Source organism: Amphiprion ocellaris, chromosome 2, assembly GCF_022539595.1.
Source record: "Amphiprion ocellaris isolate individual 3 ecotype Okinawa chromosome 2, ASM2253959v1, whole genome shotgun sequence".
In the NCBI taxonomy this organism is placed as follows: Eukaryota; Metazoa; Chordata; class Actinopteri; family Pomacentridae; genus Amphiprion; species Amphiprion ocellaris.
The window spans coordinates 1,559,670-1,631,758 of NC_072767.1; the positions used below are offsets into that span (position 1 = coordinate 1,559,670).

At 38.9% G+C, this 72,089-nt stretch overlaps 2 protein-coding genes across 2 annotated transcripts; both read left to right on the top strand.

Moving 5' to 3' along the window:
- Positions 1–5,218: 5,218 nt before the first annotated feature.
- On the top strand, positions 5,219–24,151 carry cdc34a (cell division cycle 34 homolog (S. cerevisiae) a). Its single transcript, XM_023264818.3, has 5 exons — positions 5,219–5,700; positions 18,010–18,096; positions 18,637–18,734; positions 21,041–21,175; positions 21,256–24,151. The coding sequence occupies exons 1-5, from the start codon at positions 5,518–5,520 to the stop codon at positions 21,476–21,478; spliced, it is 726 nt and encodes a 241-aa protein (XP_023120586.1). The 5' UTR covers positions 5,219–5,517; the 3' UTR covers positions 21,479–24,151.
- Positions 24,152–37,390: 13,239 nt separating this feature from the next.
- On the top strand, positions 37,391–45,216 carry LOC111564946 (C2 calcium-dependent domain-containing protein 4C). The gene is made up of 2 exons (XM_023264836.3): positions 37,391–37,592; positions 38,457–45,216. The coding sequence occupies exon 2, from the start codon at positions 38,505–38,507 to the stop codon at positions 39,774–39,776; it is 1,272 nt and encodes a 423-aa protein (XP_023120604.1). The 5' UTR covers positions 37,391–37,592; positions 38,457–38,504; the 3' UTR covers positions 39,777–45,216.
- The last annotated feature ends 26,873 nt before the right edge of the window (positions 45,217–72,089 follow it).

Sequence of the window (72,089 nt, forward strand, 5' to 3'; positions counted from 1 at the left end):
AACCTTAGTCCTGATTATACCTACTCATTATTTATTCAGTTTTAGGGTTTTAATCCTTGAAATTCCAATTGTTTACATAGGAACACAATTTTTTAAAGGAATAAACAAAAACTTAACTAAATGTTAGAATTATAATTTTTCATTCGTTTATCGTAGTCTGGGATTTGTCCGTGATAAGCAAAAACGTTGATTCTGATGCATTATATTTTCTTTTATGCGGTGTTTGATTTGAAAAGAAAAGCTCAGTCAGGACATTAAAGACAAAATTTTTTCTCATAAAACTGCCATAAAAAATTTTGTGTATCAACATTATTTTTAACTTTTACCGGGCTATTTACATATCTTTTTACTATTATTATTATTATTATTATCAGTTTATTTAAAAAGGGACCATGTACAATATTAAACATAAATGTTTCCATTTGATGTATTGCACCAGAGTTAGCTTTAAGCTAATTTCCATCTGCAGTCCCTTGGCAGGTCACAATAAAAACAACAAAACATTAAAATGTTACAAAAAAGTACATGACACAGTGAAACAAAACATTTTACACACACACACTCTTAAAAGCACACACGTACACACACTCACACATGAATGCCAATTAAAAGGACATTGCTGGACTAAAATACATGATGGTGAAACAAAACATTATACACACACGCTCTTAAAAGCACACGTACACACAGTCACACACAAATACCAATTAAAAGGACATTAATGGTTGCAGTTCTGAGTATTCTTAAGCAAGTTTTTCAGTTTGTTTTTAAAACTGCTGATAGAAGTACAGTTGTTAATGTCATCAGGCAGGGCGTTCCACTGAGTTGTAGCTTTTACAGAAAAAGCTGACTGTCCAAAGGCGGTGCATCGAAAAGGTATTGAACAGTCAGTGGTGGAAGATATCCTCGTGGATTTTATAGATTGTGCCGAGCGGTACTGAACAGACTCGCGCAGTGGAGGAGGGGCCAAACCATTTAAAATTTTAAAAACGAGACACATATTTGAAAATAATTTAAAATTTTCAAAGCTCAGAAGATGATGCTTATTTAAAATCCTGCAATGGTGGTATTGCATTGATTTTTTGTCCAGGATTTTACTAACAATAGTCCTGATCATGGCTCCACAAATATTAGTTTTAAGGTTTTTAACCCATTAAATCCTAGTTGTTTACATAGTACCACTGTGTTTTTAAATTAATAAATATTTTAAAATGAATTATTTCAATATACTAAATGCTAAAATGAACAGTTCATTTTATCACACTCACAGTCAGGACCTTAAATACTAAAATGTGACAAAAAATGCCATTAAACATGTCAAATATTAAGATTATTTTCTGCTTTTACTCAGTTAGATTTTTACCCAACATTTGTCCTGATCATAATTAATAATTAATTCCCAGGATTTTAACCCTTTAAATGCCAATTTGTTTACATAGTGCCATTGCTCCTTTTCTTTAGAAAAGAAGACAATTATTTTCCATGTGCTAAATGTTGGGATTGTTTTTTAAAATAACCAAAGTCAAGGATATGCCAATGATGCCCAACAAGATTGATTATGATAAATCAATATTTTTATGCAGTTAGATTATGAAATGTAGTCAGGACTTCAAAGACAAAAACAACCATGTAAACAAAACCCCATTAAATTGTTATATATGAATATTATTTTCCACTTTTACTGAGATTTTTAATCAACTTAGATCATGGTTGTAGCTATCAAATATTCATTTATTATCAGAATTTTAACCCTTTAAATGCCCGTTGTTTTATGAATAAACATGTTAATAGCATATATAGAAGAATGAATGGATGTATATGCACATGTATGGATACAATGAAAAGCATTAGAAACAACACTTATTCTGATGCATTTTTATTTTTTTTGTGCAGGGTCAAATTAACAACAGCAAAAAAACTCTGAGTGGAAGTTTTGTCGTGTTCACTGTGTTTTATAGATGTAGCTATTATTGGAGCTAAGACTAAAAATTCTAAATTGCCTAAAAAACACACATTTTTGCCTAAATGTACCCTATCTGTGTGAACAATTACAAAAAAAAATCCAAACTGAGAAGGACAAAATGTCCCTAAAGCTGTATGTGGGTTAAACAGAGGACACTATTGTGTGTTTAAATTATTGTACATAAAAAATCAGCTGGTTCTGAGAGGATCAGGTGGGAGCTTTATTCAGATTTTGTCGATTTAATATTGCAAATTCACATTTCGTCAACATGTCCTGCTTTGGACTTCAGTTCCCAGGAAGCTTTACGCGGCAGCAGAAGTAATCGAGACCTCCGCTGACTGACAGCGAGCAGCTGAGTTGAGAAAAGTTCACGAGAACAAACGGCAGGTTTCAGATTTAATGTTTTATGTAGAAATGGTTGGTCTGAGCTCAAGTGTCGCTCAGCAGATCTAATGTGAGACAGAAACGCACCCCAAACCGGAGGCAGGCTAGCGCTGTGTAGCATCGTCAAGCTAGCGGGGATCACAATGAGCTTCCTGAGTGGACCTACAAAATAAAACACTAACTTCACATGAGGTTAAATGACATGTTTGTGTCTGAGCTGCTCAAAATTAAAAGTGGAACATTCAGATTTGTCATATATTTTGTAAACAGGAAAGCTGTGGGGTGCATTTGAGGAGCATGACTACATAAAATTAAAAAAAAAAATAGAATGAACATTGCATACATAAAATGAAATATTGCACATGAAAATGAAATATTTGTTACTTTTGTTAAAAAAAAAAAATATGGATATCCCTCCACATTACTCTTGTGTTACCAGTGGAAACTATGTAGTACAAGATAAGATAAAACTTAACTATCTCGAAGAAAATGCTTATGCAGGATTTTGTTCAGAAATATTACAATAAAATGAAACCAATTGCAGTGCCTAATAGAAAAATAATAAGATTTAAGTATGATACATTACCCAAATAAAAATAAAAATAGGAAAGCTAAAAAAAATAATCCCAACAATGATACTGAATGAAGTATTATTGTAGATAGCGAATAATTACTGAAGTTAAATAATTTAACTTGATAACAAAATATTGCACAGAGAATGGAAATAGTGCGCATGATGTTGAAATGCTGCAAATGATCATGAAGAATGCACACGATACTTAAATATTGCACATGAAAATGAAATATTGTACTTGAATATACAATTTTGAACATTAAATGTACATAAAATTGAAATATTGCACATGCTACTTTGTTATTGCATACAATAATCAACTATTGGACATGAAAATAACATTTTTTACATTAAATATTGCAAGTAAAATGAAAATATTACACATAAAGCTGAAATATTGCACATAAGACTCAAATGTTGCACATAAATTTTAAATATACCACATGATACTGCAACAAATATTCCGCATACTATTGAAGAAGCTGCATTACAAATGATATTGATCCTATTGTTCAGTGTAAGTGTGATGATTCTGCTGTCTCATTATGCATATTCTTGCAATATACATCTTATACATCACAACATTAAGCCTCAGTTTAACATTTACACATATGCATTACAACTTACAGATCACAGTTTGCACAAAACAAAACACGCACAAACAGCACAAAACATTTAGTTACAGGTATCTGGAACTGAACAATCTAGAATTTTACTTTATGATCAAAACAACTTTCCTTACTGAAACTGATTATCAAAACAGTTGGCGATTAATTTCAGTCGACACCTCATCAATTAATCATCGCGGTTCTATATCCATCACAGCTGCTCAGTTTCATACGTGTCTCAAGACCACAGCCGGTCAAATGACAAAAACGAGACAAAAAATGAGAAAAGCGGGAAACAAAATGACAAAAAAACCACAAAAAAACAACAAAATATTCCAAAAATGGGAGACAATCTAGCATTTTACTTTCTGATCAAAACAACTTGTCATGGTCTAGAAACAATTTTAAATTCATAGTTTTACTAATTTACAATCTGCAGTTAATGTCTTCTCTGGAATTTTTACACTTTGAGGGCCGGATTGGACCCTCTGGAGGACCGCTTCTGGCCCGCGGGCCGCATGTTGGACACCTCTGGGTTAGGCGCTAAACCATACTGAAACTGTTACAGCCAGGTTCTGGAACAGTTTCATCCCCCAAGACATCAGACTCTTGAACTCAAATAATCCTTCTGGGCACCCGTAGTCACAGTGAAACTACAACTGCTGCTACTTCTTTCAACGTTACGTGCAATACTGCTGCTACATCCGCTCTGTAAAATAAATGTGCGGATGTGTATGTTTACAGGTGTATGTGTGTGTGAATAGAATAGAATATGCTTTATTGTCATTATACAGTGTATAGCAAGATTGGAGAGCTTCTTCTTTTCAGTGCAAAGAAATCTTAAAGATAGTGCAAACAGTCTATTTACAAATATACAGAATAAAAAACAGTGAATATAAATAACAGAGTGAATGAGGTAGTGGTGTATATTGCACATTTCACATTGTACTGTTGGTTGGGTGTGAGACATGAGTGAGAGTTCAGGGTGGTGATGGTTCTCGGAAAGAAGCTGCTTTTAAGTCTGTTTGTCCTCATTTTAATGCATCTGTAATGCCTTCCTCTGGAACACCTTCCAGAGGGCAACAGATCAAAAAGCTGAGAACCAACATGTGAACTGTCCTTGATGATGTTCTGAGCTCTGAGTAGATGTCCATGAGGGAGGGGAGAGGACAGCCAACAATCCTCTGTGCTGCTTTGACTGTCCTCTGAAGCCTCACTCTGTCTGCCTATATATATATATATATATATATATATATATATATATATATATATATATATATATATATATATATTTTTTTTTTTTTTTTTTTTTACATGTATATGTTCAAATTGTTTCTTATTCAGAATAATTTTTTTTGTTTTGTTTTTTTAATCAGTCCGATGGTGAGCTTTTTGCATCGAAATTTCAGTCTGATATGCACCAACTGGTTTATGTTCTGGTTGACAATAAAGTGGCTATTCTATTCTATTCTATTGTATTCTATTGTATTCTATTCTATTCTATTCTATTCTATTCTATTCTATTCTATTCTATTCTATTCTATTCTATTCTATTCTATTCTATTCTATTCTATTCTATTCTATTCTATTCTAGTTCTGTTGTCATTGAATGTAATCTAAGTAGAAGCCTTATTTTGAAAGCCGCAGCCGGAAGTCAGACCGTTAACCCGCGTGCCTGGACGGCAGCAGGCTGAGATGGTCGGTAATAACCGGGATTGTTCAGAACAACAGAGGAAGACGCACAGCTCAGACCGAACACAGCCGTGTGGCGTCTTTTATCTCAAATCCTCTTTTCTGTTTTTTGTTTGTGGACGCAAACGAACCGAACACGGAACCAACGTTCCTGCTGCGACGGGCTTCGGTGTGTGTTTTTTTTTTTTTGTTCCGGGCTGGTAGCTGCTGTTTTACGCCGAGCTAGCTTCGTCCTTCGTCAGTCGCAGCTCCTGTGGTGGGTCCGCTGAAGGTATTTATTCACACCGCTGTGGAATATGGCTCAGCATGGACATCATGTAGCCAGTTCCCAAAAAGCACTGATGCTGGAGATGAAAAGTCTCCAGGACGAGCCGGTGGAAGGCTTCAAAATAACTCTGGTGGACGAGTCGGACATGTACAACTGGGAGGTGGCGATATTCGGACCCCCAAACACCCACTACGAGGGCGGTTATTTTAAGGTGAGTAGCTAACGTTAGCCAGCTATTGTTCTCTGGCTGCTTACTTTGCTGTACGTTTAAGTGGTTTTATTGGTAAAAAAGACAAATAACCGTCCGACCCTCCGTCGTTTGAGCCTCTTTAACGGTGAATAACGTCCACTCGGCTAATTAAACGGGCAGGTTGGTTTGCCATAAACACACACAGCTCTTTGTTCAACTTTAAACCAACCAGCACCATTTATAGCACTTTCAACTACAGAAACAAAAACATTTATTCCTTTGGGTTGTTTTTGTTTTTAACCTGCCCTTAAAACACAGATTTAGCAGCGACAGTGATTTGACAGTTAACTTTTATGTTCACATTTAACCCTCCTGTTGTCCTCATTTACGGGCACCAAATACTGACTGAAAAAAATCCAAAAATTCAGCAAAAAAATTCCCCAAATTTCTAAAAATTTGCAAAGCCTTCAGGAAGGAAATTCCAATAATTCCTTCAAAGTTTCCCTTAAAAAATTTATTTTAAAAACAATTCCCCAAATGTGGCAAGAAAATTCTTGCAAATATTTTCAAAAAATTAGTAAAAATTTTCCAAAAAATCCTAAAAATATCTAAAGTGATTCCATGTATATCAGTAAAACTATTTTCTTTAAGAACCTTCACATAAAAATCAACCAAAATCCAGCGAATTTTGCTGGATTTTGGTTGATTTTTATGTGAAGGTTCTTAAGAAACATTTTTAACATTTCTTTTTTTTCCACCAAAAAATGTCCAGAGATTTCACAAAAATGTTGAAAATGTGGACATCAGAAGTTTCACTGTGAAAATATTTTTCTTCCCACGTTTTCAAACTTTAAAACGGGTCAGTTTGACCCGCAGGACGACACGAGGGTTAAACAAAAGGTTTTTAGCATAACCACCTCTAGCTTTAACTGAATAGACGAGCTCATCACACAGCGAACTAATTCACTGATTTGTCGTTTGTATTCATCTTTACTCATCAGCAGCCGCAGGCTGGGGGGGGGGAAAGGATCTTTTTGTTCTGTGTGTTCAGATTCAATCAAAAGAGCCAAATCCATAATGCATGTAAACCCTGAATTTGAAATGTAGAAATAGTCTGAGCCTGTAGGACTTCAGCAACAGCATGGAAATCTTATTTTTCTAGCTTGCAAAAGCGGTTTTACATTTATTTTCTATTGTTGTGGTTAAGAATTAGGTTAAATTCAGTCAACTGCGTGCCAAAAGTTATGGAGTTGAGGCCAGAATCTCAACCACACCCCCAAATCCTCATTTTCTTCAGGTTAAACTTTAAAGGAAAATAATCAGATAGTCTGACCAGTACACAGACTATTTTTTTGGCCCAATTTCTTTGTTAAAATCAGCTTTATTCAAATGACTTGATGCCACAGGTCACAAGAGAAAGTCGAGCTGGATTTTGCGTGTGTGTTAGGCTCGAAACCAGGCGTCAAATATCCACAACTTCACCACAGACGGCACAATACGACAGACAGTCTGCCACATGATGCTGTAAATGTCCGACAACATGACCTCGTCCCCCAAAATGTCCACCAACTTCACCGAGTCCTTCAGGAAAGTTGGGATAAAAATCCACGAGCAGCATTGTGTGACTTGTTGCTGACTTATTCAAACAGTTTTAACTTGATTTCAGCAAACCCATGTGCTGGAACAACTACTTATTTCTTTATGTTAAAAAGAACAGATAGAATTGAGTTAAATATGACGTGCTGCATTTATACTTTTGCTCAGCGTGTTTAATTTGTTCTCTAGCGTACTTCCTCCCTTGAGGATATGTTGGTTTCACAGATGTGTTGTTCCTGTTTATGTGCTTCTTCCAACAGGGGCAGACAGTTTACGCAACCTCCAGTAACTTAGCAGCACTTGTCTTGATTGAAAAAACATTCTGTAGCGCTTGGATAATGCTCAGTTGTACCCCTGATCTGTTAATTACGGGTTGCTAATACTGTTTTAGTCCTAACAGTTGGAGTTATGCTACCTGACTCACCAGAAGCTACACACCTAGAGTGTAAATATACTGTTTGTTGCCATGCCAGACAGCCCGCTTTTAGTTTTTTTATCAAACCGCTGGAGATGTGACAAAACACTGAGGAGATTGTTCTGTGCAAATGTGGTTGTTCATCCGGCACAGCACTTTGATTAATCGCTTGTTTGGCATAGTCTAAACTTTGTCGAGGTTGTTGTTTTATTGTACAGCAAATAATAGATGATAGGCCTTAATTTAAGCAGCGTGCTAATCTGTCTTACTTAGAGAAAAAAACTAAAATACAGGAGTCATTCTGGTCATTTCAGATACCGGTGTTGCTCCACCTTTGTTCAGTTTACTTATTTGTTATTTGGCACCCAAAACTAAGTTCTTTAATATATATTTTTTTGAGAACAACATGGAAGCCACTTGTAACTCTGGACATAAAATGACAATATATACAAATTAGTTCACATCAAAACAGCAAAAAGCTGGAACCTTGGCTTGTCATACTTTCCCAGATACTGTATTTTTAGTCGGAAATAAGATAAGAACTGTATCAATCTGAGGGGAAAATCTTGTTTCAGATGTTGCTAAGAAGGAAATTACAACAACATGAGAATAGATTTAGTGCCTAATGGATAAAAGCAATAAGATATAAGTGTGATATGTTACTAAAATTAAAATAAGCTAGAAGAAGACTAGAATAGAAAAGTAAGAATTAGTACTGACAATGATACTGAAGTAGTTAAGTAATATTTCACAGGATAATGAAATGTTGCACATGACATTACATTCATACATGGGTGCACCCTTATATATACACTCATAGGAACTTTCTGGTGCCCCAGAACCACCCTTGTTTGAAAATTTTGCACTCCTTTTTGATTTTTAAGACCCAATAATTAGGAACTGGAGCCATTTAGCTATTTTGTTCTCCTGGAAACAATTTTGTCTGTGGCCTAACTAGGTTTAACGGCTCAGGGAATATAATTCTGGAGGTATTGGACCTTTAATATGGCTTCCTAGCTAAGATGTTATTCAAAATAGAGAATTTCCCAGGTGTAAGAAGTAAGGAATTCTCAGTATTCAGTCAAAATATTTCATACAACTTAAGTTTTGTGAAGATTTGAATAACATATTTTCTGAATTCTGTCAGTATTGAAACAGACTGATCCCCTGATTTATAACAATAATATAATCAGATTCTACTTGAACAGCTAGTTGTCATTGGCTCAAAGTGATAAGTCAAGCCATTGTTATGTCCATGTAACTTTACAGCTAAACTGTAAAATCTTCTACTGTGCTTATATCATCCCAGATATTCACCATCACTCCAGCTGTGCAGCACTCTGTATTTCCAGTTCTGTAGAAGCTCGTTTATTTTCACTCTGGTCTTTTTCAAGCCGGTGAAGACAAGCAGAGGCCCCAGCCAGGCTCCCGTAGACGGTGTTCAGTGTGTCTGTGTGGTTGCTGTGTACAGGATTCCTTTGTTGGGCCAGGAATGCACAGCCTGGCTGTGAAATCCACCGCATGGCTGTGACTCATTGTTCTGGGCTAGGTTTCCATCCAACCAGTTTGCCATATTCCAACAAAAAAAAAAAAAAAAAAAAAAAGAATAGAAAGAAGCACCTCGTTTGGACCACATTACCCAAACAAACAATCAGTTCAGACACGCTGCAGCTGCCTGTTCATCTCAAACAGGGCAGGTGTTGACGTCACACCAAACCTGGCTGAGGCAGGTGTTTATTTCACATGGGTGTTGTTCTGAAAGAGTCACTCCATGACGAACACGTTACGACTGCAGGCACACAGTGGGCCGAGACATATTGAGGTGTCATTCAAACAGGATTCGATGGCTGTCCTGGATCTGCGTTGCTTCAGCCTACACAGTAGCTGATCTTCATACATTGACCACTGACCTGCTGAGGTTCACTTACTGGCTCGTGGATGTCTTCTGCTTCGTCATGTGAAGTATCCCTGCAGGCCGAGTGTCTGATGACTGCTGGCTGAGGCCCAGTTTGTCCCACAGCCGGCTGTGGTCTTGAGACACGTATGAAACTGAGCAGCTGTGATGGATATAGAACCGCGATGATTAATTGATGAGGTGTCGACCGTTAAATTAATCGCCAACTGTTTTGATAATCAGTTTCAGTAAGGAAAGTCAAAATTCTCTGTTTACAGCTTCTGAAATTTGAATATTTTCTTGTTTGTTTCTTCCTCTGTGACTATCAACTGCATATCTTTGGGTTGTGGACAAACAAGACATCTGAGAATGTTAACTTGGGCTTTGGTAAATGCTCATCAACAGAGACCTTTTAACTCAACCATTAATTTTACAAATAATCAACAATGAAAGTAATAGTTGGAGTTAGCTGGATAGTACAGACTGTGAGGAGTATTTCAACAGCGACTTACTTTGTGTTAAAGATGCACATTGTGAACAATTTCCTTAACCATTAGTTGGTAGGGATATCAACCAATCAGGTACACGTACTGAGTGTAATGTGTTATTTATTTATTTGTACATTTGTTGGGGACAGTGCACATTAATGAACATCTATTTAGACAGCAATAGGTGTAATAAATATGCCAGATTATAGCAACAAGGCTAATTTACAATTGCAGTCCCTAGACAAGTTAGAAAAATAACAAAACAGTGCTTTTATTGTGAATAGGTCACAATACAAGCACATTACAAAAAGTACACAAAGAAGTTATGTGAAATAATGATCACTATTTCACATGCCATATAGACATTTTTAACAACAGATATGTAATACAAGCTGCTATTACGCCTTGCTAACATATACTATTCGATTATCGGCGTGATGTTCGAGTACCTATCACTCATCTTATAAAGGCGGGCACTGGCCAGTAGGCATTAACCACCACAGGAGACTTTGTCATGGTGCCCCTTTGCTACCTGAATTCCCACACGACTGGAACATAAAAACTGTCATTTTCTACTATTTGATTCTCTCTCTAGCTGCTCTTTCTTCTTCTTTCTCCTCACATTTGTTTGCCCCTTCTTACAATTATTGTTTGATTTTTACATGTCACAGATTTATTTGTTGAGGACTTATTTGTTTGGAACTTGGATAGTTTTTTTTTTTTTTTGTTTTTAGGAATGTGGCATCTCCTGATATGTGTGCCTGCAGGTTTGTAACAAAATATATCACAAAATGATCTCTAATTAAATTTTTAAAAAGAAAGAATAGTTGCAAATCGCAGTTCTTTCTCTGCTTATCATTAGAACACAATACGTCCAATAGGAATTAGATCTAAGTGTTTCTATTAAATAGCAGTCATGTTCCAGTTAAAACCACATAACAATAACCGCCAGAATCTGAAAAATTAATAATAATCACAGTCCCTTGTTGCAATTATTGTGTGCTTTTTACATGTTTTCACAGATTTATTTGTTGAGGAGCTATTTGCTTGGGACTTGAATTTCTGTTCTTTCTTTTTTTTTTTTTTTTTTTTTTTTACCTAAGACGACTTCACCTGATATGTGTGCATGCAGGTTTGTCACTAAATATATCACAAAATTATTTTAATTAAATTGTCAAAATGGGAGAATAGTAGTAAATAACATTTCTTTCTGTGCTTATTCTACATTGGTTTGTCCACCAGGAATTAGAGCTAAGTGTTTTTATGAAATCACACTCAAACCACATTACCATAACAGCTTACTTGCCAGTATTGAAAATTTAATTTGGAAAAGCCGATAGGAATCAGGCAGTTGTTGTTTGATTTTCACATGTTCTCACAGATTTAGTAGCTGATGAGCTATTTGTATTTTGCATCTCCAATCAGTCTGTTCAGGAGCTTGCAGTCTTGCGATTTGTTTCCGTGCAGATTCGTCACAAAATACTCCATGAAATTATCAGAATTAAGCTGTCAAAGTGGAAGAATAGCAGTGAGTCACAGCTCTTTCTTTCCCTATAATAATGTAATCCAAGACTGTTGTTATAACCCCAGTTCAGATCAAGTAATTCCTCAATAAGCCAAAAATAATTACTGTACTTTCCAAGGAGTTCCAGCAGTGTTCGTTTTCAACAGACGCGACCAAGAGGCTTTACCTTACATGGGATAAAGTACAGAAATCTAATTCCATTTGTTGGTTTCACGCTAGTTTTATTGTGTCAGATTCAATTTAATGTCTTTGCAAAACTCTATAAACATTTTTGCTTTTGCTGAAACTGAATAGATAATTTCCCTTTCAGTTATTGGTGAATGCTTAATTTCTCAGTACTTATAATTTGTGTTTATATTTTTATACATAGACATTGTATATATAATATATTGCTGTTTCCACGGGTAAAGCTGAATAACATTGTTCATTGTGGTTCTGTGCTGACCACATTGATGAGTTTGTTGGGTTAATAAAACATCGTGGACGTCATAAAGTCATGCTCAGGTCCATGAAGTCCACCTGCTAACTGTGACACTGCTTCTTCTGTGACCCAGAGACTTGTCAGCTCATGTTTGGCCACATTTGACCTCTTTCTGCTCTGTTCTGTCATACACCAGAACAGCAAAACTCACACTCTGCCCTACATATTTACAGTTGTGAGCTCATCTCTTTATGGTTCAGGGAGAGGTTTCTGCAGCAGAAATTATTCTCTAAGTGTTCTGACGCAGAGCTGCACTTCTGTGGAAGGAGCTGGAAGTTATATGGATGGATGTGTCGTCTGTGTTGCATGAAATTGTAATGTAAATGGAGTCTCTGCAGCTCATATTGTGAAAGAAAATGCCTTCCATATCAGCCAAGTGGCTTTCTCGACTGACAGACCTCGTCTTTCGTTGCTGATATGAACGGAGGGTGCTGCCCTTTGGTTTCGGCTCGAGCCTGCGTGTCTTTTTTAGCTTTTGACAATCAGTTGACAGGCACTCGGTGCCGTCGAGCAGCTGACTCGGTATCTGTGCCTGTCTTCCCTCCTTCTCGGGTGTATGCTACATAATTCGGCAGGCTCCATGTTGCAGTAGCAGTGAAGGGGAGGGCTGAAGCAGGACGACCAGCCCGGCTGCAGAGGGTTTGGCTGGGCTGGGCCGGGCCTGGCTGAGCTGCCGGAGTCATGTTTCCCCCTCTGGCTGTGTCACGGAGAAACAAGAGCAGAGCAGAGCAGAGGAAAAAGAGGGAACAGTGAAACAGCCAGATCAAGAACAGGCAGAGCCCTTCCTGCACTGGTCCCCCCTTTGAAAGCAGAGCCTGCTGTGAGCTGAGGTCCCAGTAGACGGTTACAACCGTCCCCTGAAGACCTGGCTGTTTGGGCCACCACAGGGGGGAATGATACCTCTGTAGCACAAGTGTGTAGGCCGTTTGAAATGTGCATGTGGTAAAGTCACCCAAGAATCAGCTTGAAACAAAGCAGTTTTTGATCCTTTACTTTCTCCTCTCTGTCCTCCTGGTGGTTGGAGAGCTGAGATAATGAGGTGGGGGCCTGGTGGGTAATAACATGATAATCTCTGGGACTTGTGAGTAAGTGTGTGTTGCAGGCTGTGGAATTTGCACTGTACAAGGACCTTTTTCCCCGTTATTCGGGGTGAGTGTTCGGTTGGGTGTAGTGTATGCGAGGATAAGGTCTGTAGAGACGCCAAGAGGTGCAAAGGGAGAACAGAATGATTTGTTCTGTTCAGGGTCTTTGCATTGACCTGGTTTACTTCGCCTCGCCGTCATTTTCCACAGGGTGGGCACGTTCTCTCTCTTAGTCCTGTTCTCTCTTCAAGGCAGCTTTTTAGGTCAATCTGAGAAAGATGTTCATAGAAAGAGGAAAGTGATTTGACATTCTGTATTCTCGGTAACAAGAGTAGTCATTCATAAGTCTTTTTTTTTGCATGCTTGGCAGGAAATTGGCTGCCGTTCATGTCTGCTTCTCAAATGAGATGTTCAGAGTGAATCACCTTTTGACCGGGGATGCTGTTAATTCTGTGCTCAATCCAATTATGAGGCATGACATGCAAGCCAGGAGTAGCATGTTGCATAAAATACACTGAGGCTAGCACTTTGTGACATGCAGAGCTGATGTCTGTGAAGAGACGGTGAACTCTAAAGGCTAATGCGTGTTTTAGGGACATTAACACAGATCTGTTCAAATCTGTAGCTTGCATGAGAATAATTTCACAAGAGAATGCTGAAAGTGGCCTCCTGAGACGCCGCTGCGTCCTCCTTCCTCGCTCTTCTTCCTCCTCCCTCGTGTTTCTTCTCTCCTGCCTGCTCGGTGCTGACGAGATGGGAGACAAGCTGCTCTCTGCTGCAGAGCAAATGAGCCAACCAAGCAGCCTGCCTGTGTTTATTCCAGCTCCATCACGCTTCTTTACCCTGTCTATCCATCCTCTCCCACTTCCCTCCCTCCATCCACACTTAGCTGTCAGCTGGGCAGGTCAAGAGCTTCAATCCTCCTTCTTATTCCAGATCTTTCTGCTAAAATGTGGAATAGTGTTGCTGTTTCCAGCCTCCCAGTAAGCTGCATTGTGAAATTACACCCATACCTTCCTACAGAGATCAATGCTTATCCTTATATCACCTCCCTGCCTTACCGTTTGCTTGCATTCAAACTCGCAGGATTGTAATGAATGAGGCTATTGATGCACAAGCCTCCCAACAACAGGCCAAAGAGTGAAGTATGGGATCAGTTTTATTCAGATATGCACAGGCTTAAAAATGGGTCCGTCTAATGAGGGGCAGAGTGAGTTTGTGCATTTTTTTTCACCAGAGAGCTGGGCTGTTTTGTTTAAATTTCCACATTTGGATAGATTCTAGTTTTTTGTCTGATCTTCAGTTGGTTTTCACAATGTCTCAAGAAGTCATGAATAAATTTGGATCAAACTGGTTGGACAAACTGTTCTGTGGAGTAAAATCTGATGGTGCTTTAGAATTTTTGCCATTGTTCTTTTTTTAATCCGTGACATGTCGAGGATTAAAAAAGTAGATTTCCAAGGCTTTAGGAAGCTTGTTAGAGAATTTTTCAACCACACACTGTTTTGTTGAATAATCAAATGTGGGAGATAAACAAACCTGACCCACTGGAAGTTGGAAGTATTGGTATAGACTAACATTCAATTCCCTTTTGAACTGTTTTCTAAACGTAAGGCTGCTGATTAGAGCTGCATCCTCACAGGCAAATACGATACACTGTTTAAAAAAAAAAAAAAAAGGTCAGTTTTTATCTGTAATTTTTTTTTAACAATTTACTATTATTTCTTAAATTACAGATAATAATTAGAATAAGTTCTGGTAAAAACACAGAAAAACATATTCATTTACATGTTAGCCCTTAAAAACTTGGCCAAAACTGTAAATGTCCTCGTAATATATTTGAATATTCGGATCTCAAAATTAATATCCGGATACCACCCTCGGCACCGAATAGTCGGATATTCGGGTCCAGCCCTATTAAAAATGTGTAATTTTGCAAAGAGCAAAGTTTTTTTTTTTTTTTTTTTTTTTTTAAGCAATGTATATACATAAAATTGTAAAGTTTTACAGTGTTTAAATTGGCTTTCATTTTACAAATACTTGAAAGACAATTACCTATATTAAGAACAACAAAATTGTGATATTTCTTAAACTAAACTAAATTTTCTGTGTTTTGTTATCTAGTAAAATCACAGAAATTTTGTGTTAATTTACATAAGAAATTTCTAAATTAAATATTTGTATTTTTATGAATACTAATTCATTCATACAGTATGTGAGCATAACATTACAGTAACAGTTATGTATTTAAAAGAGCTACAAGTCTATTTCTTACAGATATTTGCAGTTAGTTTTATTTTATTTTTTACAGTTTTTCATTATTACAGTATTGAACTGCTTTGCAACTTTTTTTTCTTGCACATTTGTTGCCACATTTTCCCTTTTTTTCTATTCATGGGTTTTTTCCTCCACAGTGTAGTTGCTCATTTATTAGACTTGACTGAAAACAGCGTGTTGTAACTGAAAACAGACATCTGACGGTCTGTGGACATGACGTGGACGAACTGATAGCTGGAGGGGCAGTTTTCCTAAATATGCAAGCTAAGATTTCCTTCTGTGCCTTCTCAGCCAGCACACAGATATGATCTGCCTGCTTTTATTGTTTTGGAAGAAAAAGCAGGCCTTCGCTGTTGCTGCGTGGCCTTTCCTCCCCCCGGCTGGCTGCTATGAGCTGCACTGCTGCCAGCCTGTAATGTGTACGCTGTTGGCCTGAACCCTGCACTCTGACGGGCCGCCAGCTCTCTGGCAGGGCCAGTCAAACTCTGGGATTTTTCTTCCCCCTCTCTGTTCTCTCAGGATGTTGTCGGTGTTTCCGCTTCTGTCTGGTTTTATGTGGCGAATCGGGATCACTTTAAACACTGTAGGTCAAGACATACTGACACTCACATTAAGGACAGCAGAGCCTCGTGTGCAGTTTGTGACTTTTTTTTTAGCTGGTTCGTTCTGAGCGCTGATAGATGTTTTGGTTGCAGATGCTCGGTTTAAGTTATGCAGTACGGTCAAATAGGGCTAAAAGCTTATATATTAATATTAAATACAGCCCAACCTCCTTTATTCCAAGTGAAATCCCCCTTTCCTCCTCCCATGCAGCCCCCCCCCCGCCTCGCGCTCCCCGAGGACCAGCTGACCATGCCGAATCAGCAAATGTGAGCAAATGTGTATGTATATGACATGAAGGGGGATCAGCAGAAGGCTTCACGCTGTGAGTGATGTGTGTGTGTGTAATCGGTCCAGTCGGTGTGTATCCGCCCCCACCAACACCACCGCCTCCTCAGCACGCCGTATGGACCGGGAGGATTTGTGGGTGTGGTTTCAGCGCGAGGGACCTATAATAGCAGAATTCGGGTGTGAGTGGTGGATTGTCTTGGGTTGCAGTGACAGCTGGAGAGGACAAACACAATGTCTGTGTCCCACCAACCCCCCGATCAGCCACCGGTGGATCGCTAAGCTCCACACAGTGTGCGGCTGAAAGCACTGCGAGCCTCCATCCCTCCCTTCCTCCACACCATATTACATTACACTGTCATTAGCTCCCCCGTGCTCAGCCACCTCAGTAGGGTTTGCAGTGACTCTACAGACTATTTATAGGTTTCTTTCAATCACTATTGCGACCAATCAGCTTCACGATTCTGGGGTTTTTCATTCAGCTGCTGCTTGTTGATACCAGTGCTGCAAATATAAGTCTTTGTTAGGTAAAGCTTTCAGAAAGGGACTTTCTCTCTCCTCTGCGGTTTCAGTTTTGGACCTTTTTGGCTCGCGGTGTCAAGGTAAATTCAAGTTTAGGTTCGGGTTTTAACAAATGATGGACTTGTACAATTACTTTGAGTATGTGGCAAGGTTATAATAATAACTTTATTTGTAAAGTCCCTTTTGGAAACATCATCAAAATGCTTTAGAAAAAAACAAATGTCAAATTAGACAAATAATAAGAACAAATTCAACAAATAAGATGAATAAGACTAAACATTGCAGTTAAGACTCTATAGTGTCATTTAAGATGCCATTATACATGGATTAAACCTACAGAAATAATATAAAATGCTATTTGTCTTGACTGCAATGCATATTAAAGCTGAGACTCTACAGACTTATTCACTGAGGAGATTAACTTCTTTAATAATATAGATGGACGCTATGGTAATATAAGTTACAAAACTTGTTCTCAGATTAAGCTGATGCAGACTGTAGACTTGCGCTATTTGTGTCTTACTGTTTTCCAAATCCACTTTACTATGGGAAACAACAACCTTCAAAAATAGACAATAAGTGCTGCGGAGGACTTGGATCATACAGTAAGAAAGCCCTGCTAGTTTTTTTCTTTGTTTTGTTTTGTTCTCATCTCCCTGTGTGCAAATGTCCCACCAAAACTATTCCCCCCATCGCTATTTTAGGGAACACTGAAGCCATATCTTTGGCTTTGCTCCACCCAATAACACTGTGGTTGTTTTAAAGAAATACAGACATGTCAGGGCATTTTTATCTCCTATAGCATAGTGATAATGAGGTTTAGGCAAGCTGGCTAAGTGAAACTTGCAGCAAGGGAATGCATTATGTCAATGAATGGCCTGAAAAAGATGGTCATACAAGTACAAGCTTGTATCTGTTTCACCAGCAGAGTAGTTTTAGCATTCTCATGTGTGGATCCACTAAACACTAAGAAAATGACAGCCAGAATGAGCCTTCACCTGTGGCTATAGGACTCCTCCTGTCTGTGCTGGTCTGGTTGATGGAAATGCTTCACCAACTGCAATAGTTTGGAGTGAAATAGTCGTGACTTGTCTGTTAGCAAAGAAGAAAGGTGAATAAGCCGCCCGGCATGTTGCTAATACACGTCTTTTCTCACCCTTAGGCTCGGATCAAGTTTCCTGTCGACTACCCATACTCTCCACCTGCTTTCCGCTTCCTCACCAAAATGTGGCACCCCAACATCTATGAGGTAACTTTGACCAGTGTAAATTCATCTATGTGTGTGTTTATGGGGAGATATAGGAGAAACATTAAGTAATTGTGAAGTGAATTTAGGTAGAAATGTTAGTATGAGAAAGTAGGATCCAGTCCTCATGTTATGATATTTAAAGACCTACTCTTACCTCATAATAATATCCACATGGGGTACCAATGACAGCCTCAAAAAAGCAGATTCTGACAGCCAAGGTTTCAGACGTATCAAGCTAGAGCAACCGATCCCTTCAGCTTGCAGGGTGGAGCTTTCTGTGTCATCATTCTTTTTTACAGTTGGTTTCTGGTTCAAACGTGTGTGGCTGAATTACTTCCATATTGTACCTTCATAGGACTTTATAGAGCTGCACATTCTAGAAGAACCAGAGTTGCAGCTAAGCCAGTTTGAGGCAGGAAGGGATCGTTCTCATGGAAATACAATTCTAAATATGTAACTTTTCTACACAGAGGGGATATTTTAGGAGTTAAATTTTAACTTTATGTAGCTGACAATAACTTGATGTTCTCATGTCCATAGAACGGAGATGTATGTATTTCTATCCTGCACCCACCAGTGGACGACCCACAGAGCGGCGAGCTGCCTTCAGAGAGGTGGAACCCCACACAGAACGTCAGGTACACATCAGGGTTGTTGGAGCAACATACAACAAAACAATCTTTAAATAATTTGAACAATCTAACAAACAGCCTCCCATTTCTGTTTTGCCAAATTCACAACTGGTGATTTTGTTTTGACTCGTCATTGTTCACATTTCTGTGCTTTGAAACTTTGTCTGTTCAAATAAATCTATGGCTGACATAAAGCCAACATTTTGCTGCTGTGCACATTTTTCTCATTTTTTTCCACCAATCTGTTTAGGCAAATGTCTTAACATAATGTGGAAGCTTTTATGCAGTATGTGTCAATTTCCTCCAAACTACTGGGGAAAGCATTGCTAGACATTCATGCAGCAATTTTTCAAACTGTACCTTCACTAGTTAGATTAAAGCTGTGCCGTCCTCGCAGAAAGTTTATAGACTGATGCATTTTTCTGTCTGTCAGGCAAGTTTGTCTGGAACCATCTCGTAGTGGTGCGACAGTCAGCTTTTTATTTGACATATTTATTTGGCATACTGTACATTCATGCGTCCAACCCCTGCAGCTTTCCCATTCTTTCACTCCCTCTGTTTAGCTGTCTCTTTTATGCACATACACAAACTCTGATAGCTGAATATAAGTGTGTTCACAATAATGGGCCCTTTGTCGCCCCGGAGCTGATTATCACAAAAACAAAAACAGTCCCACATTTTGGCTCCGGGAGAGAGAAGAACTGTTGGGAGAGCTGGTGGGAGATCACATAGCATGAAAACAAGACAGTTATTTGGGGGCTTTTCTCAACTGCCGGCCAACTTGTTGCAGTTTAAATGCTGCAAACATCCAAACACGATGCAAAATTCATGGTCTTTTATTTTAGATATTTACTTGACACAAATTGAATTATTAAGCCCCTCTAGTGTTCTCATTTTCTCTCTTCTGTCCTCAGCTCACACAGAATCTCATGCAGCTGAATTTAAGTGTCTTCAGTAGTAGAACCTCTGTAGCCCTCGAGCTGATGATGACAACAGCAATAAAATATAAAAGCAGCTTTGTATTTTCACAAGAGGACAGCGGTTGAAAACACTTGTTGTACTATACCACCCAGACTCTACTCTCTCCATGTTTTGCTCATGCTTAGCCCTTGTAGGTAAAAGTTCTGTTTGCAACATTCAGAACCACTGGATGTCACAAACAAACAACCATGCTGGCCACAGCTTCCCCATCCCTTCACTTTCATTTACAACCAGAAAGACTGTGTACATGAGAGGCAATAAACAATACCCCAGCTACAGCCATTATCCCATGCTACCACTGTAAAACATATTCTGTGGTCAAAGCAAGTTTTTATCAACTTGAGAAACATTAAGCTATTTCTGTATTAACTGTGCCTCACCTGAAAAGTGGATGAGACTGGCTCCAAAAACTGCAGCCGTCTCCATGTCATGATGTTATCACTGCATATGTTTGCATCAAGTCAGCATCAAGCTGGACAAAAATCCAACCAACGTGCATTGTTTATAAATTTAACTTTGTGCAGGTCTGACTCATCTTGAACAAGACTTCTGTCTGACTTTCACATCTTTCCTTTGCTGTGCTTATGTCTAACAAACGTGTACAATAAAGAAGCAAAGAAGAGAGCCTCAAAACAGCAGAAGAGTCTCACACTGAACCAAAGCGAAACAAGCGCACATAAATTAGGTAATATACAATTCATAAAAATCTTTGTTTTAAACTCTTTGGATTTTTAGGGCACCAGCTGAACACTGGACTGGACTTTTGCCTGTTTAATGCAGCGTGGGAGGTCACTCTTGGCCTTTTTATAAATGTGCTGAGCAGTTTCAACGGGAGGGACACACATGCACTATCATGCATGTGCAGTCGGCCTGACTGCCTAAACACAGATCAGACAAACTGAACTTACAAGAGGGAGTGAATCTTCATAGTCTGTCAAGGACATTATTACTCTATTATATCTTTACATAGCAGGTTTGTTGGTATATTAATGCCATTTTTATGTTCAGTATCTCTCATATTGCACCTTTAATTTGCCCAAGTATAAGTAATGTGAGACATTATTGTTCAGTAGTATCTATAATGTGCAGCTTTCAGAGTAAAGAGCTAATATCCAGTGTTGACAGCAGAGACAAATGGATTCTCATGAGTTCACCTTCACCTCTGTCTCCTTTTCTTTCCATCTCTGTTCAACACTGTCCTGCATTCTCAATGTCTCTTGTCTCATCTTACCTCCATCTTTGCGTCTCTGCTCCCCCTCCCCGTCTCCTTCTCATCCTGTATTGCTTTCCTCTATTTTAATCTCTCCCACTTTCCTCTGCCTCCCTCTCAGGACCATCCTGCTCAGCGTGATCTCTCTGCTGAACGAACCCAACACATTCTCCCCTGCCAACGTGGACGCATCCGTCATGTACCGCAAATGGAGGGACAGCAAGGGCAAGGACAGAGAGTACATCGAAATTATCAGGTACCAAGAGGCAGAAAAACTGATTACCCGCACTGAAGCTGGAGGCCTCGTCTGACTTCTGTTTTCTTTTCACCTCACAGAAAGCAGGTTCTGGCTACCAAAGCTGACGCAGAGCGCGACGGCGTTAAAGTTCCCGTCACGCTGGACGAGTACTGCGTCCGCACCCAAGTCCCGCCCACAGACGACGGCTCCAACCTCTTATACGACGACTACTACGATGACGAGGAGCTGGAGGACGATGACGAGGACGACAACGAAGACTGTTGCTATGACGAGGATGACTCAGGCACAGAGGACTCCTGACCTCGCCTCCCTTCGACATCACCTCCCATCACCCCCGACCAGTTCTTGTTCCCACTCTCCCCCCTCACACTCGACTCCTTCTACTGTCACGGACTGAACTTTAATCCTCCATCCTCACTTAGTAACTCCCTGACCACCTTCTGTCAAATGTGCAGTCACAGTATGCACACTAAAACCTGATGCATCGACGAAAAGAAATCTACAGAGTTGTTTTTTTTGTTTGTTTTCTTTTTTCATTTGCTGTCTGAGTAGAGGTTACACACATGATGCACGAACACACAGCAGGATAACTTGAAGTAGTAGTTTCAACTTTATCTGCTTTTCTGAACTGATGGCAGAAAATTAGTTTCCTGGAAACATGTATTTCCATCAATGTAGGTGAATTTTCAGGTAAAGACGGTTCAGCAGGCAGGAATGTAACATCATAGGTCAGATCAGATTTAAGTAGAAGAAGAGAGCAGTTTGCTAAATCAGCTAATTTAGGAAAATTGGCATACTGTGTGTGTTTTAAAGCTGAGTCATTTCCATCTCTGAGCCATGTGTGTGACCTCCAGTTAGCAGGCTGTTTGAAGCCCTGCCGTGCTTCACCTCTGACCTTCTAAGCCCCAAGGCTTGTGCTGCTCCAAACAGGAAAGTTATCCGTTTAGAAAAAAAGCCGTTCACTCTCCCTTGTGCCTTCCCTCACTTCCCAATATCCCAAATCTGAATGACTCAAGGGACCGAGCGGTCAAAGCAAACCCCCAGCCAGCCAGACAAAGAAAAAGGTAGCAGAGAGAGATATTCAGGCCTCAGTGTCCCCACCTTCAGCTCTCAGGTGGGGAAAACTGTGCTAACAGCGCCCTCCTGATGGAGCAAGTTCCAACGTATTTATAGCAGCACCTGTCAGATTTGTCTGGGGTGTGAGTGAGAAAGGTGAGCTCCAAAAGCTGAGCTAAAGAATGGAATGTAGATCAGAATCCTACAAACGTCCTCTGCTGACTGCCACGCAGCCTTCAAGCCTTCATCGTACGAACACGTGCTACTAGTGGCCTGGACGCATTCAGAAACAGCTAGCTGAGCCCACGGCCGCTCGTTAAATCCAATGTACTGTATTTAAAAAAACCTATGCAGTCAGTGCTTGATCTTAATATGCAGTGCTTTAAACGTGGCAGTAAAGCTGAGCCTTGCAACAGTCTGACCTGAACTCCAGCTTGAGTTTCATGAGCCAGCTTCTGTGTCTGAGGGCTTCGAGCGACTGTGTCCTTGGTTGGAGATGGACGATGTGTAGTTTTATCCGTCTTTGTGTTCGTCGGTGGCGGTTTGTGATTGTAACTCAGAGTAGCACAAGTCTCCAGAGCAGCAGAGTTACACTACCCTTCACAGAGCTCGCCCCCTGCTGGCGGCTGTGTGTGCAGGTGTTTTCTTTTTTTATCTTCTAGTTTTCCTCACTGGGCTGCAGCCATCTTGACCCACCTGAATCGATGAACCCTGTTACCTCAGAGGAGATCAGGTAGCAGCGTGAGTGATTGAGAAGAATGAAAACGTCCTGATGAACATGCAGACTGATGGGAGGGGGTTGTTTCCAGTCTGCTGCATACTGTCAGAGACCCTCTCCTAAAGAGTGCTCTGTTGCACACTCTAAAGACACATCGCCACCATCCAACAGTATTTCCAATGAAATTCTCACTGTAATCATGTTTCCGTTGTGTGTGAATATTCGCTGATCGTTTTTAAGATGTGCTGACAAAAAGTGTGATGGAAGAAGCGCAAAAGAAAAAAAACTAAACGGGGAAGGTACTGGGACAGGGTTTATCTTTGAGCATGAACAGGAGAATGTGGTTCTTCACTAGCATGCTGTTATGATGTGTTTGTGGTTTTAGATCTGCTATAAGGGTCGGGATTATGTCCAAGGAAAAAGGTCCTCTAACTCAGTTTTGTCTACAAGTGTTGCGTGTGAATGGGCTGAGGGTTTGTTATTTTTCCGGGGCCAGGGAGGAGGGCTTCTTTTCTGTTTTGATGTAACATTTTTGTTTCCAAATTGTGGTGTGAGCTGCAATGTTTTCTATCTTATATGTATTAAGAGTATTAAGAGTATTGAAGCGATTGTTTTAAAAAAAAAAAAAAAAGCAAAAACAGGGTTGTTCAGGGGAAGGAGGAATAAATGCTCCGATGGATTATAAAAACAACATTGTGCAGAACCAAATTAACATGGCACCTAGTGATGATCACCGAGTCCTGATCGCTCCACAATAAGTTCTCAATCATTGGCTCATATCCATTACACCGTCCTCCCCCTCCTCTTTTATTTTTTGATGTTTGGAAGAATGGGATTTCTTTTTTTTTTTTTTTCCTGTTTGGGGTCAAACTGCTGTTTTATCGTCTTTTATCTCCCCATTCGTCCCCCTTCCACGGTTCTCTGAGCTCTGATTGGTGGCAGCATCACTGAGGGGAAAAACCCAGCAGTTGAGAAAACAACAAGAACCTCAGGAACATAAAAACAACAACAAAACCACCAACCACCGGGGAGTCTCACTTTCTTGGCTTCAAAGGACTGTTTACAATCTCTACCTTGATAATATGCACATGTGGATATTTTGACGATCACTTGATGTTTTTTTTTTTCTTGTTTATATTTTCCTTTTTTCTTATGGTTTGTAAATCTATTTAAAATCTGAAATAAAGCTCTTTATTAGATTTTTTTTTCTATTTTTTTTTTATTGCTGCAGGAGAGTTTGTGTGTTCTGTGTTTTGTTTTGAGATTTAAAAGTCTCATTGGACTCTGCATTTTCTGTGTTCTCTTCCAGACACTGAAATGACATGAGTGAATGAAACACAGATTTAGCTGTGAAAGGTAAGACTTGTGTTCTTCCTTTTCATTTTGACTTTGTGGCTGTTTTTCTAAGACTCTTTTTAGTGTTTGAGGAGAGCACGTGATGAGTCGTGTACACAGCAGTCACCCAGCTGCAGGGTGGTGGAGACTTTAAAGGATTTCCTGATGCTTTCTATGTTCATGTTACAAATAGAAATTTAGGAAATAACTTCTCTAAATAGACGTGGTTTTTCTTTTTCCTTGTTTTCGGCTTCCTTTGCCAGTCCAGGAAGTATGAATCTTGGAACAAACTCAGGTAAGACTGTGTTTTGTGAGGTCTGGTGTTGGTTTTAGTTTGCTTTGCATTAACCCTCCTGTTGTCCTCATTTACGGCCCCAAAAATATTGTTTCCATGTCTGAAAAAATTCAAAAATTCAGCAAAAAAATTCCCCAAATTTCTGAAAATTTGCAAAACCTTCAGGAAGGAAATCCCAATATTTTCTTAAAAATTTCCCTTAAAAGTTTTATTTAAAAATAAATAAATAAAAAATCCCCCAAATTTCGCAAGAAGATTCTTGTAAATGTTTTCAAAAAATGAGTAAAAAATCCTAAGAACATCTAAAGTGATTCCATATGTATCAGTAAAACTTCTATTTTCTTGAACATTCACCAAAAAATCAACCAAAATCCCACAAAATACGCTGGATTTTGGTAGGTTTTTATGTGAATGTTCTAAAGAAACATTTTTAACATTTCTTTTTTTTTTCCACCAAAAAAATGTTGAAAATGTCGACATCAGAAGTTTCACAGTGAAAATATATTTTTTTTCCACATTTTCAAATTTTAAAACGGGTCAGTTTGTTGCTTTTCTGTGTTTTCTATCAGTTTAAAAATCTGTCAGACATTTGATCTCAGAACATGAAGGTAATTCACAATTCTGAAACATGTTGACTGAAGAAATAATCATGATATAATTGATAATTATCTGCTACGTCCAGCTGTAGTCCTCTCTTTGGTCTGATCGTTAACATTTCCCCTTTTTTTCTAACCCTTTACAGTTAAACATGCCAGCTTAATGTCTTAATGAACTCACTCCTCTTTATCTGTAAAAGCTGCAACAGCAATCTTGAACCAAGTAACATTTCTTCATCGCTTCCAGTACTTTAAGTTGTGTAAAGTGATTTTGAGGAAGACCTTTTCCAAATTCTATCACCAGTATTGTACCAAAAGTGGTACAAAAGATGCAATTAGCCAAAAACCACCTTTCTTTTGCTTTTCCATTTCAGATGCATTAAAACTGAATTGCTCATAAAACTTTATTGCATTAAGAACAGACACTAACGATACACACCGATGAGTGTAATCTGTTGTAATCCTCCCAACATCACGTTAAGTCATTTATGTAGTATGAAAAGGTATTTCTGTCCTAAGAGGAAAAGTTTAGTTAAAGATGCTCTCAAATCATATTAACCCTTGTCGTCTTGCGAGTCAAAATTGACCCGTTTTAAAGTTTGAAAATGTGGAGAAAAAAAAAAGATATATATGCAATCAATTTAGATATTTTTAGGATTTTTTTTGGGGAAGTTTTTTTTTACTCATTTTTCGAAAATATTTACAAGAATTTTCTTGCCAAATTTGGGGGATTTTTAAAATAAAACTTTTAAGGGAAACTTTTAAGGAATTATTGGAATTTTCTTCCTGAAGGTTTTCCAAATTTTCAGAAATTGGGGAATTTTTTTGCAGAATTTTTTTCAAACAAGGAAACAATATTTTTTGATGCCCGTAAATGAGGACAACAGGAGGGTTAAGATCCAGTCCTTCCAGGGAGTAAAAGCCGGGATATCTCAGCCTCTGTTGCAACAAGTTCACTACTTTTGACCAGTTTTTCAATAATTACTTCACTATCTTTGTACTTATGGAATCACAGGAGTGCCACAATAAAATATAAATAAATAAATAAATAAGAAAAAAAATGTGGAAATACAAAGAGAAATAAATGTGGAAATATAAAGAGAAATAAATAAATAAATAAATAAAAAGGAAAATTTTGTCTTTGCTTTTCCGTTTTCTCTTTTTTTTTCGATTTTGTCATTGTCTTTTCCGTTTTGCATTTGCCTTTTCCTTTTGGCACTCCTCAGTCCACCAAGTAAAAACAGACAAAAGACTCTGCTTTCACTTGGTGGACTGAGCTGTCAAAAAATTTCAATAATTCCTTAAAAGTTTCCCTTAAAAGTTTAATTTTAAATCCCCCAAATTTGGCAAGAAAATTATTGTAAATATTTTCAAAAAATGAGTAAAAATCTTCCAAAAAAATCCTAAAAATATCTAAAGTGATTCCATATATATCAGTAAAACTTCTAATATTTTCTTTAAGAAACATTTTTAACATTTCTCTTTTTCCACCAAAAAATGTTCAAAGATTTCCCAAAAATGTTGAAAATGTGGACATCAGAAGTTTCACAGTGAAAATATTTTTCCCCACATTTTCAAACTTTAAAACGGGTCAATTTGACCTGCAAGACGACACGAGGGTTAAACTTATTTTGAGCTTTCTTGTAAAATTCAACTCAAAACAAGATAATTTCAAGATTGTTTGACTTAACAAGATATTTAAGATGCATTGTCTTAAAACAAGTCCCTCCATCTGCTGAAATGTCTCTTGTTCAGTGAATTTATCTTAAATCAAGTGGGATGAGACATTTTGACTAAAAATAAGACAAATAAACTTGGTAAGATTTAGAGTTTTTGCAGTGCTCTAACTTGCTCAGCTTTCAGGTTTAATATGACAAGGTTCGTAGATTATATGATGTAAATTCTTAAAATTTTAAGGTGATATTTTTCATCTTCACCCATCTCAGGAATCAGTGGAGATCGGGACTGGATGCTTTTACTAAAAATACTTGAAAAATGAATTACTCTGCAGGGAAGAGCTTTTACATTTGCTTTTTCTACTTTTTCTTCTTGTAGAGACAAGAAAATAGACTTTAAGGAACTTTAACACACTCATGTCATGTCTGAATAAAACATTGCTGCTGTCTGTGCAACTTTCCTGGAAACAGAAACAGGTTTTGTGTCATTTGTAGATTGTTTTTGGAAGATCCAACGTATAGGACAAGAAGGAAAGTCGTAAAGGTTCATGTCGCTGTGTTTTTCTTACAGATGCATTTAGGAAGAAAGCGATTCTGCTCAAAAGCTGAGGTAAGACTGTTTATTTTCTTCCACAATTAACTCCACAAACACGTCAGTGAAGTAACTGTTTTTCTAATTGAAAGCAAATGAGTCGCGTTATGTTGTTCTCTGCAGACAAAAACCTCCATTTTATGGTGAATTTCAGCCTTTTTTGGTGTTTAATTAACTCTATCAGTTTTTAGTTCATTAAGGGGCATTTTTTTGCATAAAAACGCCACTTTTTCTGTCATGTTTTAACGTGTTCAAACTTATTGACATGTTCTGTAACCTGAACCCTCATTTCTCCTCAGTTCAGTTCCTTTCTATAAACACCTCTAGAGGGCAGCAGCAGCTCGTTCTTGCCACGTTCCAGCTCTCCGTCAGTGTTCTGCACAAGCCTGACGAACCACAGAGATGACAGATTTATAAGTTTCTGACATGAATTTAATTGTGTAATTTGATTCTCCAAATAAAGTGCTTTTCTCTTGTTTTCTCAGCTCGTACCTGTTTGATTCTGCAATCAGCATCACAAGCTGGAGTGTTTTTCTGTTTTTCCTGCCTATCGTCCCCTGAGACGCACAGAAATGGAGTAATAGGAGCCAAATACAGTATTTCACCCTCATCTCAAAGTGTCCTCTGTAAATAGACCGCCAGTGCACGCCAGTAAGTTGTATTCCTGAGGCTTGGTTTTGTTTTTGAAGAAATACAGTGCTGTCAGTCAGTCCAAAATGTTAATAAAGTTTAGTTTTGGCTTTTTCAGGAGAATATCTGTGTGGGCACAATTATTCTTCAGCTATATGTGTGCCAAATTATTATGAAACTAAATGAAAAACTAAAAATTTCCCATCTCACTCGTTTATTTTCATTTATTAGAGTAAGAATAACAAACCAATGACCAATCCAATTAACATTCAAGTTTATACAGCTTGGAGTTGGAAAATATGCATGAAAATGACCATAAGGTCAAGATAGTCACTTGCCTACTGATTGTGCCCACAGAGTAAAGCTCACATGTTGTGTCTCTATATGCTGCTCCTGTGCACAGGTTCTGTGCTTTTATTATCTCCATCTTTATTTGTCTTCCTGTTTAAGTTGACCCACCTATAGCTGCCTGTAATCTGGCGCTCGGAAATGAAAATCATCAATCCGTGAAGGAAACTCCACCTGCTGCTGTTTGATCTTTGAGGCCACACAAGAGTCGCTCTCTTTTCTCCAATCAGTGTTTTCTTTCCATCCTTTTACCAAACATCCCATCGGTCTCCCCCCATGCACGAGGAAACAGCATCTTTGCTGCAGAGGCCGTTAGACTTGTTTCCCATGTCGACAGGTCTGACCTTTTGCCCTGTGTGTGTCCAATCCAAATGCCAGTTCAGTGGACCAGAAAAAGCAAGACACTCAGATGGTCCTGGCATTTGTAGAACTGCTTCCCCTCTCTGTGACTTCCTTCATTCTGTGCACAGTGGTTTTATCTGAAAGGACAACGCTTTGCTTAAACTGCCGTTCATAAAACCAGCTGTTGGATGAGTCAGTCTGTGTCATTTCAGATGAAAGCGTTCCATGCTCCACCGTCTCCGACTTTTATCTGAGTTTCCTTTATTGTTATTTGCTTCTGTAAAATACCTCGGCCAAACTTTTTAGAAGTTCGAGTTTTCAGACGTGGGAATCGTTTAGCATTTTCACCCTCAAGAAAACGGCTTACCTGGAAAGCAATTTTTAGGGTTTCAATATCTCCAAAAATATAACTTCCACAGGCATGAAATATGTTGAAGAGCCAAATGGAATTATTTCCAGCAGATCCAAAACATCCAATGACTCCAGCAGAGGTCAAATTTTCAATTATTAAATAGAAAGCCACAGAAAAAGTGGTCTTTGGTTGACATCTCACCAACTTTTAAGGCGTCTAACATCAGTAGAGTTTGATGTGTAGTAGTTTTTGCTATTTTGCCCTGCCAAAATCGTGATGTGGAATGATTTGTAGGACCACTAAAACTGGTTGGTATATTCAGGGTTCAAGATCTCCGGAAATATAACCCCCCCAACCATGAAATTTTTTGAGGACACAGACAAGTTTGTTTCCATCAGATTCAACAGATCGAATGGCTCCAGCAGAGGTCAATATTTCAATTATTGAACCTTGAAGATGGAGAAAAGTGTTAAATCTTCATACAAGGTTGGTGCAGAAAATCACAGAAAGTTTCTAAAGGTGTATATTTATGTGTGGATGTATCCATATTTCCTGCTAAAATAGTCTGTGGTTGACATTTCACCAACTTTTAAGGCCTCTAACATCAGTAGAAATTGATGTGTAGTAAGTATAGCAAGACAAGATCACAAGTTTTTGCTATTTTGATGTAAAGACTGATTTGAGGGACCACAAAAACTGGTTTACATATTTAAGGTTCAATATTTCTAGAAATATAAGCGAGTTCTGGTCATTAGGCAGTTAGATGGCGGGGAAGGTTCCTTTGTTGTGGCTGTTGGTCCTCAGCACATTGCTTTAGCTTGCTGTGTCGTGTGGTGATGCTAATCAGAAGCATGGATGACTTTGTGAAAGCGTTTGTGGAGGCACCATGTGAGGATTTTATAGATGAGTGTACAAAGGATCAGTTAAGAAACTTGCTGAATGATGAAACAAATAAAGAGACTGCAAAGGCAAATTTAACTGATTGAAAATGAAGGTGTTGGACATGGTAAAAGTTGTCCCTGAGTCTGAGAGCTTTTCCACACCATCATCAGTGACTCCTGGTGTCAGATTAAGCTTCGAACAACACAAGGAGTTACTTTTGTTATGTATGAAATTAGAAACAGAGAAGGAAATTGCAGTGGAGAAAATGAGGCATGGTTTTGAGTTGGAGCTGAGAAGATGAGACAGGAAGGTGAAAATGCAAAGCTTGATCTTGACAGGCCAAAACTATCTGTGATTAGAGAGGGAAAAGTTACAGCCCCAGAACCTTTGTTGTTCTGAATAAATAATGTTTTGTTGCAGGTAAACCTTGGCCTAAGAGCCACTTGTGACTGTCTAATGTTAGTAGAATCTGATGTGTGGTGAGTCAAGGATGCAGTTTATAGAGATGTGGACGACAAAAACTGGTGTTCCTGGACGTCTATATGTTGTCATTATATGTGCAAAGTTAGAATTTAGGTCCATGTTGTCTCAATGTTGAAATTTAACAAGATACAAATTTTATTTTGCGTTACTGAATGTTCCCATACCACCAAAATGTTTTACAAAAGAGTCGGTTTGTGTCGTTTTAGATAGTAGTGTTGCTGCACCAAACATCTCAGGTTTTATTCCTAGTTTACATACTTATCATTTAAGACACAAAGCTAAGTTTTTTCATATTTTAAGGGAATTTTTAGTTTCCTATGCTTTTAGACTGAAGATTTTTTTTTTTGTATTTTCTCCCTCAAAATATTTTACTTAGGTAAAAATATAACCTTTGGTCAACATTTCATCAACCTTTGAGATGTGGACCACAAGAAGTAGATGTCCATGTTGTCTTTATGTTGAAATTTACCAAATATTTTGCCTTTTCCAATGTTCTCATACAGCGAAAATGTTTTGCATGACTTAGTTTTGAGTCTCAAATAACAAATACATTAACTCTGAATGAAATCTGAGATGGTGCAGCAACATATTTCTTCTCTCTGATCCAGATGTTCCATCCTCTGGTCGTCTCTCTGGTTTCACACAGCGACCATGACTCGTGTTTCTCCATCCGTCCATCCAGCTGGTCCTTTGGCAGCGATCTGGAAGCTCCCAGAGACCAGAAGGCAGCTGAGTCTGAGCCTTCAGTGACCCTCAGAAAGCTGGACGGACTCGCAGTAATGAGCAGGCTGACTGAACCGAAATAGAGCGGAGAGGTGAAGAAATGTGATCTGAGAGGACACGGAGCTGGTTACTGGGGAGGCAGTGGTGGGGGGATTGATCCATGTGTCAGGGTATGATGGAGACGTCTCCAAGGCAACAGAAGTTGCGTGGAAGGAAGACAGATGGCAACAATGAGAAGGAATGGAGCAAAAATGGACCTTGTGATGCGTTTCTTTCTGTACATGCTGAAATTCACTCACAAACGCGCCAAAGGAGCAAACCTGGAGCTGCTCCAGACCTCCTGCTGGGATGCTGAGCGTTCACGCCCCAACTTCTGCTTCCTGTCCTTCCAGGAGGTCAATCAGACGTCAGCGGGGAAGATGCAGAGCCTCGGGTTTTCAAGTGATCTCTTCTTCTTTTTCTATACGTAGAACTGCCGGGTCACTGACGCACATCTGGATGATTCAGTGAGGAAAGTGCACTTTTGAACGTTTGAAACGGCCTCAGTGTTCCTCACATTTTGCAGCTGTGGGGTCCGGCTTCTTAATGAGAGCAGAACACACACATTAACCTTTTCCCAGAAGATCCTCAGACGCTTGTGTATCGATCTCATTATTTTGTAGAAGGAAGCTGTTAACAGCGTGAAGCTGGGGTTTGTGCACGGCGTGATACGACGTTCAGATATTCCTCCAGCAGATACTGCTTCAGTTTTCATCTGTGTTGGATTTTTTTTAAGTTATTGCTCTCATTTTGTTCATTGTGATGAGCTGTAGTGTCCAAATAATGAATAACTGATTAGTCAATGGAAAGACACTATGATAATTGATCATTTTTCAAGTAAGATGGGACAATATTTCATGATTTTGACTTATTTTTTGTTATGTTATGTTAAGTCTAAAAGCCAAAAAGATGAAAAAAAACAAAATTGTGATGATCTTGAACAGGAAACTACATTGGTGGATCAATACGATGAAATCTTCTTCACATTTAGATTCAGTTTGCACTGAAAATGAATATAAGTACTTAATTTATTACTATTCAGTCTCTGTATTGGTGCTCTTTTATTGTAAGTTGTGGACAGAAGTTTCCAGTTACATTCAACCAAATATTAGAATTGCTGTATGTATAGTTTTGAACCAGTAGATTTTATTAGATTTTCAGAAGACATAGAAGAAATCTATAAAAGGACCAAAATGCGTTATTGTATTTTTTTTCATTATAGAAAATTAAGTTTTAGGAGTTACAGGAATCAGTGGGAACTCAAAGTTGCTATAATATACATGATTTTGTTCACAACTGTACCATAAAGAAGCACCAATTCAAAGAATAGACATTAATTAAGTGCTTATATTTATTTTTAATGCAAACTGAGTCTAAATATGAACAATATCTCAAACAGACCCAATTTAAGTGTCCACCAATGTACTTTTCTGTTATATATTAGTGTAATTTTCACATCTTTCTGGGTTTTAGACCAAACAAACTTATGCTCTGGGGAATTCTGAGTATTTATCACTGTTTTCTGAAGCTTTATGACTAAAAACTATTGCAAATTTGTAAAGAAAAAGAAGAAATCAGTTATAAAACTAAAGTGGCAGCGTTTGTGGTCCTCTTTCAGAGTGTGACCTGTTGAGTGTGCAGACAGCAGTGGGTGAAGGTTTGAATGTGCCTCTGCAGTCTATATGTTAAGTGGCTCTTCACAGGTTGATTACATCAGACAACGACGTGAGGAAGAAGCTCTGAAGCCAAGATGTGTAATTATCTCCATGGTTTACAAGCCACAGCGTCCTGATGTGTGTCCTCGCTGATGCAGGCCCAACTGGTGCAGAAGGTGTTTTGGTGACACAAGGCCACATACACAATATTAAATATTAGGCAAGTGGTTTTAACCCCTTCATGCCCATTGTCGCAAATTCGCATCATACCACTTTCATTCAGACTGCAGCAGAGATAGCGTATCCATTCATCCAGTGCTGGTTTGTGCATATTCAATACGTACCTCGGAACCTTTTGCAAGCACTGGTTTCTGGTAGGACCGGTCGGAGTGGGACCTAATTATTATATACCTGTTCTATGTGTAGTAGACACACTAACAGTCTCCACTTATTTTAGCATCAGCTGGAAAGCAAAAACACACAAAAGTTAAAAAAAAAAATTAAATTGTAAATAAATTCAGGCATCAAGGGGTTAAAGTTGTGGCTGTATGCTGTAAAAAGAATCCACAGGCCCCGCTTCCACTACAAAGTTCACAGTTATTTGTGAATTAGTTTCTAAAATATTCAGTAGTCTATTATTTGGTACAGATGTTTTAATATCTCTGTGGATCCAGTGACTTTCAACTAAACGCCACCAACTTTTTAAAGTTTATAATACTCTACTAAAGAGATGCACTTTACTAAAGACTGAAAAATAATGTAGGGAGAAACCTAAGAAATCCAAAGTTTCACTAGCTCCTTTACCAGGAAGAAACGTCCGGCAGAAGCAGGCTCAGGGAGGGCGACCGTCTGCCTGGACCTGTTGGGGTGAGGGTGAAGCAGAGAGAGGGCCGGATAGAAAATGGACACTTCTGAGGACACAAACATGCAGCTCCAGATCCAGACACCTCAGCAGAGAGGACAAAACAGAAACTACAGAAGAGAGAAGACACTAAGATGGTGACATGCAATGTTGGCTTATAACTGTACGGACGATTTAGGGTCACCTGAGTCAGCTGAACTATTGCCTTCATCAAAGAGAAATGTTTTAACCCTTGTGTCGTCCTGCGGGTCAAATTGACTCTTTTTAAAGTTTGAAAATGTGGAGAAAAAAAAACATTTTCACAGTGAAACTTCTGATGTCCACATTTTCAACATTTTTGGGAAATTTTTTTAACATTTTTTGGTGGAAAAAAAGAAATGTTAAAAAAAATGTTTAAGAACATTCACAAAAAAAATCAACCAAAATCCAGCAAATTTCACTGGATTTTGGTTGATTTTTTTCTGAATGTTCTTAAAGAAAATATTAGAAGTTTTACTGATATATATGGAATCACTTTAGATATTTTTAGGATTTTTTTTAAGCTATTTATTAATTTTTTGAAAAAATTTACAAGAATTTTCTTGCAAAAATTTGGGGGATTTTTTAAAATAAAACTTTTAAGGGAAACTTTTAAGGAATTATTGGAATTTTCTTCCTGAAGGTTTTGCAAATTTTCAGAAATTTGAGGAATTTTTTTGCTGAATTTTTGGATTTTTTTTCAGACAAACAAACAATAGTTGTTGGTGCCTGTAAATGAAGACAACAGGAGAGTTAAACTTCATATTAAAAGTGGTAGTTTCTGCCTCCTGAGCCCAAACTGGAAGCTGATTCCACAGCAGAGGAGCCTGAGAGCTGAAGGCTCTGCTTCCTACTTCCTCCATCTGAAACTCAGAGAACCACAAAATAAATCTGCATTCGGAGAGGAAAGTGCTCCATAAAGTAATACGCTGTTGTTTGATGGTGTAAAACACTGAGACCATGATTTATATTCCTCTTCAACTGTCTTTTGTGTGGATCAGTCAGTTATAACATGTAAATACACATGGCTTTGCGAAACTCAAACATTACTTGTATAATTGTGACCAAAGAAATGTTGTTAATAATGTTAACTAGACATAATTAGGATATACTATAGAACATATGCAGTGTTCCTGTAGGCTGTATTCTTTAAAATAGCATCCTCATTAATGAAATGACATCATTTTGATGCATTAAGTAACATTGTTTTGATATAGGGGCTTCATTCACTTTTTAGCAAGTGGAAACATGCATTATGAGCGTTAAACTGGTCCTTTAAAGCTATTTGAACCAGTAAAAAGAACTGGATTGGTTATAACATGGGGCACAGAGCAGGTAAAATACTGCAAAAACATGAATATAACTGCAAAACCTCTTCATGGACCAGATAAATGCAGCTGTGGACATATATAAACTGACTAATGCAGCTTTTAGAAGCAGCGACGCCCTAAAAAGGGTCTAAAAAGTATGAAGTGATGACATTTTACATCCTAAAAATCAAGTCAAGAGAGACGTAAGAAACCGTGAGGCCTTAATTCTAACTTTATTGCTGAGAAATTCTAAAGAAGTGACACTAATACACTTTCATGGGCTTTAACAGAGGCTGGAATTCAAATTTAACCAAAACCCAGCAGCTCATTTGTTGCTGTTTTGCCATGCGAGCTTCCAATTAGATGTGGCGAGATGGCCGACAGCAATCATTTCCCTGTGAGTGAGGTGGAGATGAGCAGAGCTGACTCCTCTTCCAGGTCTGTTCACAGCAAGCGTTAGTTACCTGCATGTTTGAGAGGCTGCTGTCGGCGTCACCAGGCAGCTAAAACCTGCACATTTCTGAGCTCCTGCCTGCGATCTTACCAAAGCAGCGACACAACCTCTCCGTCCACAGCACTTGACATGAAACCAGACATTCGGAGCAAAGAACGTGTGCTTTTTGTCCTGCAGATCAATGAAGTCAGTGGGGCCCGTCCTATTTTAGACAAATGTATTTGTTGCCATAGCAAAATTTCCAGGGAAACCAATCAGTCGGTTTAAACCCGAAGACACACGGACAGAACAAGAGGACAGATAATAAAAAAACAAAACCAAAAAAAAGGCTGCTATGAAGTGAACCGGACCACACAGGTGCAGCGGCTCCACGCTGCTTTGTCTGCTCAGCTGCTTGTGCTTTTCCTGGTCTCATAGAGAAATAAAATGATTTACATGCACACAAAAGCTCAGTGCTGCAGAAACACAAACCTGACCGGCCTGAATGATGAACGAGTGTTGACAGAGAAAGATAAAGATGCAATGGGGTGGAAAACTACACTGCAAAAACAGGTTTTTACTGTGATTTTATTTAAACAATTTATTGCTGTTTTAGCGATTTTTCCAGTTTTGTTAATCACAAAACAGAAAATATCTAATAATAGTAATAATATCTCAGATAAAAATGTATCAGTTTGCATGTTGATGGTAAAAACAAAACAAAAAAGAGACCCAAATGTGCATATCAAAAATCTTTTTTTTTATTTTACAAATGCTAATTGATTCTCTTTTATCATTTTGCTAGAAAATTTCACTCTTTTTACTGTCTTGAAATCAGCATAAAATATCACTATTTTACAGATATCTGCAGTTATTTTAAAGAAAAATTATGCATGTTTGGGACTGAAAAATTCATTTTTTAAACTGTTTTCTTATATTTTACTTATTTTGTTAAATTACAGATGACATCAAGTAAAATCACAGAATAGTTTTTAAAAGACAATAACAGTATTTGCACACATGTCCACATCTACATTTTTTTTTCCAAATAGTAATTTGTTCTGTCATCATATGCAAGTCTAAAATAGAAGCTTTACTGTGTTTAAATCAGTCCAAGATATTTATATTTAACAGCTGTTTGTTATTTTCACCATTTCTTCTGCAGTTTTTGACATTACAGTATTCCACCTTTTTTTCCTGGCACTCTTGCTGCTGGATTTTCACCATTTATTATGATGAATTTTAATTTTTTTCATAGTGTAATTTTAAAATAAAATACATTCCTAAAAACAACAATAATGATGATAATAAATAGAATAAAAATGAAAAACAATATGAAGCATAACAAAGAAAAGATAAATAATACAGACTTGCACACATTTGATCCAGGGATTCTTTGGATTTGTTGGATTTTCTTTTTCTTTTTTTTTTTCAGGTTCAAATCTTCAGCTATAAATTATTCATATTGATTTACATAATTTATAACACTGTAGGGTCTTGGCTTTATTATGTGTTGTTATTCTAAGCAGGTAAAGTAGTACTTCATAAAATAACTGTTGAGTTTTAATCCTCAATATGTAAATGAATCAGCCTGATCTACACCTTAAATAACGCTGTTTGATCTTAACCTTCATATGTGAACCGGAAGTAGAAACTCCAGTCTTGTTCTTGTTCTTTTGGAAATCACTTTGGTGCAACAGCTGTTCTTTAAATGTGATGTTTGGATTGTATAAATAACGATAACTCGACTTAACTTGATTCTAGCACGTTTAAATCAGCTGAAATGTTCCCATTAAACAACCATTTTCAAGCAACATTCACCGTAAATAATTGCTGCATCACGACAAACCGACCTGGAAGATTCTTCTCAGATGCAAACCGGTGTGTTTCTAACTGGTTCTGCTGGGAAACACGAACAGTTTGATCTTATTGGTCCGCGGCGGCTCCGTGGCGTCTATAAAACGCACGACTGGAGCTCCGGAGCGGAGACGGTCTGAGGACGCAGAGCGCAGCGAGGAGGTGAATGTGGAGGAGCGCAACGGGACCACAGCGTCTTTTTCTGTACACATGTAAGTATTTTATCATTACTGATGAATTTCTACACACACAGGAGCAGTGTGCTGTTCCCAGATTTCAGCTCCAGTTGAATTATAGACGTTTTGGAAACGGACTTGTGCGCAACAGGAGGAAACATTCAGGCACCTGTTGAACTGGATTCAACTTTTACGCTTAAAATTCAGTTCACATTTCCTTAGCAAACAGAAAGATAATAAAATATGAATTAACGTTAGAAACAACCTTAGAAAAACTAAAAGTCAGTTAAAATGTTTTTCTGTATGTTTTACCGTGAAAAGCTATAATAAAATCTGATAAAATGCACATAAGCTGTTCTTTTTTTGGAAGATGTAGCTCATAAATATGGTAAAAATTAAAAATGTTGACTTTAAATTCAAGATAAGAGCTGAACATGAAGATATGTTCATATTAAGAACTGAATAACAAAAAAGAACTAGACATTATTTGTTGTTAATCTATCCCCAGCTGTTAAAAAACTAGCCGTTCTGTTTAACTTGACATAAAAGTTCAGTATAGTTGAATTCTGGTTGATTTGTTTCCAAGATTCTCTTTGTTGCCTTTTGAGATGTGTTAAAATAAACCGGAGTTCTTTAAAAAAATCCTTTTTGAAGCTGAAGTGCTTCGATCCACTGAGAGATTTTGCTCTTCAGTCAATATCTCTAAAAGTTAAGGTCAGATTCAGCTTCCTAGAAATGTGCTGTTTCCGTTTTACTCAGTCTTAATCCTGTAAATGCTTGTGGTTTAATGACAGGCTGCGCTCCAGCACTACAGCACTCGGGTTATTTTTATCCTCTCCCTGTGGAGCGACTCTCTGATCATTCACCCTCCTCCCCACCCATGTGTGTTATTAATTGCAGACACACCTGACTGCACCTCCTCCACGCCCCCCACTGTCTGGTGGGACCATGTGGGTTCTGGATAAGATCCGTGGGTCGGTGGAGACCAGTGTGCTGCGACAAGGAGACAACGGGGACAAGAAAGGTGTCGCCTACAGCAATGTCCTCACTCCAGACAAGATCCCAGACTTTTTCATCCCTCCGAAGCTGGTCAGCTGCCCCCCGGAACCTGAGATCCCCAACGTGAAGCCCAAACAGGGGCTGCAGCCGTCCACCTCCGAGCAAACCATCGGCAGCGGCAAGAAGATCAGCAGCCCCAGAAGCCCCAGAAGCCCCAGAAGCCCGAGGCTTGTGGCCAAGCTTGCAGGAGACACTAAGAACTTGCTGAGAGCTGCAAACCGCCACATCATACAGATAGAGAGTGCTGATGATGTTGTGGCTGGAGACACCAACGCAGACCCCCAGTCGCAGACGGCCATGTCCCTGCCGTACGTCCCCAAGACCCAGACGTCTTACGGCTTTGCAACGTTGAAGGAAAGCCCCCACACTCGCCGCAAAGAGTCGCTGTTCCACTGTGAACACACCAGCCCCATCACTTCTCCGAACGCTCAGAGGAAGACCGGAGGCAAAAGCAGCGACGGCGGAAACCACCTGAACCCGGCCGACTTCAACACCTCCCACATGAACCCGTATCGATACTTCAGCGGTGGAGAAAGCGACACCTGCTCGTCAGCCGAGTCGTCTCCCTTCAGCTCTCCTCTGCTGTCTCGATCTGCATCCCTGCTCAAGATCTTCACCCACGAGACTCAAGCCAAAGTGGTGAAAGCCAAGCGGACGTTCGCCCGCCACAGTTCCCTCTCCACCGACGAGTGCAGCTCGGCCGAACCGAGCCCCAACGTTCAGCGGCGGCTCCACGTCCCGTCCCTTCACGGCGGCGCCGGAGCGTCCGACCACGGTCTCCATCGGGAGCATACCATCAACCTGCACAAGGGAGGGACGGTTCGGATCAGCGTCAACTACGACTCCGGCACTTCCCGCCTCCTCATCCGTGTTCTGGCAGCGGAAAGTCTGTACGACAAACACTTCGACATCAAGAGCATCAACTGCTGCGTGTCCGTCTACCTGAACCCCGGAAAGCTGCAGAAGCAACGGAGCAACATCATCAAGAACAGCCGCAACCCCGTCTTCAACGAGGACTTCTTCTTCGACTCGATCAGCTCGACTCAGGTGAAGAAGCTCTCGGTGAAGTTCAAGGTGGTGAACAAAGGCACCAGCCTGAAGAGGGACACTCTGCTGGGGGAGCGAGAAGTGCCTCTGACCAAGCTGCTGTCGGGGCTTTAAAACCGGAGGAGCTGGAGATCAGAGGAGGCAAAAATGGAGGATTCAGACTGAAACTTAAATTACATGTTTGCACTGGTTTCTATACAATCTGTTCTTTATTCCAGTCACCAAAATAAGTGAATATGAAGATAAAGGGAGAGAAAATTAAGTGTTTCCAAGAAGTTAAACCAATTCATAGAAGGAAGAGTTTTAATCTTGGATCTGAAAAAAAAGCATCTCCTGACAGACAGATGAAGGATTTACGGTGGTCAACGTTCGCCTGGTTCTGTCTCCCAATAATGAAAGCTCATTAAACCAAGCTGGGCTCTGCAGCAACAGATGAATTTGACAGATGAAAGCCGGGTCTGGTTCAAAGGTGGGACGACACCTGTGCATCGGCCTGTTTCTGAGTCCTCGTCTGCACTGCCACGTGCCGCCGTTTTATTATCGTACTGCGACAGAAATCTGCAGCGGCGGTGATGATTCTGCATCGTCTGCACCGTGTCGGGCTCAGAGATGCTTTTGTGAATCAGCTTTGAAGTGGCTCTGTGTCCTGATGTGCAAATGACCCTTTGATCCAAGTCGCCACGTTCCGCCTCCTGCAGAGGGATAGCGAGGGACAAACGGAGCAGCCACATTAGGATGCACATCAGAAATACAAATAGAATATGATTAATCAAGGCTGCAGCCACCATGAGAGCACATACATACTACAAAATAAGTTTCTTGCCTTTGATTTTGTGCTTAAAGCTGCCCTGTGGAGTTCTCTCAGTCACCAAAATCCACTCTGTTAATCCCCGAACATCTTTATTGATGCTTCTTATTATGTTTGTTGAATGAAATCACCAGCAAAATGTGAATTTGGACACTTATTATAAACAAAACATCATAAAACATTGCTCAGTAGCACTACTAGTGGTCAAAACGTCCACAGGGTAGCTTTAAATTTCACTTTTCTGCCACAAACGTGTGTATAGTAAGAAACATTTCTAGTGCAAATCAGCTTTTTTCAAGTTTTTTTTATCTGTATTGTTTGCAGTGCAACATTTATATTTCTAGGATGATCTTTAAACATCCCTGCAAACAAATATTCATAGTGCACGTGCAGATTTCTTCACACAAAACTAGTTTCTAGAACTCAGTTATAACCAGAAATGACTTGATGAGATTTTATGCAGTGCGAGGTACATTTGGGATTTTTAATATCTTTAATAGCCGCCGGTTATGTCTGTAATGGTATGAAACCCGGCCCAGAGTTAATGAACGTGGAGCAGCAAGGTTATAAAATGTGGGCAGTATAGATGAGAACAGTCATACATTCAATCATTTGACACACACGTTAATTTTGATGGATGAAATGTCTTCGAGGAGCATCGTGGACGCTCTGGCTGCAGCCTGCTGACGTGATTAAATCTCGTCAGACTGGTTTTTGTGCAGATTCCCAACAGCAACAATGCATTACAGGTGGTCCTGTGACATTTAAAATTCCTTTCCACCCTGTATCACTACAAAAACATTTGTTACTTAACCATAATCTGCACAGATCTAGATTTAGATCAGTTTTAAAATGTACAAATGTCTCTCTTTTTTTTGGCTGAAGTGTATCTTTTTTAAAGAAGTGAGCTGTACACAAAACATTGTGCCCCAACTGCTGCTTTAACTTCTTTTTGGTTTATTTTTGTTAGCAACAGGACAAGAAATAAGGTTGTTAAAAATCCCTTTTATTTCGATGATAATTCAATTTAACTGTCAATTTATGCAACCAGGCTCTTGCCTTACTCTGTATTGGGGTTATTTCATCTAAAAATCATCAGACACCTTCTGCTCGACCATCTAAAATTTGCTTTAAACTTTTGTTTCAAATTATAAACTATGAATATTTAAAATGATATCTCTGAAAATGTAGACTTTTAGACATTTCAAGTACTTTCCGAGATTTTTTCTTTTCAAAATTGCCCATCAACCCAAAATTAGCATGTGTTTTGTGCATTGAAATTTGAGTCTGTTTTAGCAACAATATTTCAGGAACTATTACAGTTAAAAGCTTGAAATTTTCTCTGTTATCATGTCATTCATTTAGAATCTGCAAGATTGGACAAGTAGCTCAAAAAAATCTGTCATTATGGTTGAGCTGAAAAATGAAAAGTAATATTGAAGCCATCACAAAAAACCCCATCTTTGAGCGTATATTAACCAAAAAATTAATAAAGCAGAAGTCAACCAGTGATATTTTCTGAACCATACTTAGCTGCATGTCAAAAAAACTTGTACAATATTTGTTAATACAAAATTCTTGGTCACAAAAATTACCTAAAAAGTTACCTGATAGAGCAGTAAGGACAGAAAGTTCTGGAATTTCAAAATAATTCTCAAAATAGCTGATATATTAAGGATATATAGCCACATTTTATGCTCTGAAAAGCTCAGGCAAATGAGAGACGGTTGAGCAGAGATGATCTGAGATGCAATGACTCTGCTAGCAAAGTACTGCTTGCATGTAAATGTGTTAAATGTCTATAAGAGGAGATTAGAGCTGACTGGTGTCATAGTGGGAACCAGTTGCATGACCTGAACATGTCACTGGTGTTTGCATGACATGCTCAAAGTTTTATGAAACCCTAAAGCCTTACTGTGTGTGTGAGACACAGAATGTATGTTCTGATTGGCATGATTTTGTCCAGGGTTGTTAATTTTCTATGTAGTATTTTGTAAAAGAAAAGAAAATGCATCTGAGTGGTTTGAAATGACTGTACATAAAAGCACATGTAGTAGTTTCTACATTTGTCAGCCAATTATGCACCAGCGAGTGAGACGTGCTGATGACAGACGATTATGTTTAACCAAGGATGTCGAGGAAAACAACATTATGTTCTTTGTCTCTCTCCTCCGCCGTCCTGAGGAATTAGGAGGAATTACAGCCTCAAGTGCTTCAGACGGGAGATCGACTTCAGACAGAAAAGAAGTCGGAGAGATCAGAGCGATGCAAATTACTGAGGTTTTCTTACACGCTGTGCCAAAGGATTTAACTCTCACCTGGTGTTTGTAGCTCACTTGTAGCAGCGCTGTTGATGTGCTCTGTATACTTCACACACAGTGACACTGATGCTTGGTTTGTTTCTGACAGTGCCTGCTCGTTGTAGATTTTATTCAAACTTCCTGAATTGTTACTGAGTCGTTTCTTCTTGCATGGTCAAAGTACTTCAGTGGTGTCAGTAACTAAATTTAAGTGGGTTCTTTTGTGCAGTTTGTGATTCTAGGTGAGGATTTGCTGCAGAAGTTTCTCTGGGAGATGTGTTGTGAAGACTGTTTGATTGCGTCCTGATTTTATAACTGTTTGTTTTGCAATTCAAGTGCAGGTTAAAAACGAAAAGCAACACAGATAATGCTGTCCTCAGTCGGACCGTGGCCTCTTCACAGGTGTAAAAATGAGCCTAGACAGAACTTTATCAGTAAAAATCTCTTGTAGCTGAAAGTTTTTAAATGTTTCTTGAATTTTTTTCTTTTTAACAAGCTCACCAAAACCCACAGAGAGATATTTAATAAGGTCAAATCTCGCTGAACGGTTTCATTACGAGTAAATGGTTGCATCACTCTACTGCAGTAACAAAAGGATTTGTTGAATCAGTTTAATAATTTTGGGGTCTTCCTCATGAAAGCAACCAAATCTGAAAAAAAGTTCCCATCTGAACTCTTCAGAATCAGCAGATTTTTATGTAAGACTAACTTTAGTATATTTAATGAAACCATGCTAAACTTTACCTTCAATCTATGAATATTTTTATAGGCCCTCAGAGTTCATAAAGGTGGGTTAAAATACGCCTGTATTAGGCTTGTAAGGAATAATGTCTAGAGGGCAATCCTGGTATCAGAATGTAGACAACCATGACACCTTTCATAGATTATAACTTGCTCTGACCAAACATTTATCACAAATGCTGATATGAGCCCTGAAAGTTGACTGGAAATGCACTTTTTAAAGTTTTCTCTGGTGAACTATTAGAAAACACCTCCAGGGTACCAATGATTGTTTCTATGACATCGACATTAAACTGCTGCAGTTTTACTGTTCAAACTATGACATATATTCAATAATATAAATTGGTGATATAAAAAAAGGAAACAAGAAACCAGATTTAGTTTTCACATTAGGACACCTGTAGTGGATGTAAAGATATTTTATGTGTTGAAACAGTACTGCTGTACTTATGAAGTTATAAGGCTCAAAATGTTGGAAAAGCTCTGACAGTGTTCATAGCATTGAGGTAAAATTTGCATGCCTTGATTAAATTTACTAAAGTTACATTAATAAATATAAATCAGCAGACTCTGGGGTTTTTCATGGAATGATTATTTGTTATTGCCTTTCTATGATCTAGATTCTATTGGAAACTAGGGGTGATGATTCCTCATAAGCCCAGTTGCTAACAGTTGAAAGTCTCCTGTCTTTTGCCCCTTGCTGTTTGTTTAAAATGATCAGAAAAGACAAAAACAAGTCTAAAAGCAGCTGCAAAAATACAGTCACCTTGCTAGATGGCTAATAGTCTCAAAACTGTCAGACAGAGTCAAATCTGAAAGGTAATATTGAACTGAAATGCCTGATGTTGCCAAAAAATAGCATGTTGTGACCTAAAAAAATAAAGCAAAAGGTTGATCCTCTGTATAGTCGACATTTCACGATGGAGTTTGTACAGAAGCACCATTTTTAAATGATGACCGAGGTTCAGTTTTAATGGATTAGTTTGACATTAACAGGAGTTACGTGCAAAAATGTCAACCCTTCTTTTAAATGGTGTTTTGGTATCATAACGTAACTGTTAGACACGTTTTTTCTACCTGTTGTTAGTGTTTGATACAATAAAAGTGACCAAGATTCGAACTCTGAGAACTGTGAATATACACAGTGTGTTTGATTTGAATGTTAACCTTTATTTGATCTATAGACCAATTACCAGAATTAACTTACCAGAATTAACTTTCCCATTATCCAGGCAGCTGCTGTGGTGGAAATCAATCCGTATATTTCTGCACTCAATCGCTGTTTAATTAGATCCAGAGCAGAGAGGCCTGACTGATAGCGTTTGAAGTGAGAAGAACATCGATATCTTCATGTGTGAGAGAAGCAGTCTGTTGGATGTTGTGTTTTATTGACATTTACTTTAGTCACTTTCTATTTGTTAAGACCTGTTTTTTAAATTATATTGTACATATGCTGATGTTTCTCAAGTCTTCCTGTCTTGACAGGTTCACTCTGAAAAATGAAGCTGAAAAGTGCCGGTCCATTACTTGACACTGAATTCTTTGATTTCTCTCCAGATGTAGATGAACAGTGGAAGTGCAGTTGCTGTTCTTGTTGTGTTTTCTGAACTGTGCAGGTAGACACTTTTATACTGTGATGCTACAACCATTGGTTACTGTGTAAATCTGTGTGACAAACTTTAATTAAAGGCGAACTTCAATGAAATCCCTGGTTTTGTTGTTATTGATGATGTCTTCAGATGATATATATGCCAGTTAAAAACAAAGTAATGCAAAAATGAGAGATTTTAGAATCTTGGCGCAAAGTCAAAGATGTTTCCAGTGTTGGACAGGGTTGCCTCTTGTGTCCAGTCTTGCTATTCGTGGAGAAGATCAAGGTGCAGCCGAGGTGAAGACCGTGTCCGGTTTAGGAACCTGGGGGTTTTTTTGGTTTTGCAAGGCCGCAAGAGTCAGAACCTCCAAGTCTGATCCCGCTAAAACTATGGGAGTTTAGGTATCTCAACGTCCTGTTGACAAGTGACAGGAAGTTGGACCGAAGATGGACAGATGGATTGGTGCAGCGTCAGAAATAATGTGGGCGTTTTACCAGACTGTTGGAGTTAGGTATGAGCTCATCCAGAAGGCGAAACTCACAATTTACCACTCTGTGTTTGTTCCAACTCTTAGCAATAGTCATGAGTTCTGGGTAGTGCCTGAAAGAATAAAATTGTGTTTCCTCTGTCTTGTAGCTGGTCTCAGTCTTATGGTATGTATTTACAGAGGTGTTCTTAGATGTAAGAGGTTGTGCTGCTTCCCAACATTGGATGCTTATGATTTTACAGCTTTCCAGCATCACGACAAATGATTGGTGGGTGTGGAATCCAATGCAAACTTTACCCTCCTTCAAACGCTTCACTCAAATGCTCCTGGATTTCAAAGTATACCAACATGGCAGCTCATGTGGAAACTTTGACTCTTACTATGAGAACAGCTAATAGAAAAATGTTCCTGAAAATAGACAACATAGAAACATAGACAATGAATAGAAATAATGGATTCAGTGGATGAGTACCTTTAGAGTGACAGACAGGAGCTGTGAGGTGAGTCGCTGCTCCTTTTCAACTAAAGAGCCAGCTGAGGTGGTTCAACATCTGACCTTAGGCAACTTCCTTTGGAGGATTTCTGTGCAATTGGGAAAAGAAACCAGCATAGATCCAGAGCAGACTAGAGGGATTACATATCTCATCTGACTCAAGAACCCCTTGAGATCCACCAGGAGAAGCTACAAAACGTTGCTGGGAAGAGAGGTGTCTGGAAGAACCAGCTGCTGCCACAATGACCCAACCCTTAAAAAGTTGTAAAAATGGATGAATGGCAGTAGAATTACCTGGTGTGGAATGAGTGGAGGGTCCTGATCAATAAAAACCTTCTTTGTTTATGGTGTGAAACCCTTAATTCTAGACCAGCCTCCATAGTTTGTGGTTTTCCATTGGGATAACCGGACACACATTTCATCTGCGGATCCTGAGTGATGACTGAGGTGATAAAAATATCCACGAGCCTCCAGGCTTCCCTCTGACTTAAGTTCTCAGTATTTTCAGTCATCAGGGCATCTTCACCACCTAATATTCCCTCCTTCCCTCACCTCAGTAATATGACACTTCTGTTCCCTCGAACAAACCCCAAGTCCTGTCAATGACGTCCTCCCACCTCAAATCCCATATCCAGCAGAGCCTCCCGGCTTCCTCCTCCTCCGCTCATGTCTCTCCTCTTCCCTGAATTAGCAGTAACAGCATCCACATATACAGAATATTAAACTAGTCAGCTCCTCCATGCTGTCTAAACCTGGAAGGGTAAAAACACTGCATCGTCTCCATTAGTTCTAGGAGGAAGTCATGGATTTTAAGGGAGGAGTCGGTCTTGGAGCTCAATGTAAAAATAAAGTATGCGGGAGGCAGGAACAGACCAGAACTGTCAAACACAGCAGGAATCACATTTCTATTACTCTGCATGCTTATTTCTCTTTTTAAAAAAAACTACACTGATCGATATTTTTATATTGATAGAAGATGGGCAAGTGAAAGTGGTCGCCTGTTGTGATAAACCCACATAAAACTCACAGTAGTGATCGGCTCCGTGAAAAATTCTGCCGTCTTTACGTTCATTCATTTAAGGAGCAATTTTAAGGTTTTTAGTTTTACTGTTGTGGATACATGCAAACATTATCATGCTGGCTGTAAAGGAAAAGTCAAGAGATTACGGTTGTGGAAATGCTGTCATGACTTACAAATAATGACTTTTTAGGGTTTTTGGTAGATTTATTCTATTACAATGTGGAGAGAAGAAATTTATCCAACATGTCTTTCACTGTCAAAGAAAAAGAATGACAGCATATTTCTAAGATGACAGTGGACACAAAACCTTCTTCCTACTGGCTAGCTGTAAATAGCAACTTATGGTGAGGTTTCCATGAAACTGGAAAAGTAAATAACTATTCCTACCCTTAGTTAAATGCACTGGCTACTTTAATTCTGTCTATTTTGTAAAGCATCTTTGAGTGTATTGAAAGCGCTTTTGAAGTATTATGTTCTTATTAATGCAGGGGCTGGTTCATCTCAAATCACATTTTTATACAACAACTTCTGCTTGACCGTCTTTGATTCACCCAAAAGCTTAACAAATATGGACATTTGTCAAATTTTAGCTCACATATCAAATGCTTTCCAAGAGACAAATTGTTTAAAAATTGCCCGTCAATTCATTTTCAGCATTTTTTTCCCCTGCTCGTGGATATTTGATGCCGTTTGGACGACAATACCTCAGGAACTATTAAAAAAAGAAGCCTGGAATTGTCACTGTTATTTGTCATCATCATGTTGTTTATTCAGGGTTTGCAATATGGGACAAGTAGCTCAAATAGGCTCTAATTATGGGTTAGTTTAAATAAGGAAAAAAAGTGAACTTGGCAGGAAAAGTTCCATCTTTGAGCTCACATTAACAAAAACATGTTATGGAAGGTACAAAAAGGCTCAGGAGCAGGAAATGAGACTGCAGTCAAAAGACATTTTAACAATGCTTCATTTACAACGAGAAGGACATACAGGAACCGGAAATAGAACTTTAACTCAGAAACTAATTAAACCAAGAAAACCAGAAACCATCTAGTGGTACGGAGGAAAACTACACAAGTATGAGAAAAACTACGGTTAACCCACGTATGGCATTACCAAGGTAGGAGAATAACAAAAATACAAGCACTAACCCAGCTTAAACGCCAACTAATCCTGAACAGAAATCCCCAGACTAAAACCCATGTTATGCAAAGCATAAAAAAAACAATTAATATTAAGTACAGAATGCAAATTGTAATAATTCAACATACAAAATATTAAATTAACACCATGAACACACCTGGGAGAGAGAGAGAGAGAGAGAGAGAGAGAGAGAGAGAGGGAGCAGGAAGCACTACCACAACCCACTGCCTTAAGCTGTGGCTGTGACAAAACACTGATAATGCAAAAGTCAACTTGTGATTATCGTTTGAACCACATGTCACAATAATACAGAAGGAAACTTAAATAAAAATTAAGTTATTTTTCTTGAACTTTAAGAACTGATTGAGCAGGTATGACAAGTTGTACCACAAAAATGTAAATAATGGTAGATAGTCTTATCCAAGTAGAGTTCTGGAGTTTAAAAATGGTTCCCCAAATAAAACTAAGATTGCTTTTTTTTTCTTTTTAATATATGGGGCATATTTTTCATTTTCAGACCCCCTTTAAAGGTCAGAGAAGCAGCGTCACCTTACCCGTTATACTTATTGAATTCATATCAATGAGTATAGTCAATATATCAATGTAAAATTTCAGATACCATTTTAAATATCCATAGTTTATGATTAAAAGGTTTCAAGTAAGTCAGAAATGGTTGAGCAAAAGATCCCTAATGATTTGAGACTGCATAACTAATTAGTGTAACTGCAAAAAAGGAACTATTACTGCTTTAAAATTGCAGGTTGCAGCTTTTAAAAAGCAAGAAATGCAACAGGTTAGAGTGTTGGCAGCATGCTTTATGAAGTCAAATCTGATCCTGTGAGACAGAAACCGATGAATTCATTCACTTGTTGAGTTTCTTCTGGACAAACTCACAGAAACACACCCACTGATGGAGAACCAGAAGCACCTTTTCATCCACCTCCTCTTTCATCTACTGAGTTACCTCAAGCAACTTTGATTTCCACTGTTCATTATTCAGAGTGCCACCAAACCAGCCCAGAAACCTTCATCGTCTCTCCTCGCTCTCTAATTCATCACCCACTTGAAGAAATACTTAGATTTCCTCTGCCAGCTGCACATGAGCTGCTGCTACTGTACACACCTGCTCACTGTGACAGGAGAGGAAGTGTTTTCCAATATCCTTCATCTGCCACTGTCTCTCGTCTCTCTCAGCTTGTAAATTGATTTCTAATACTGTCTTCCTCTGAGTAACGGATGGCAGGAATACAATGGAGGGTTCTGGGTGCAGGGTTCTGGGTGTCACATTGGTGGCAGCAGTGAAAGCCTATACTGTCGGGGGCAAATCTGATTGGGCCGATTTTCATCCCCGGCCTCCTTGACTTGAGGGAGGAAAGGTTTAGGGCTGTTATTGGCTTTGGGATTACTATGGCAACTGCAGAGGAGAGTGCTCTCTGAATGAAGGAATGAGATGAGGGTGGGGGGGTTGAGTGCTGCTGCTGAAATCCCTTCCCGGTATAATTGTAGTACACTGTGTTTTTTTTCCTTCTGTATGAACCCTCACACACACATTTAGTCAAATATCTAATTAAATGCTCAAAGTGGTCTCAGTGTGTGCATTTATAATCCAGAGTACTTTAAGTGGTACTGCAACTGTCTACATAAATCAGTGGTGTTTTGTTGCAAAAGAATGCTCTGCTGTATACGAGCTGTTTGTGAGCAGGTAAATAGACCTGTTGCACTGTGATACAGGTGTAACTAACAATATTAATATATGCTGTTCTCTGCCTCAAAGACTGAACAGACCTATGTTGTTTCATGATGTGCAAGTGCAGGGAGTGCAATGTGAAGTAATTACATTTCTTTTTTTTTTTTGCAACAAAAGGAAAAATCCCATCTTTCTCATTTTCCATGACTAATCTTCAAGAGATCCTTCTTCAGTTCTTCAGTCTGTCTTGTGTTTGTCATTCAGGGTGTCAACCAAAATCAGGGTATAACAACTTTTCCAGCATGCTATAATGAAGGATACAAGGCTACTTGAAGAAGTTCTCAACCTCACCCTGAAACAAGGGGCATAACCTCCCATTCTTGGGAATAATTGTAAACCTGATATCACTGTTAGGAAAGGAAAAGCTTGGAGCTGGCTGCCGTTTCTCCAAGACTATACGTCCGTCCATAAAACATCAGGTGGCAGAAGCAGCAAAATGTGGCTTTGTACTGTTTCTCCATGCACCTTATTTACTGAAATAAAACCAAAATTAATCTACAAGGGTACTTCAAAAAGTTCTCAACCTCACCTGGAAACTTGGGATGCAACTCCCATTTTTGGGCATAACTGTATACGATAAAGCCTTATATCACTGTCCACAAAAATGCAAATGTTTGAAGCAATCACAGGAGTAACAAGAAAAGCACTTAGAGAGCAGTACTCCACCAAGGCTGCTCAGTCGCTGTGTCATTTCTGATGGATGAAATCTTTAACCCTCCTGTTGTCCTCATTTATGGGCAGCAAAAAATATTGTTCCTTCATCTGAAAAAAATCCAAAAATTCTGCAAAAAAATTCCCCAAATTTATAAATATTTGCAAAATCTTATGGAAAAAAAAATCTAAAAATTTCTTTAAAGTTTCCCTTAACATTCTTTTTAAATCCCCAAATTTGGCAAGAAATAAAAACTAAAAAAAAAATAAAAATTGCAAATATTTTCAAAAAATGAATAAAAATCTTCCAAAAAAATCTTAAAAATATCTAAAGTGATTACATATATATCAGTAAAAGTTCTAATATTTTCTTTAAGAACATTCAGGAAAAAATCAACCAAAATCCAGGGAAATTTGTTGGATTGTGGTTGATTTTTTGTGAATGTTCTTAAGAAACATTTTTAGCATTTCTTCTTTTCCAACAAAAAAAAATGTTCAAAGATTTCCCAAAAATGTTGAAAATGTGGACATCAGAAGTTTCACTGTGAAAATATATATTTTTTCCACATTTTCAAACTTTAAACCGGGTCAATGTTGACCTGCAGGACGACACGAGGGTTAAAGCTCACCTTGCTTGGCCTGCATCTCAGCAGATGTTGTTCCTTTTAGACATGACAGCACACAGCTGGCAGGTTGTCAACTGTGAACTGTCTTTACATCGCCCACCACCTTTACCGTCATTAAACCTGCTTAACCTCTAAATAATAACTATAATATGTGGTGTGTCTGTAGTGCAGCACTGGGTTGTCTTGATTAGCTGTGTGTTCAGAGGTATGTGGCCAGTCCGTCTTCTTCAGTGGCCTCTACTAAACATTGATTGTGGAATTACAGCTTAGCAACCGTAACTAGACACGTCAGGTCAGTGGAGCTGTGGAGCTGTGGAGCTCCGGAGGCTTAGCACAAATCGAAGGAGCAGCACGTCCACAGGGGAAACTTAATACAACAGAAGCATCACTAATGTGCTTTTAGACACCTGTGCTTTTCTTGCAGTGAACTTTCAAAATGGTCTGATATATATTTGCATCACTTTCTACTAACATACTTTTAAAAAAGCCTTTTATAACAACGTTTAGATGCAAATCTCACACTGTTTTTGGTTTGTTTGAGTATTTAAATGCTGTGTTACATACAAGAACTCCCAAGCACTACCCACTGCTGTTCCTTTAAAATCGAGTATTTCACATGGAAATCAGGGTGAGAGTGCTTTTGTAGGAGATCTGTAAATTTAGCCCCCAATTATATGCTGTATGTAACCATACAACATGCTAAATACAGGGTTCTCATTTTGTGACAGCTGGAAGGAAGAATCAGCTGAATGTGATCCAGAGACAAAGTACATGTTTTCCAGTTGAATTTCTGCTTTTGTTTAATTCCAAAAACCTAAATATTTTTATGTGTGTGACATTAAATGTCAAAGCTTGACAAATACAGCAGCAGTGGGTACCAGCTCATTTTATTTCACATCTCCTGACAATCAGAGGAGGAGGATAGTCTGAACCAATGTCCAGCCCTGATTCTTTCAATAAGAAAGGTTTACAGATGCTGTGTAAACTTCCTCAAGTGCTTCCTAATAATATAAAACATGTCTGATATTTAGGACTACAAAGCAGCGTTAAACAATGTAGCCCTTGCGGCTAACGACAGCTAGCATATAGACATTAAAGGTCCCATATGGTTCCACTTTTCAGCAAATTCATGTTAATATCCCATGTCGTCAAATTGTGTATTTACGTTTTTCAGCACAAAATACTGCAAAGATTGTTCATTTCACTGTTTTAGTCCTAAAAAAACCAAACAGCAGCTGGTACAGATGTGAATGAGTGTGTGACACCAGGACTTTTTATTGCTTTTACCTTTCTCTTTCCCTGATTATCTGACAGAGATCTTTGAATTCAACCAAAGTCTTTGTTTTTAACTCATGTGTGTCTTATGATGTTGCATTTATACGTTCATCAGTTTAGTGGTTCAGAGAAAATGTCCGTGAAGTGAATGTTGGTCAACACGAGCCGCATTTCAGTCACTGTTTCATACTCAATCTATTGTTGGACAACAGAAAAAGAGTTTAGGTCGCATTGAAGCACAACAGGTATCATGAAAACACATAAAAACAGCACAGGTAAAGGGCTTCATATCTTAACACATTTTACTATACATCTCCAAGTTTATTACAACCACAGAACACAATAAAAATAGATTTTCATCATATTGAGTTAATTTCTTTCTAAAGGAACCATTTTTTGATGACATTGGGAAACAATTTATGGCTCATATTTCCTGTTATTACCTGTCACCAAAACAAATGACTCAAATTAAAATGAAGAACCTTCTATACTTTATGGAACCACATGAAGCAAACAACGACTCAGAGGTTTCATTGTCATATGCAGCAATAAAGAAGTGCAATAAAATTCTTTGTTTGCAATGTGTCTGTGTAGATTCATCCAGGTCATGGTAATCGTATCTTCAGTAGAAATCAACGGGACTTCTCTTGCAGCCTCTTCAAGAGCATACATGTAAATACACATTTTGATGAAATGCGATATTAATATTAATTTGAATCAACCTTTAACCCTCGTGTCATCCTGTAGGTCAAATTGACCCGTTTTAAAGTTTGAAAATGTGGAAAAAATATATATTTTCACAGTGAAACTTCTGATGTCCACATTTTCAACATTTTTGGGAAATTTTTTAAACATTTTTTGGTGGAAAACAGGAAATGTTAAAAATGTTTCTTAAGAACATTCACAAAAAAATCAATTGAATGTTTGAATTTTTTGGTGAATGTTCTTAAAGAAAATATTAGAAGTTTTACTGATATATATGTAATCACTTTAGATATTTTTCAAATTTTTGGGAAATTTTTACTAATTTTTTCAAAATATTTACAAGGATTTTCTTGCCAAATTTGGGGGATTTTTTTAAAAATAAAAATTTTAAGGGACATTTTTAAGGAATTATTGGAATTTTCTTCTTGAAGGTTTTGCAAAATTTTAGAAATTTGGGGAATCTTTTTGCTGAGTTTTGGATTTTTTCAGACAAGGAAACAATATTTTTAGGGGCCCGTAAATGAAGACAACAGGAGGGATAAAGTGTGTATGTTAGCTACTATTAGCCTCCAGGGCTACAGCGTTTACCATTGCTGTTCTCTCCTAAATATCAAACATGTTATATATTATTATGAAGGGCCTAATGAGTCTACAAGCACTTCAGGAGGTTTAAGACGGCATCTGTCAAAGTAAGCAGTTGACTTGTACTGAAGCTCCTATGCTTGGTTTGCAGTGTTTCTATATAGTACTATAATTGAGTTGTTTAGAGGATGCACTTTTTATCACTCATGCACTACCGTTCAAAAATTTGGGGTCACCCAGGCAATTTCATGTTTTCCATGAAAACTCACACTTTTATTCATGTGCTAACTAGTGATTAAAAACTGTATCTAAATAATTAGAGGCTTTGTAATTAATTAATTGCGATTAATCACATTTTTGTCAAATAGCAATAGTTGATGCAATAAGTAAAGTTTTTCAATTCAAATAAATTTTGGTTGACAGACGAATCAATGAATAGATGGTTATGTGTTTATAATTTAAAATAATTTAAAAATTTATAAGATTTATAAAATTTTAAAATGGGACATGTAGAAAAAAGTGATTTTAATGATTTAAAGCCTAGATCTGGTTCAGTTTTCCCGCTGTATGGAACACAACATAAGCATAAGTAGTTCAAGGACCTTCGAAATGGTGAAAATTCCTAGATTTGTTATGTTTTCATCATTTCTGGGTCTGATAAATGATGTCATTTTGATTGTTCTTTTTTAGGAACATACATTTTTATTTTTTTTAAAAATATATTTTATAAACTAAGAGTTTATAATTAATTTATTAAAAGACAGACATTTTTGTTGTTTGTTATTACTCCATTTTTTATGTTTCATTTGTATATCTGTTTATTTTTCATCTGTCTGCTACATTCACAGATCAAGATAAACTCAAAGTGACATTATAGCGATTCAACATTTTAAGACTTTTTGTAAACTCAAGCACTTTCAGTGTCTTCTAAAGTGGTATATTATGGGATAGCTACACCGTTAGCCAATAGCAGGACTGTCATAGCTAATGTTAGCTCTGGTGCTAACGGCAACATGTTTTACACTGAAGTGATCAGAAAACTCATTGTTGCACAATTTGCATACAACCAGGCTTTTATCCGAGCTGCCATCAGGAAGCTTTTTAAAAGGAAAAGCTCTGCCCAACAAGCTCAATGTGTCTCGTCTTCCTTCATTCTTCACTAAAACTTTCTTGTAGGCTCCTGTGCATTTTTCTGGGCTGGCAAACAGACTTTAGGTTCATTTGCGCCACCTACTGGGCTGGAGTGTTCATCAGGGTTATCGGTGTGGCAGAAATGAGGGAACTGCGAAAGGTGCAATTAAATTTTTCTGTAATTAATTAATCGCAATTAACGCGTTAAAGTCCAGGTCCTAGTGCTAACATAACTGCATTAGCTAACACAATGTAGCATTAGAACACAGGAGTGATGGTTGCTGGAAATGTTCCTCTGTACCCCTATGGAGATATTCCATTAAAAATCAGCCGTTTCCAGCTACAATAGTCATTTACCACATTAACAATGTCTACAATGTATTTCTGATTAATTTATTGTTATCGTCATTGAAAAACACTGCTTTTCTTTCAAAAATAGTGACATTTCTATGTGACTCCAAACTTCTGAACGGTAGTGCACATACTAAGGTAGCAAATACTAAGTTTACAGGAACTGTGCAAAATACGGTCTGTACAGAAAAAAGAGTTTCAGAGATAAAATAGTGATGAAGCTGTGTTAGGGGAGAACTATCCCCTCAGTAAAATGGTTCTTCAGTTGTGATGGTGCTTCGAAGTCTTCTGAAGAACCATTTTTGAGAGTTGAATTGTGGCACTCCTGTAGTCTGAGGCCGGGATAAAGGATGGTTGGTTTAATCTGTCAACACCAGTCGGACGTATAAATGAGATAAACGCACTGAGAGACTAGCGCTGAGTATCCATGTGGAGCTGTGTTCCTCATCTGGCAGCAGGAACCATTAATGATCAGCTGCTGCTCCTTTGTTGCACCCGTCCTCTAGTTACCCCCGACGGCGTTCACTCCTGGTGACCAGAACCCACGAGCCGGGTGACCCGTGACCCTCAACCACCGTGATCACAAGAAACGCCGCGGCTCTCAACTCTGTCAGGGTGAAAACTGAAGCCGTCCAGACCGTCAAACCAAACCCACCGTGTCAGTGTTACCATGGCAACCCGGGGGATATTTGCCACAGGTGAGGGGGAAACTAAGGTCATTTCTTTTTTTGAACATCGAGTGGTAAGTGTTGCTGAAGAGAAAGCTACTTGGAGAAACTCGTTTCTCGTAAAAGCTTGACCTTTGTAGCATAATTATATGATAGAATCTGAACATAGTAAGGATAAGCTACTGTTTAATGATTACATTCTTGATTAAATAAGATGTTTGCTGTTTATTTTTGAAGTGTTGTCTCATAAAACGATCCTATTAAATCAGCCACATCTCTGCAATAAAATATCAAGCAGCTTTTATTGAAAATACAGTCAATATTTATTGCGACCCTCCTTCACTAAGCTTCCTTTATTTAGCAAAACGATGTGGTAGTGATGGAAGAGATGCAATGATGGAAAACAATGGACGCATGTGTCCTCCTTTATTTGTCACTGGGAAATAAAAGACAGGAAATGCCCACCTCTGTGACACACATATTGATTTTCATTAGGAAAGTAGAGCTGTCACAGCTTCCCTTTTTTCCAAAGAAGAGACAATAAAGTGCATGAAAGGAAATGAAAGCGGTTGCATTTACTAGTCATCAACACCCAGCAGACAAGGTGACAGCTATTTTCCTCCCTAGTCTCGTCCTATTACGGTGATACTGAGGGAAGTACTGTACCGTTTGTTCTCTCACAAAGCGACAAATTATTCATCTCTTCCATCAGAGTGACAGCATCCTGACATGATGTCCTTATCAACAAAAGCACATGACCAGTTTGAAACTCTTGTTCTCACCCTCAACCTTTCACTGCACGTCTCCCTGTAGACCTTCAACGGCTTCACAAGTGAAAATATCACATACGCAATTGGAAGGTTTATTGTTTTTCCAACACTGGTTAGCGATTTGCTTTTTGAACAGGAATTTCCATAAAAAGGCTCTGCCATTACAAAGTAAAAACAAAAACAAAAACTTCTTTCAAGGAACTTTTACCTTGAAATAAGTGAATAAATCTGCCAGTAGAACAAGTGAAAAATGGCTTAGTAAGATTTGTTTTCACATCGTGATGCTGCCACCACCATGCTTCACATCATGATGCTGCCACCACCATGCTTCACATCATGCTGCCACCACCGTGCTTCACATCATGATGCTGCCACCACCATGCTTCACATCATGATGCTGCCACCACCATGCTTCACATCACGCTGCCACCACCGTGCTTCACATCATGATGCTGCCACCACCGTGCTTCACATCATGATGCTGCCACCACCGTGCTTCACATCATGATGCTGCCACCACCGTGCTTCACATCATGATGCTGCCACCACCATGCTTCACATCATGCTGCCACCACCATATTTCACATCATGATACTGCCACCACCATGCTTCACATCATGATGCTGCCACCACCATACTTCACATCATGATACTGCCACCACCATGCTTCACATCATGATACTGCCACCACCATGCTTCACATCATGATACTGCCACCACCATGCTTCACGTCATGATACTGCCACCACCATGCTTCACATCATGCTGCCACCACCATGCTTCACATCATGATACTGCCACCACCATGCTTCACATCATGATGCTGCCACTACCATACTTCACATCATGATGCTGCCACCACCGTGCTTCACATCATGATGCTGCCACCACCATGCTTCACATCATGATGCTGCCACCACCATGCTTTCCACTGGGGATGGTGTGTTTGTGATGATGTGCAGTGTCTGGTGTCTATCAAACATAGTTTTAATAACCATAAACTACAAAATTTTATTTTTATGGTTTTTGGTTGCTTCCAGTCATTTCACTATTTTTTAGGATTTTTTTTTTACAGTGTAACTGACAATATAGACTTATTCATATTGTTGTTTTTAAATCATTTTAGTGCAAATTTGGCAGAATGCTTTGGGTCATTGTCTTGCTGGTATGTTTGGTGGACATCAAAGACTGCACATCCTCATAAACATCCCCATTGTAAAGCACGGTGGTGGAAGCATTATGCTGTGTGGATGCTTCTCAGCAGCAGGCACTGGAAGACTTGTAAAGACAGAGGGTAAATTTAATGAAGTAAAGTATAGGGAAATCCCAGAGGACAACTTCACACAGTCTGCAAGAGAACTGTCACTTGGGAGAAGATTTTTTTAGCGTTTAGTCTGATGGCTAAAAACTTCTATTTTAGTCACTATGAAGGATTTGAATATTTATGCAATGTGTTTCCTTTTCCATCTTGTACACAGCGAGGTGTGTTGTTTACCTGGGGTGGAGATTGTAGCAGCATACACTATGTGAAGAAGACTAAAGTTCTGCTAGGAAACATGGTGGCTTTAATAGTGTCGCTTTTTGGTGCATAGCTGCATTTCTTCATAAGCTAAGATTAAAGAGACTCTTTGTGCACATTTGACTGCCTAGAATGTTGAGAGATAAAAACCGAGGTACAGACCAAAGTGTCCAATCAGCACAAAAGCTCTTTTAGATGTCCTCATTCACTGCCAGGGTCAGAAATACACTTCAACGAATGTTGTGTGATGCTTAGACAACACAAAAATTGTTTGATCCAGAATGCTGCATTTACATTTTCAAGGAAAACTATAAATATCTACAACAAATTTCATAAATCACTGAAAAAACATGTACAGTAGTGTAAATGCTAAGTTGCTTTACCACTCGTCCTATGTACAGTAAATTAATTAAAGGGTGCAGGTTCTGGTCATGCAGGAAGATCAATTATAATGTGAAAAAGATTAATCACAACTGCACAGTGTTTGTTGAGCTTTCAAAGCCAGCCCTGTTCCAGCAGTGTGAGCACTGTAGGCAGACTTCAGAGTAATTGTTCTGATCACAGAGTGTACTGAACAGCGAGTCTCAAAGTGTACTGAGCAGATTGAAAACGAATACTGCGACAACCTCGAGATGTAGGGTTTGATTCAGGGCCATGCTTTGGTTGTTATACACAGAATTAATGAAACTCAACTCAGAGAGATGAAAACTTCATAAAGACTGCAGACTTCTGAGTGATGAATAGAGGGATGTTGTGCTGAGATGAACTGCAGACTTGACATGAATCAACCCTGTACTCCCACAACGGTGCGCTGGCTGCTCTAACATGAGCGGGTTTTTAAGCAGTGAATAGCTGGTCATCCTGAGCCTGAGCATTAACGCTCACATTTATGTTGATCTGCCAGCGGAGTTGGGATGCTAAGGGGCTTTACTGCTCTTTCATGAACAAACCTTTGCGCTTTGTTTACAATCCAGAATGCACTTTAAGATCTGACTTTTACCAAATGGCCTCAATTTCCTGCAGAGGAGAAATCAGCAGCAGGTTGCCCACGCCACGCTGAGGATTGTTTGTTGTCCAGTTTAATCAGTCCTGATAGGAGGAGAATAAAAAATCGTGCGTGTGTGTGTGTTCCTGATTAGATGGCATACCTTGAGGTTGCCATGGCGACTGGCAGGCAGCAGACACCTGTGAATTAACATTAGTGCTGCAGCACCAGGATCTTAATTAGAGATGCAGGGAAAGAGCAGGATGGCGGAGCGATTCGCTGCGTTATCCCACAGCTTTATCAACACACTGCTTCCATAAAATCAAAGAGAATTAGCTTTCAAATGAACAGGCGTCAGATCGACGTGCTGCAAGAGAGGGATGAGGAGAGGGATAAAACTCAAGAGTGAGGGGGATTTTTAGATTTACACAAACTCTGGTGAGTTTAAATCCAACCGGGTCCTCAGGACAAAAAGAAAGGTCCAGCTTTTATTCTTTTTAATCTCTGCTAATTTCTAGCTGAACCACATCTGCTTTCTGGTATCATGAAAATGCATGTGGATTAAGTCACTTTACATGTTAACACAAACCATTTTTTTGCATTTTGTGTGACATTTCACACCTGACCTTAATCCTAACCTTAAGCGAGCACCTTTTCCTACAGAGGTTTTTCAACGTGCTTTGCAATCAAGGTAAAAACATGGAAAACAAAGGTTGCACAATAGTGAGAGACCTAACCTCAGTTTTAATGCAAACAAAAATCTGAATAATTGATAAAAGACGAAACAATACGCAGAGATGAAGAAAAAGGGTTAATGTTTGGAAGCAGGAAGCCAGAGGGACTAAAAGCAAAGTGAGGAGTTGCTGAAATACTCAATTCATCTTCTCACAGGTGTTAATGATCAAGACAATCATTAGCTGGAGAGCAAACAGGAACAGAACAAGACATACAGACAAACCAGCACAGGACACAAACTAAGGCATAACACAGTGAAAACAAATTTTATAGTTGAAAGTGACTAAAGCAGTGGAAAAAGACAAAAGGTAAGAAAAAAAACACATGTATAAGAGAAAGCATACAACCAAAAAAAATTTGTTAAAATGAAGTGAGCAAAACTGCAGTTTAATAAAAGTACAGACAGTTTAGACCAGACGTTTTGAAAAGATGGTTATTTAAAAGCACTGTTTTTAGTTTATTTTTTAAAAAATGACTAAATCTGGGACAAATCTAAGTTCCAGGCGGAGCTGCTTCTACCAACATAATGCATAAATGTAATTTTACTGTGATCTAAGCAGATCTAAGACAACATTTAGAGACTTGCTGACAGTAAAAAGAGTCTTCGTCGTGTTAAATGCTGCAAAATGACACCTGAAAAGCCTAAAATGCATGAGCACAATATGCAACATGATACACTACCGTTCAAGAGTTTAGGGTCACCCAGACAATTTCATGTTTTCCATGAAAACTCACTTTTACTCATCAAATGAGTTGCAAAATGAGTAGAAAATACAGTCAAGACATTGACAACAACACAATTAGTTAACACAATGTAGCATTAGAACACAGGAGTGATGGTTGCTGGAAATGTTCCTCTGTACCCCTATGGAGATATTCCATTAAAAATCAGCTGTTTCCAGCTAGAATGGTCATTTACCACATTAACAATGTCTAGTGTATTTCTGATTCATTCAGTGTGATCTACATTGAAATGCTTTTCTTTCAAAAATAAGGACATTTCTAAGTGACCCCAAACCTTTGAACAGTAGCATATATGTGGCCAAATGTTGCATATGTGAAAAAGAAAAGCACGTAGAGGGCAGTACTCCGCCAAGGCTGCTCAGTCTTTGTGTCATTTCCGACGGATTAAATCTTTCATAAAAAAATTACCTTGCGTTGAGCACAGGCAAGTGTTCTGCATGTGTACGTTATGTATGGATACTGAATCACATGGTCTAAATATGTAGCGGGTGGCGGGAACTGATGGGACTCAGAAACATCCCCACAATTTATAATCAGTTGTTCCTTGTATGGTTTCCGACGGATAAGTCTCGATAAGTCCACAGAGGTGGATTTGTAGTAGGATTGCAGTCATGTGATCGTCAGCAGGCAGCTGACGTAGCGTTCACTTGTTGTCATGGTTACAGTGACGCCATGACGCTATCTGGCAGTGATACAGAAATCTTTAACAAACCTGTGGATCCAGACTATAAACTGCATCACTGCCAGAATTTAATCACTTGGTCCTTGTGTCATTTCAACAAGTTTTATACCAAACTGTGAATTTTGTGTTACTGTTGTACCCTTATTTATGTTCATTTGTATAATTCTTCATTGTCTTGAAAATTGACAGAAGTAATGATACTTTGAGCACACATGTGTAATGATCAATATGTGTCATTTAAAATTACAGATAAAATCTGAGCTCTGCGTCCTCAGTGAAAGCTGCATCTCTGCCTGTTGTGTTTTACTTTGTATTTACAAAATCCAAATTAATATCACATCACACCGTAAACGACTACAAAAGAGAAACAATGAAAAACTGAATTATTATGTAAACATGTGTGTCTGCACTGTTTAGAAATTTTAAAAGCCCTGAATTTTTTGTAATTTGTTTTGGTAAGGGAATATTTTTTGTACAGCACTTTGTTGAGGTTTCGTTAAAATGTTGTGTTGCCTCCGTCTTCTTTCAATCTGATCTTTCTCTGTCTCATATTGCGAAAATTCAGCCTCTGATTCTTTCATAACATCTCATTTCTTTGACTTGACTCCTGAGTGATTCAACCTGTTAAAGAAACGCAACTGAGAGGTTGTTAAAAATGTTGAAATATTTCATTTCCATCCATCTTCTCTTTTGTTTGGTTAAACAAAGTTTCATCCCTGCATGAATTATTGCCCAGCACCATTTCTTTTTAAATGTCTGTCATTGTTTCTTTCATTTTCCACTCATGACTCATGTCATGAATTGCTGATTTATTAATTTACTACAGTCCTGCTAATCCCTTTTTCATCCCAAGGCTTTATGAATTTCTCTTTTTCACTCTTACAAAAGCTCTCAATTGCTCCAAGTAGTAGAGAAAAGTGGCGTCTGTCACCTCTTTTCTCGGGTTTGTTTCAAACTGACTCACGATACAAAGGTTTCTGTTGTGCATCTTCATCCCTGATAAATTACACATCAATATTACTGTTAGCATTTAATTATCTTCCCCAGAATCAGTGCTAGTTGCAGCAATATCTACAGTATCAACAGGTGAGTGGGAGTTAAAGTTGAAGTAAGCCCTTAACTCTAAGTTTTAACTTGTTGTTATTCAAGGCAGACAAACAAGACAAACTAAAGCCATGTTGAATGAAACGAGCTGCTGCATTAATATATGAGCAAACACCTAATTATTTTATATTTTTTCCAATATTGCCTCGTTAATTACTCGTTGTGTGTAGCAGGAAATGTCAGAGTGGTGCCCGTGATTCTGCCTGTCACCTCTTCTAATGAGCAAAGTAAAGGAAGGTTTTTAAATTGACACGAAAGCTCCTGTAGAGAAGGTTTTCATGGAGACTCTGGAGGGTGCTTATTAACACAGTTTACATTCAGACGATAGCTGGGTTTTACAAAATGCACCAAGAGACATAGCGATGTTTCTTCTTTAAAAGATTTTTGATTACAGGGTTTTTTTATGCAAATGTAAGATGTTTTCTTAAAAGCTGAAGTGGCTTTCTGGAAATGTTGCACGGCAGTCTTTTATCATGTGAACTGAAAGGCTCCTTTGCAATTATTATCATGTTTTATGTTATACAGGGTGGGCCATAAGTTTCCATACATAGGAAAATGTGTAATGTCTATTTTTCATGTTTCAGATACCCTAGAAGATGCGTTTGATGCTGTCTTTGGGGGCACTTGAAGGCCATGGTGTATCAGGTGAAGATACGAGACATAAATCATCTCCAGGAACGTATCACCAACACCATCACAAGCAGAACTTCAACTGTGCTAATACAAGTTCATCAACAGTGGAAAACGCGTATTAATATGTGCTTTTGAAACAATAGTAATCATAGAGCACATTAAAGATAAAAACGGTTGTCCAACATCCATCCATCCATTATCTATACACCGCTTAATCCTCACTAGGGTCATGGGGGGGCTGGAGTCTATCCCAGCTGACTCAGGTGAAGGCAGGGGACACCCTAGACAGGTCACCAGTCTGTCACAGGGCTACATACAGAGACAAACAATCACTCTCACATTCACACCTACGGGCAATTTAGAATGATCAATTAACCTCAGCATGTTTTTGGACTGTGGGAGGAAGCCGGAGTACCCGGAGAAAACCCACGCATGCACAGGGAGAACATGCAAACTCCATGCAGAAAGATCCCGGGAAAGCCGGGACGTGAACCAGGGATCTTCTAGCTGCAAGGCGAAAGTGCTAACCACTACACCACTGTGCAGCCCCGTTGTCCAACATAAAACATTTATTTTTCCTATGTATGGAACCTTATGGCCCACTCTGTGGAAGCTGCAACATGGTGAGAATGCATCAGGAAATACTGCAAAGGCAGCACGTAATATACACGTGTTTTGTTTCAATAGTTTGTGATGTAATCCTAATTTTTACAGACAGGAAACAGAAGCAGGCTGCGAAGCTTTGTAATTTGTGCTCTTTAAATAAACATGGCTTTTGTGATTTTGAGTAGAAATCGACTGAATAGAAATTCTCATATTTCGTGTCATTTGTGTAATTGAGCAGTGATGGAAAGAGAACATCACCTTTATTAAAGTAGAAAAACAGTGCGCAGATACTATACTTTAAATAATCTGTCATTGTTCAAATGCTAAAATCACCTGTTATTGCGGAGTAGTCGGCTGCAGGCGCACCAGGAAACTTCATGCTTCCTGCTGAATGTAATGCACATCTAGTTTTGCTGTCAGCGGCACAGTGTGATCACAGTGGAGCGCCTGTCAGTAGTACAAAGATATTCATTCTTAGGGTGCACTCGAGGACAGCCTTTTTTCCCCCCGATTCCACACCGCTCTACTCTGTCCACATACATTGCTAGGAAACATGCTGTTAACTCTTGGTTCTGCCACTGTTCTGTGCGGCTGAATGAGGCAGTGCAGGTTAGTTTAGAGAAGGATGGACGTTAGTCGAACCAGTCTGTGAACAATCTGTTCAGAAACAGAAAATAAGAGACTGTGACATAGAGAGAAACTCCTCTCTGTGTATCAGTACTTAGTAAATAATCACTTCCTGCCTTAGCATGGTTCAGATGTAACTCTAGACTGTTGCTTTTTCTAGAATATGCAGATCAGTGAAGTTTCTGCCTCTTTCTTCACCCTCCACGTAGGTTGAAAAGATTGGTTTCTTAGTTCACTGGCTCCTGAAACTCTAGAAACCTTAGTCTGCATTTTTTTAGGCTTGTCATTACTATGGTTTAGATTGATGGTGGACTTCCACAGGTGCAGTCACACACCTCCAACATCAGTGAACATCCAGGGCATGGACATTCAGACAGTGGACTCATACAAGTACCTGGGTGTTCACCTGAACAATAACTGGACTGGTCAGACCACACTAGTGCACTTTACAGGAAGAGTTGGAGCAGACTCTATCTGCTAAGGAGACTGAAGTCTTTTGGGGGGGCAGGGGGCGCCCCTGAGGACGTTTTATAACCCTGTGGTGGCATCAACCCTCTTCTATGGAGTGGTCTGTTGGGGCAGCAGCATCTCAGCTGTTGACAGGAGGAAACTTGATCTGGCCAGCTCTGGACTCCCCTGTAGCTCAACAGATTGAGCGGGTGACACATAAACAGGCAACAGTCCAGACACAGCGGCCATGGGTTCGAGTCTGACCCATGGCCATTTACTGCATGTCTTTCTCCCCACTCTTCTCCACATGTTTCCTGTCTCTAGACCCAGTGCAGGTGGTGGGAGAAACACCGTCCCTACTGGACAGTGACTCCCACTCCATGTGCGACACTCTGAGGGCACTGGGCAGCTCCGTCAGTGACAGACTGATGATGGAGATCGACCACCTGGAGGACTGGTGCAGAGACAACAGCCTCCTCCTGAATGTCAGCAAGACTAAGACAGACTGAGTGGGTAGACATACCACCCACTCAGGATCAGTGGGACAGAGGTGGAGAGAGTGGAGAGCTTCAAGTACCTGGGTGTTAATATCACCAGGCCCTGATGTGGTCCTGTGACATCAACCCCTGCTGAAGAACGCTCCACAGCGTCTCTATCACCTCAGACGCCTGAGGGACTTTAAGCTGCCTCTCAAGGTGCTCAGGAACTTCTACATTTGCACCATTGAGTGTTCTGACTTTGAGTATCACCACCTGGATGGGCAGCAGCACCCAGCAGGACTTTTTGGCCCTGAGGAGGGTGGTTCGCTCGGCTGAGAACCATCAGAACCACCCTCTCCAACCTGCAGGACATTTCCAACAGACGCTGCAGGTTAAAGGCCAAGAAGATTGCTAGTGAGCCCACCCACCCCATCCACAGACTGTTCTCTCTGCTGCCACCAGGGCGGCATTAGCACTGCCTGAAGGCAAACGCAGAGAGGATGAGGAGGAGCTTCTTCCCACAGGCTGTTCACCTGCCAAACCTGAAACAACAGACTCAGATAGACAATCAACCTGCAACCTCTGTTCAACATCCATTCACTTTCACCTTGTATATATATTATTTGCACTATTTCACTTAGATTTATATATTTATTTTGCTAATTTCTATCTGTATATATTCATATATATCTATATCTATCTATCTATCTATCTATCTATATATATATATATATATATATATATATATATATATATATATATATATATATATATATATATATATATATTTCTTGTGTGCTTTTATTCTTATTGTTTCGGTCTGGAACAAGTGCATTTCACTGCACATATTATCCTATGCATAATTGTGTTTGTGATAAAGGTATTGAATCTAGACTGCATCACCCTAGGTGTGTGAAGGAGCGATATCGCAGGTCCTTTCTTCTTGTTGGCATCAGACTTTATAATCAGCACTGTTCCCAACAGACCACATACACACTCACATAATGACAGTTACCCAACTGTCATGTGCAAAACACCCAAGAGAAATTCTTTCATGTAAATACTCTTCAGTTTCTTTTCTTAGTATCTTTGTGTTCTGTTTCTCTTATTTATATTGTATATATAGTGTGTACCCCTCACCTCTTTCATCCATAGATGTATAAATGGGTTCAAAATGACCCGGTGAGGTCGTTCTCCTTCAATATCTTTGTAATGAAAAGTTTTTGTCATTTCATATTCCAGTTATTCCTCAAGAAACATGTTTTTGATATCATTCCATTTAATTTTTAAAGTTACCTTTATACTTCTAAAGAAATTCTAATGCACTTGTGACAAATAAAGGCAAATTATTACTTCTATTACTAGCCCAAGCTCTTTGTCACCGATAATATCATACAAGAGGTGATGCAGTGCACAGACTTGGAGGTACAGAGAGCAGCAACAGCTGGAGGAAAAGATGCTGACATTCTTCTATTGCTGTTCTGTGTAATGTTCTTCTTTATCATCAAAAGGTTCGAAATCTGTCATAAAGCAAAAAACAAGCATGCTTCAAATATGAAATCATTCTTGTGTCTACAAAAATATAATGCAAATAGTACACACATAGTTAGAGCTACAATAAATTACTGCCATCATCAGTTAAATACAACATAAATGCTATAAACGGGGCAAACTGCAGCATCCGGTAATGACAGTGATGTTTAAAAAGGCAGCACCTCATGACCTCAGCACTGATATGTGTTTGTTCTCGGCTGAAGAGAGCCAAGAAAAGATGATGAGCTGTTGTAACTAAACGAGGCCCGGTGATGATGATGCAAAGCCCGGATGTCGTGAGCGTAATTATCACAACAAAGGCTCTGATTGAGGTAGCAGCGGTGAATAGATGCTTCAGAAAATCTGCTATACATCCATCATCTGCAGCTGATAACGTGTGACATAATCATGAGAAGGGACATAACTACAGCCCAGAAAACATCATCTTTGCTGCAGAATAAAGACCACCGCAAGCACTCAGGAGGACAGAAATAAAGAGTTCCGTGGTGATAGTTGTTTGTGTCTGTTTGTCAAGCCCAGTGTGACACAGAGACAAAGGCTGAACAAACCAGTTGAGACATTCGCCAAACGTTTCCTGGTTGTTATGTATCTCCGGTCTCCTCCTTGGTTTCATGTTGTTATAAGAAGGGCGCAGTCGCCATCAAGGTAAACAAACACCCACTAGTCTGTTGGCAGATGGGAGTTTCTTCCAGCTCATATCAGGAGCACGTGTTCACTTGTGAGGTAGCAGGTGTTTATGTAACAGGTGTGTTAAACAAATTATTAATTTCATCCCAAACCCCCCCTTGTTTTTGTTTACATTGCTATTTAATTTTCGTTTGTCCTTTTTATCATTATTATTGTGCATCAATTCTTTTTTTTTGGTTCAGATTCAGAAAATAACATTAGAATGTGGCTTAAAATCTGCTTTATCGTTTCTATATACAGTGTTTTTGTCTATTGTCTGAGTTTTATATAGTTATTTTTAGTAGGGTACAGTGGTGTAGTGAGAACTTTTTTTATCTCCTTTTCAGAGCGGCTAGCGAGAGACCACATCGTTGCTGTATCTAACATGCATTTTATTTTTACTAGGTATGTGAGCTCCCGCTGCTTTTTTGTCTTTTGTGTATATTGTTAACTATTTTCATTGTTCTATCTCAATGTTTATGGGAGTATGGGAGTAGAGCAGCTAGTGAGAGACCGCATCATTGCGGTATCTAACACGCATTTCACTTTTACTAGAAAATAAATGGGTTGGTTGCAATGACGTGGTCCTCTGCCGTCATCATTCCTCACACACACAACGCAGAGACAGGGTCAGAGAGCTGGCCCAGACCGGTTACATTTACATGAAACCTCGTCTTATTTCCAGGTTTGTTTTTATCGCAAGAGATGAAGAGCTGAAACACTTTCAAGAACCAAAAGGAGAAATCCAGCTGTCCAACATTATCTTTTAAACTCTGTGCTTCCACTTCAACCCACCATAAAAACATAGAAATACCATTATCCTATTTATATGTGATCCCGTGAGACTCTTGAATCAGACATTTATTATAATATTGTTGAAGAGGTCTTTCCTTTTATACTCAACGAGAAATTCCCAAACAGATACAATTTGCAGGGAGCTAAAATTCACTAATAATTTTGTTTTAGAAGGAAAATTAAGGCTTAATTAGGTCCAAGCGCCGAACTATGGCCAGTATGTGTCACCTAGAGCTATGAAATTTGGTGGGCATATGTAACTCATCAAGACCCACAAAAATGTAATTGACACTCATGCCCAAAACACAACAGGAAGTCCGCCATTTTTAATTATGTGTCATACTTTGAAAGATTTTGGGTCATTTCTGGACATTTTCTAAAGCTATAAATTAAAATAGGGTAACCCCGAGAAGCTTAAATTTGGCCAGGATGTACAGCAGGCATGGGTGATCAAAAGTTATCAAAATGCTCCACAAAAGTCTGAGGGTGTGGAAATGGCAGCCACAGACAGAACATCAGCAGCTCCATCTTCAGCATCTGGACCAGCAAGATGCTGTTCATGGAAACTGAAAGAGATCAAATAATTATAAATAAATACAGCAGTTTTAAACCAACATAACCAGCTCACTTCGAATCTACTAGCCCTTTAAGGGAATAAAAAATGTCCCAACACGCTTTCCGTACTGGCGCATGTGCAGTACAGTCAAGGAGCAGGAGGAGAAGGCACCTTTTTCATCTCGACTGCTGCGACATCTGTGAATCCATCTCCTCTTTTCGTTCACCGCCATCCATCTTTATTTGGTAAGTAAAAAGTTCCACATAGCAAAATATATTAAAATGGTACATTTGAGAGCTGTGTGATATTTTTAGCTCTTAGCGCTCAGCCATGTGCTTTGATAGTACTGTAATCGTTTTAGCGCTAGCTTCATTTAAACACTATTTCATATTTCCCAGCTCCTGTTTGTGTCAAAAGCTCAAAAACTTGTCTTAAAGTAGTGAAAGATTGAGTTTTTCTGTGTACTAGTTCCAAAAAAATGTGTGTTTAAATCTCTTGGGTGTTATGCTTTGTTTTTATTTTAAAAGTAAACATTAGCCTAGTATTGAGCTTAGCCATGTTTTGAGTAAAAGGAAATGTAATTGAATAATTAATTGTTTAGGTATTGTAAGTAGTAGTAGTAGTAAGAAGTAGTAATATAGTATGGCTTTAGTTGTATGAGAGTTTCAGAATGCAGTTTTGGAACTCCCTTTTCTATGTACCATGAAACCTCATTTCTTTATGACATCACTAGATAAAAGAATTATGCTGATTAACAAATATGTATTATGTGTAAAAGAATGGATAGAATTCTATAAAGTATTACATGCTGCATTTCTATTGTGGTTCAGTATATGTCACTGCAGGCTCCTGCTGGATTATGTGAACATAAACGCTCCATTTCTACAATTTGCCTGAAGAACATTGTGATGAAAGAGACAATAGTTTGAAAAACCATGACGTTTTGCAGTGTTTTGCTGTCAGATATACCTCTAAACACTTTAATCTGTTCCTCAAACTTGTCACGCCTGCACCAAAAACGGCACACCCTCACCTACAACACATTCCTGTGGTTTTAGTCTGAATCCCCAGTAAATCCAACCAGGCTTTACCGTGCTGCTACTGAAACACCACCACGGTTGATTTTTTCCTCTAATAGAAGGATTAGAAACATCACCGGCAATTTCCTGATGGCAAAAATATCATTTTCAAGGCAATCTTTGCAAATTTCCGGCTAATTTTCCTTGACATTGTGCAGAGTCACATGAGCACAGTAGAGCGTCTGTCTTGCATCATGTCTGGATCTTTCTGTGCTCGCTTTAAGAGCTTTGCCCTCTAGATGTTCTTCAGGTGTAACTACCGTGACGTCACCTATAGGTTTTCCGAAGAGACGTTTTTAAACCAGAGCTTTTTTCAAGTTGCACAATGGGTACCTGTCAAGAGGCTGAAAGGAAAATCTCTCCTCCATATTCATTGTGGTTTCAGTCAGTGGGAGTCAGTTACATTCAGTGTGGCGTGGGTGTTCCTAAAGACTGCATGTCACGGTAACTTCACAGGGAGTGGAGGAAGTTTCTCTTTTTTTTCCCTTGAAGCAGCGCAACTTGAGCCTGTTACATCTGATAATAATCACTGGGTGAACAGAGATTAAGGTGGACAGCACTTTATTGATTCATTTTTGCTTTCAAAGTTCCAGAGCAGAAAACACTTGCGCTGGTGTTTTCTTCTGTTTCTGTTCATCAAATAAAGACATTTGCAGCCAACTTTATGCACAGTTTTGATCTTTATTTTGCACTGAATTTAAATGTTGAGTGTAATTTTTCTGTGTATGGGTACTGCTGAGAAAACATTTGTATTTGCACATTTTGATTTCGATTTGTACAAATTAAAAGCTTCTTCGTTTCAAAAACATTCTGTTGAGAGAAATGGGAAAACAGGATCCATCAGATGCAGCTTGGGAACTAAATTTTCCTCACTGTGAATGTATGTGTGAGAAAGAGACAAACTGATGTCTCATTTATTATGTCTGTGCTCTGTTACCGGTGTTGCTTAGACTAGAAAGGCTGCTCATTCTGTGGCTGCAGCTGAAAATTATTATTTCATCAATAGTAACTCAACAGTTGACTTTATATGACAGTTTTTCTGAAATGTGTATCATCATGCATCTCCCTGCGTATGGAACAAAATGCAGCATTTACTCAGACCACAAAACACTATAAGTATATAAAGTACATCAAGTCAGATATTTTAAAAATAGACTTATAACGTAAAGAGTCTATTAAAAATTGGGAAAATTACAAAAATATATGTCTGATCCAAATCCTATGAAATGAATGGGCTGTTGTATTCTGTCCTGACTAGATCCTTGCTTGCGTTGTGTTGATGTGCGGTCGCTTTGGACAAAAGCATCTGCTTTCGTCTTTACAGGTCTGACTAAAAAGTCTCTAAAGCATCTGCATCTGATCAGAGTGCTGCTGCTAGAGTCCTCACCAAGACTGAAAAAGTCGATCACATCGCTCCAGTTTGGAGGTCTTTGCACTGGCTTCCGGTCTCTCAGAGGATGGACTTTAAAATACTTGTGTTAGTTTATAAAGGGGCTGCACAGTGGTGTAGTGGTTAGCACTTTCACCTTGCAGCTAGAAGATCCCTGGTTCGCGTCCCGGCTTTCCCGGGATCTTTCTGCATGGAGTTTGCATGTTCTCCCTGTGCATGCGTGGGTTTTCTCCGGGTACTCTGGCTTCCTCCCACAGTCCAAAAATATGCTGAGGTTAATTGATTATTCTAAATTGCCCGTAGGTGTGAATGTGAGAGTGATTGTTTGTCTCTATATGTGGCCCTGTGACAGACTGGTGACCTGTCTAGGGTGTCCCCTGCCTTCACCTGAGTCAGCTGGGATAGACTCCAGCCCCCCATGACCCTAGTGAGGATTAAGCGGTGTATAGATAATGGATGGATGGATAGTTTATAAAGCTCTGAATAGTTTAGAGCCCAAGTATATCAGTGACCTCCTTTTACCAGATGAACCATCCAGATCGCTGGTACAAGTCTGCTCTCTGTCCCCAGAGTCAGAACCAAAAAGGGAGAAGCAGCTTTCACTTTTTATGCTCCACATATCTGGAACTAATTTACAGAAAACTGAAATTCTCAGCTCCTTTAAATCAAGGTTAAAGACTTATCTCTTTACTGTTCCCTTTGAGTAATGACTGTCTTAATACCAGCACTGCCCTG

Coding starts and splice junctions, on each gene's coding strand:
- LOC111564946 (XM_023264836.3), top strand. CDS start 38,505: ATGTGGGTTCTGGATAAGATCCGTGGGTCGGTGGAGACCAGTGTGCTG.
- cdc34a (XM_023264818.3), top strand. CDS start 5,518: ATGGCTCAGCATGGACATCATGTAGCCAGTTCCCAAAAAGCACTGATG. Junction 18,735..21,040: donor AACCCCACACAGAACGTCAG/GTACACATCAGG, acceptor CCTCCCTCTCAG/GACCATCCTGCTCAGCGTGA. Junction 21,176..21,255: donor GAGTACATCGAAATTATCAG/GTACCAAGAGGC, acceptor TTCACCTCACAG/AAAGCAGGTTCTGGCTACCA.